Source organism: Helianthus annuus, chromosome 14 (genome assembly GCF_002127325.2).
Source record: "Helianthus annuus cultivar XRQ/B chromosome 14, HanXRQr2.0-SUNRISE, whole genome shotgun sequence".
Taxonomy (NCBI): Eukaryota; Viridiplantae; Streptophyta; class Magnoliopsida; order Asterales; family Asteraceae; genus Helianthus; species Helianthus annuus.
In genome coordinates, this window is record NC_035446.2 from 67698851 (window position 1) to 67770939 (window position 72089).

General features: G+C 40.1%; 1 protein-coding gene and 2 pseudogenes across 1 annotated transcript; all 3 read right to left on the minus strand.

Moving 5' to 3' along the window:
- Nucleotides 1-7521: 7521 nt before the first annotated feature.
- On the minus strand, nucleotides 7522-12003 carry LOC110906632 (mannose/glucose-specific lectin-like). The gene is made up of 4 exons (XM_022151736.2): nucleotides 11862-12003; nucleotides 8482-8591; nucleotides 7959-8399; nucleotides 7522-7873 (listed from the first exon to the last, which is right to left on the minus strand). Exons 1-4 carry the CDS (start codon nucleotides 12001-12003, stop codon nucleotides 7619-7621), a joined length of 948 nt encoding a protein of 315 aa, XP_022007428.2. The 3' UTR covers nucleotides 7522-7618.
- A 6770-nt stretch (nucleotides 12004-18773) lies between these two features.
- Nucleotides 18774-19942, minus strand: LOC110906633 (annotated as a pseudogene).
- Nucleotides 19943-36208: 16266 nt separating this feature from the next.
- Nucleotides 36209-51964, minus strand: LOC110905419 (annotated as a pseudogene).
- Nucleotides 51965-72089: the final 20125 nt, after the last annotated feature.

The window sequence follows — 72089 nt, forward strand, 5'->3', positions numbered from 1 at the left end:
ATTCATTTTGTGACAACCGATAATTTTCGGTTTACTATTACGCGCAATGCGAGCATTAAGACAACAATCAGTAGTGTTTTAACTTGTAAATTAACTAAATTAGGCTTCTGGAGTGCCTAGGAACGTTCATCCGACTTTATAGTGCGCGAATGGTGATTTACGTGAAATCTGCTAAAAGTTAAATGATAACGAACTAACACTGAACGAAATACTGACAATGCCGACAATCACAAATTTTATACGTATAATTTTAATACATGAATTTGGTTTTGCGAATTTATCGTGCTTTTAAACGTCACAAAACGCAAACGTGAACGAAAAATGCGTCTGAAGGAAAACACCGGCAACGAAACTAAAGCATCGGAAACATGTAATACCTTAAAAACTGATTCAGCTCCGTAATCGAATTTAATAACCGCAGTCAAAACTGGATCGAAAAACGGATTAAAACGACAAATGACGCATTTTACGCGAATTTAACGTAACCGACGAACGGACGAGTCAAACGTGTTTTAATGACACTAATTTAAATACTATTGACCCTAAAATAATGTTTCTCGTTGTTCCATGGAGTTTGGGTTTGAAAACGGGTTGGTAGGTGCAGACGGACCACTTAAAACACATGAAGTGGGCTTGTGGGCCTTGGGCAAAAGCCGACATAGGAAACCCTAAGTATTTAAAGCCTTGTAAACCCTGTCACCTTCATTTTAATCCCATCCAGACTCACGCACACACTGCTCTCTTTCTTTCTTCATCATTTCTTTTTTTAAACCCTATCTCTAGAACACACATACATCCACAACCATCCCCCCTCCCCCATTTCTTCTTCTCTCCCTCTCGTTCTTCATACACCGGCGACCAGAGTACCTCCGGCCGGCTGCTTGTCGGCCTGTTTCTCCGGCGGGTTACCTACAACACCCCAAACCCCCTTTTCATATTAACTCACCACAGCCACCTGAAACTCTGAACTCTTGGGAGACAGAGAGAAGTGACTGGAGATAGGGAAATCGGAGAAGAGGGAGCGACGACGACAGCGGCGCCATCGTCTACGGGGGAACTCCTTTTTCCATCAGAAAGAAACACCGCGCCCTGCGGTAGCGGCGCGTGCTCGTTTTTTTTCTTTCTTCGTTTTCGCGTCTGAACAGATGATGATGTTGTTGTTGTTGATTGTGAAAGATGGTAGTGGCGGTGGTGACCACCCGACGGCAGTGGTGGCCGCCGGAGCTCCGGTCGGGTCAACAGTGGTGGTGCTAGGTGGTTTTGGGTTAAGTTTACGAGCAAAGGGAAGGAGGTTCGTTCGGTTCGGTCAAAATCGGTCAAAAGTCAGCATCTTCAGTTTGGATCGGGTCTTGTAACGGGTCAGATTTGGGGCAGTTTTGGGTTCGGTTAGCTCAGTGGTGGTCCGGGACAACACGGTTCAATACGATCAGATTTGGTTTCGGGTCAAACCCAGTCAACTCGGTAAACCCGGGCCAAACCCGGTCACCTCAGTCAACATGAGTCAACTCGGTTAACCGGTCAACTCAGTCAAACCTGTCAGTGAGACAGCACGTAGAATGGTAAAAGTTTAACGACCAGATTATTAATTTACGTTGTTTATATAATTGTTATTATTCCCGTGAAAACGAGCTTAAACCGAACCGAGTGATGAAATCATATATTAATCAAGTTTATATAACTCGTACATAGATAGACATATATATTGTTGCGTTTTGAAAATTATATGGACAACTTGTGTTGTCGGGATCGTCTAAAAACAGAGGAAACTTTGCTCGTTTTTTTTTGTAAAAATCCGTAAAAACGAAACATGCTTTATTGTAAAAACAAAACCAATCGGATTCAAGCGACTTTTATAAAAATAAATATAAGTGAATATTTATTTTTGACGACACATTGTAACTCGTAAAACAAGTTGATAACGTTTCAACAAACGTGATTTAGTAGATATCCGAACGCGAAACTTTTTATAAAACAAGTAGAATTATACGTACTTTCAGGTGACTGGAATCAAAACGTGAAAAACTAATAAACCATGCGATATAAGGAGTTATCTGAACTTAGTTTGAGACATAAGTTAATATTAAAAAAAAAAAAACAAGACCAGAGATCAGGGTTCCTATCATAGTTGTATTGGTATTAAAATGTCAGGTGTGAAGTTCTAAACATCACCATTATCTTAATACGTCCCTAGATATATTTAAGTTCATCAATACCGCGCATGGTACGCAAACAATTTATTCGGTAAGTAACAAAATAATAAATATTTAACTACTTAGTTAGTTCTATTGTTCGAGTCCTCCGTCATGTCGCCCGAATCTGAACCATTGACCTCGGTTGACCCGTTGCTTTACCCGTCTCCTTCTCCGCCTCCACCCGATTATACCTCAAACTCCGGAGTGTACTACTCGAAAGCAAACCACCCTTAACTACCGCTAACAACCACCAACCATCAACCAGACTCAACTACTATCACAATCAACTCCATAGCACTTTCGAATCACCTCAAAGTTACCACCACCGTAGGCACCTTTTACTGTCACCGTCGTCATTCACCATTTTAACCGTGGTCAAAAAACACCACTTCATTGTTTACTTAAAGCATCTTCAACAACCATCACATTTATTAACCACACACCATTTTCCAGCGGTCGGAAACCGTCAACGTCGCATTTCTGAATGATATCAATGTTAAACGTTTATTTTAGAACAATAAAATTTATATTTGATTGTTATAAACAAGAATTAGTTTGATTCAAGAATTTTGTAAATCTCTATAAATAAATTAACAAAAAAAAAACTTTTCAATATATAGAGAAGTTTAAGTATGTTGATGCAGATTTTGTGTCCGATGCTTGTCGAATAGATTAGTTATTAATTTACGCTGAATTTGTAATAGTTAGTTACACGGTCTATCGAACGTGTATAGACCCGCTCGTTTGAAGTGGTCAAACGAGAGGGTTATTCGTTTGACCGTGTGTGTTCGCTAGACAAATTATGGTTGTATTTTGGTGTCGAAGGATAGGGCATTGAAGGATTGTGTATATCCTTCGATGAGCTCGAAAGATATCCATCGAAGAAGGATGAAGATGGACCTCGAAGGATATGTCATCCTTGGAGGTATATGTGTATCTTTCGAAAGCTGAATGATCGACAGATGATCTTTCGATCAGTCAGTTAGATCCTTCGACCATACAACCTGTGTTGGGTATAAATACCAACACCTTGTCATTTGCAACACAAGAGAGTGAGAGGAGGTTTGAGACCTCACCGGGAGAAATCACCACTTGATTTCTCCCTGGATGTATACTTCTTTGGTATTAGTTCGGTTATCATGTAATCGGGCCGACTTGTAATGTTTACTACCGGATTAATACAAAGTTTGTTTGTTTATCATCTTTATCTCTTCCATCTTTGAACATAATCATGAAAATCACGGTTTTGATCCCGAAACAGGGACCTACAATTGGTATCAGAGCCATGGTGCCCGATTTAGTAAATCTAACCGTTTACTAAGTCACATGTGCTCTAGATCTGTGATTTTTGTGCGTTTTTGTTCAAGATGTAAAAATGGTGAAAATGAGAAAAACTCAGATCTGGACCCGAATATTCAGATCTGTGCTAAAACGAGTGTTGGGTTTTATGTTTTTCTCCTAAATACTCAAGTTTTCATCATCAAAAATTATCTACAAAGTGTTTCATCAAATCTGCAAATGTTACACAGTCCTGTGTTCTTGATACCTTCAAACTGCGAAAGATGAAAAAAAAAAAAGGATTCAGTGATGTTTTTCGAAAGTTCAAAGAGAATTCGAAAGGTCATTTTGATGTTTCGAAGGATCATTTTGTTTTTCGAAAGGTCATCTTTTGTTTTGAAAGATCAACTAATTCAAAAGCCCAACAACTTTGAAAGATCACCTTTACCCCCAAATGTTTCGAAGGGTCATCTTTACCTTTTGAAGGATCAGATTCAACTGATTTCGAAGGGTCACTTACAACCCCGAAAGATCAAGCAGTACTTCAAAGGATCATCTTAATCCCCAACAATTTCGAAGGATCAATTTTAAATAAAGCCCAAATAAAAGTCAAAGCCTACAAACAAGTCTTCGGCCCAAATGAAGAGTTTACGGCCCAGTTCACAAATCTGTTATAATCTTTCATTAACTCAACATATGAGACAAGCTTGTGACATCACCATGACATCACAATGATGATGTCATGGTGAGGTGTAAACGGGAATGGGTTTGCGGCGCTCCGTGCTTCGCGTGTCGAACTCTGGGGCGCACGACGGAGGAATGTCGTGACGTCGGGTTTGAGCCGGACCTAACCGTGTCGAAACCGAGTCGAACCGAGCCGAGTCGCGTCCACACAAAATGTATCAAAGTGAAAATCTAGCGCCTAAAGTTATATTTTGCTAGGTTTTTCTATTGGGCCCATTTGGTGTGAAATTTTGGGCAAATGTTAAAAAAAAAAAAAAAAAAAAGGATCCATTGGAACAAAGGTTTTTGATGCAGATAGGGGTCGGTGTTCGTGAAAGTTATTTGAGTTGATTTTTAACATCAAATTCGTACGAATTTGTGAGCGCGCGGGATGATGCGGCATGATGAAAACAAGAGATGATGAAAACTTGATTTTTGAAAAATGTGGGGTAGTCACGGTTACCGATGCAAATGGCAAAAATGGTAACGCGACTATTATGGGCCAAAAACAACACGGTATGTTCACTTCCGCACGTCAATATTTATGATTGTTACCGGTTATTCGGAAATGTTCGAAGACATTTTGTTTATTGTCATATTCTCGCATTTGAAGACGAACGTATGAACCTAGAACGTCAATACCGGTCCTAACGAGTTCACAAAGTCTTTGGAGGGATACAAGTCGGATCCTATGGGGTACTAGGCGAAATTTCTTTATCAACTAGAATATGCAACGAAGAAATCTTTTTGTTTATTGTCATATTCTCGCATTTGGTAACGAATGAATGAACCTAGAATGTCAATACCGGACCTAACGAGTTCACAAATTCTTTGGGGGGATACAAGTCAGATCCTACGGGGTACCAGGGGACGTTCTTATTCAACTAGAATATGCAAAGAAGAAAGTCGTTTTCGTGATTTTTCGGAACCGAGAACATTCAATGAAGATTGACGACAGTTCCGCTCAGTGGAGGGAATTGGTGAACATTTGACGACAGTTTCTTTGAAGTGGAAAGAATCTGTTAAGGTTTAGAGATTTTACCAAAGAAATGGGGGGATAAAAATTTTCATATGTTGAATTTCTTCGGTAAATTTCTAAACGCAATCACAGGTGGTAGAGTTTGTGATTTTCTGGTGATACAAACGGTTCGGAGTGGAATGTTTTGCACAGACACATATTTGAGGATTTTAATTAATTCTCCAGCCAGCGTGAAGGGTTTTGCACGGAAACATACAGGTATCTAAAGTCGACAGTTGTTTCAAAGCGCTGTTTACTGAAGACCTGGGGGAATCTTTATGGAAGTTGATAATTCAAGGCTGAAGACCTGCAGGATTCGGTTTTGGTTTTGATGTTTCTTTGGGATTTTACAGGGATCTGGGGGTAACTCAATTCGTTGAGTTTGCAAACGATGTACTTGGTCAAGCCGACCTCCTGAGTACTGATGCTGAAGATCCGTAGTGCATTACGTGGTCAACTTCACAAAGGCGAGACAATGAGATCTGGATGTAGTTCAACTAAGCGTGCCGTTTGGTTGAGCTTGCAAGGGATACACTTGGTCTAGCTGACTTTCCTGAGTGTTGATGCTGAAGATTAAAGTGCATTACTTGGTCGATTCCACAAAGACGGTTTACAGAAGACAGTTCACCAGAAATCTCTATCAATGTAGTATGCTTGAAGATCAAGACTTGATGCAGTTTTTTTAAAGAATGGAACCCTTATCAAATGCCGGTTGGCGTATTGGAAGATCAGCGGAAGATCGGTCAATTGAGCCTTTTGAGGAAATTGCACAACACCCAACACGGATACGTGTACTTTGAGGGGGAAATATTATACAAGGAGCATCAAGATACTACTTACCTGGATCATCGGTCAAGGGGGAATTTGTTAACACAAAGAAGATGAATACTTGACTGAAGATCGATTGCAGTTGCATTTTCAGCATTCGACAGCAACGGACAAGGGGGAATTTGTTGATGCAGATTTTGTGTCCGATGCTTGTCGAATAGATTAGTTATTAATTTACGCTGAATTTGTAATAGTTAGTGACACGGTCTATCGAACGTGTATAGACCCGCTCGTTTGAAGTGGTCAAACGAGGGGGTTATTCGTTTGACCGTGTGTGTTCGCTAGACAAATTATGGTTGTATAATGTTTGGTGTCGAAGGATAGGGCATCGAAGGATTGTGTATATCCTTCGATGAGCTCGAAAGATATCCATCGAAGGATGAAGATGGACCTCGAAGGATATGTCATCCTTCGAGGTATATGTGTATCTTTCGAAAGCTGAATGATCGACAGATGATCTTTCGATCAGTCAGTTAGATCCTTCGACCATACAACCTGTGTTGGGTATAAATACCAACACCTTGTCATTTGCAACACAAGAGAGTGAGAGGAGGTTTGAGACCTCACCGGGAGAAATCACCACTTGATTTCTCCCTGGATGTATACTTCTTTGGTATTAGTTCGGTTATCATGTAATCGGGCCGACTTGTAATGTTTACTACCGGATTAATACAAAGTTTGTTTGTTTATCATCTTTATCGCTTCCATCTTTGAACATAATCATGAAAATCACGGTTTTGATCCCGAAACAGGGACCTACAAAGTATTTAAAATTGTATATTCTATGTTTTAAAAAAGATGGAAAACAACCAACCAATATAAAGAGAAGAGAGAAAGATCAAATGTTGTAAATGGTGTGTTATAGACGGCTTGGGTACTATATGAGTTGAATTTTTAAATAAATGTATATATGAGTAGAATTTATAAATAAGTACATGTAATTTCAATAGCGATCCTTAATTGTGTTGCATACTCAATCCATTTAATCACAAAACTCAATTTACAAACAAACAAAATATGGTATCACCTAAATTCACATTTTGTACTCTAATAATTTTAATAGCTATGTAGAACAAAAACCGATCGCCTACGTTCATCACATTATTACAAGTGTCTGGATGCTTTATATTTTTTTAAGTAAGGATTCATTTGTGTAAAAAAGAAAATTCTATGTGTATACGTTTATAGTTCTTATAATTAAAAGATCTTTAAAAAAATGAGATACAAGTTAACCGGTCGCCTACGTTCATCACATTTTGAGACACAAGTTAATATTAAGAAAAAAAATGAGACGAGAGATCCAGGGTTCCTATCATAGTTGTTTGTTTTGGAATATCAGGGTTTACGAACAGATACACTTGCCAAATGCTGGAACAAGTCTTACTTTTATTCATCACAAGTTAAACAGAAAACAGGTTAAACAGAAAACGATAAAGGGAAACATATTGGTAAATAGAAAAGACATAACAAACTTCATTTATTTTCTGAACAAATGGCTAAAGAGTTGCAATCCCAGATTACTCAGCACAACTTGAACCAGCTAGCTTCTTCAAACGTCTACTAACCGCCACCTGCTTCATCAGTAGTTTGTAGCCTTCAAATAAACACCAATGCTATCAATATAATAACCCGCAAGGCCGTAAAATCCAGCGAATGAACCCGCATTCCATGGTACTGTAAAAGGCGTCCCTCTTACGTCACCAAATGGCCCATGGGTTTTTTTATTGGTCATGAATGATATTGACGAAACTACTGTGAGACCCGCATAAGTTCCCCTTGACAATGCAACTGTGCCACTAATGCCATTAATTTCTTCGTCCCCTTCGAATGTAATCTGATCAATTATGAAAGATTAGATTTAAAAACATTAAGATGCATGCATCATTTGTGTTAACTTGTTTAAGTCGGCAACTTTTTACCTCAGAAACATTTTCTCCACCATTCCAACCACCCATCTTTTCAGAAGTGTATGTTAAGTCTCCGTATTGTGCGGTGAACATCAGAGAGTATATGAGATCGCCATGATCAATGGTTATCTTCGTCAAGTGATAAGTTGGCTCAAGTTTGAAAGACCAATTATTTTGCGGACCTGCAGGAAGAGTTTTTCCCCATGTTCCGATCTTCAAGATTTGTCTCAAATAGACACCAATGCCATCAATATAATAGCCAGCAAGGCCGTAAAACCCGACTAACGAGCCATTCTCCCAAGGTAAGGAGAACTCAGAACTGGTTGCTCCACCAAAAGGTCCATGGGTGGTCTTGTTCGTTACAAAAGAGAGTGAAGAAATTATTGTATAAGGAGCTTTAGTACCAACGCTTCCTTTAATTCCAACTATTTCCTCGTCCGAGTCAAGCGTCACCTGTGCCAACAAGAAGGTATATTATTACGTTTCTTAAAGTGGTGTGTGTGCGCGTTGATTAAGTTAAGATATATGCGTTCACCTCCGAAACTGTTTGCCCACCATTCCAACCACCAAATTTGTTAGAAGTGTTCACTACACCTCCAGCAGCTTCAGTGGTGAACATGAGAGAGTATATCACATCTGTTAATCCTGGAGGAAATTTAAAAGCTAGATTTTATATATATGTATATATTATAAGTTAATTAGTTATAATAATGTGTATTATTATTATTATCCGATAGTATAGATCGAGGCGGTTATTCTATGTATATCCCTCGGTTTATATATATCATCTGATGTAACATTTACATTTACCAATTCATACAAGAACATTATTGATTCTTTCATCAAGAATATCACTCTGATAGAGAGATTTTATCCAACAAAGTGGTATCAGTGCCACCGATCGCTGAATACAAGATCTGCAATTTATTTTCTTCAAAAAGCAAAACCCTAATTTACACATGACGACCAACGGCGGAATTCAAACTTAAATTCCGAAATTACTAGGGCCAAATTACTATCATTGGCATATACAGATGAGAGTGTTATTAGAATCACAGGAATTATGGACAATAGTGGAAGAAGGATACACAGATCTGCCGGCAAATGCATCAGAAAGCGATCAAAATATTCAGAGGGAGAAGATCAAGAAAGATAGAAAAGCGTTGCACATAATGTTTCAGGCAGTAAGTGAAACAATATTCGAGCGGGTGGCGACGTGCAAAACTTCAAAGGAAGCATGGGAAATACTGCACAAGGCATATAGAGGAGAGAACAGAGTAAAAATGGTACAGTTACAAACCCTTAGATGTGAATTCGATGCCTTAAAAATGAAAGATAGTGAATCTATAGAGGATTATATTAATCGTATGGCAGTAATAGTCAATCAACTTCGTTTAAACGAAGAACGTGTAGAAGAACAAAGGGTTGTAGAGAAAATTTTAAGAAGTCTAACACGAAAATATGAGTCCGTAGTTGTTGCAATAGAAGAATCTAAAGATCTGAATGCAATTTCTACAGAAGAACTACAGGGAATTCTACAATCACATGAATTACGTTTGAAACAATATGATGATGTTTCAACCGAACAAGCAAGCGTTTCAAATACAAAGCGATCAACAAGACAGAACAAGGCAGTCCAGATCAGAATATAGCGGCAGAGGACGGGGTAAAGGAAGAGGAAAGTTCAACAATAAATCTATTTGGTGCTTTAACTGTCAGAAGTTAGGACATGTGGCACGATTCTGCAATAAAAGGAGTGAAGATGATAAATCCAATGCAGCACTCATGCATAATGATGAACAAGAAGACGAAAATGACGACACAATGTTCATGATATTCAACGTCGAAGAAGTCATAAAAGGTGATTGTTGGTATCTTGACAGTGGGTGTAGTAATCACATGACCGGAGATAAAAGCTTATTTATTACACTAAATGGTTCTGAACGACGTGAAGTAAGAACTCGAGATGATAAGAGGTTGGAGGTTCTTGGGTGCGGAGATGTGTTAATAAAAGTTAAGGGAATAGAGAGACGGGTTCCCAATGTATTTTATGTTGAAGGCCTAAAGCACAATCTTTTAAGCATCGGCCAACTTATTCAAAAAGGATATGATGTGAGATTTAATAATCAAGAGTGTATCATTAAAGATTCCCTTGGATCACATGTAGGAACGGTAAAGATGACTGGTAACAAGATGTTCCCACTGAACATCGAGCAAGATTTGATTCCACGGGTGTGCAATGTAATAACTACTGAAACCACTTCAGAGTTATGGCATAGGAGGTTCGGACATTTGAACCTTGAAACATTGCATGACATGAGTACGAATGGTACTGTAAGAGGGCTACCAAAAATTTACAAATTAAATACAGTATGTGAAGGATGCATGTTTGGTAAACATGCTAGGAAACCCTTTACCAAGTATGCAACATGGAGAGCAAAGGAACCATTACAACTTATACATTCAGATATATGCGGACCAATGAGAACTCAATCAATAGGCGGTTGCAGGTATTTTATAACCTTTATCGATGACTACTGCAGAAAAACATGGACATATTTTCTAAAACTTAAATCGGAAGCTTCAGCAACGTTCAAACTGTTCAAGGCACTGGTTGAAAATCAAGCAGGTTCAAGAAATGCACTCATGAGCATACGTTATTTATCAAAATAACCGAAAAGGCAAGACTCATAATCTGTCTCTACGTTGATGATTTAATTATTGCAAGTGATTCGTTAGTTATGCTAAGCAAGTTCAAAGAGTCAATGAAAAGGGAATTCGAGATGACAGATATGGGAATTCTACATCACTTCCTTGGAATGGAAGTTATGTGTAAAGACGGGGATATTGTGCTACCACAGCATCAATATGCTAAGGGAGTATTGGAAAGATTTAACATGTTGGAGTGCACGAGCATCTCTACACCAATGGAATATGGACTGCGGCTTTCCAAACAAGATACTGATGAAGAAATTGAACCCAATATCTATAGAAGACTAGTTGGCAGCCTCATGTATCTAACAAATACAAGGCCAGACATCATGTTCGCTGTAAACAAGATCAGTCAATTCATGGAACATCCAAAAAGGAGTCATTGGGAAGCAGGGAAAAGAATTTAGAGATACATAAAGGGAACCATGAATCAAGGTTTGGTATACTTAAAGGGAAGCAAAGGTTCACTGCTGCTCGGGTTCAGTGATAGTGACTATGCAGGGAGTATCGATGACAGCAAAAGCACATCAGGATATGTGTTCTATCTCGGATCAAGTATAGTGGCCTGGCAATCGAAAAAACAAAAGGTAGTAGCACTGTCGTCCACAAAAGCGGAGTACATTGCACTTTCAGTGGCCGGATGTCAAGCACTTTGGCTCAAAGGACTCCTAGATGAACTAGAGGAAAAGATCAAGCAACCTCCGGTGATATATTGTGACAATAAGTCGACAATATGCTTAGCCAAGGACCCGGTGTATCATGGCAAGAGCAAGCATATAAGAGTTAAATCTCACTTCATCCGGGATTTAGTCAAGAAAGAACAGATAGAACTGTATTACTGTTCTACCAAGCAGCAGGTAGCGGATATCCTCACTAAGGCCTTACAACTCAAAGATTTTCAGCGCATAAAGGAACTTCTTCAGTTTCGTGAAATCCAGCTTAAGGGAGGGTGTTAATCCTGGAGGAAATTTATAAGCTAGATTTTATATATATGTATATATTATAAGTTAATTAGTTAGAATAATGTGTATTATTATTATTATCCGATAGTATAGATCGAGGCGGTTATTCTATGTATATCCCTCGGTTTATATATATCATCAGATGTAACATTTACATTTACCAATTCATACAAGAACATTATCGATTCTTTCATCAAGAATATCACTCTGATAGAGAGATTTTATCCAACAACATCATCACCATGATCAATGGTTATCTTTTTCAGCCTCTGGCCTTGATCAAGTTCAAAAGACCACTCATTCTGAGGATCTCCGCTTTGTCTTCCCCAAAGTCCTACCGGAATAATTCCCGCTCTTTTCTTGATGTTTAGTACTCCTGCCATACTGGATTGTATCAGAGAGAGAGAGAGAGAGAGAGAGAGAGAGAGAGAGAGAGATATTCAGAACTTAACATAAATATAACATGAATTTGGCTAATTTGTCACACCTTTTCAGCCCTTCTTTTGATCTGTGTCTTGATGTGGAAGAAGGCATAAGGTCCTGTGCATTTATATGCAAACACTGTTACCTACCATCTAGTAAATTATTCACAGCGGATGTATTACTTACTCCCACCTTGTCTGCTTTTAATTAAAAAAAAGTTCTTTTAGCTCACATGTTCAATGCCATTACCTTTTTATATATAACGTGTTACTACAAATCGGAATTCAAAACCTTATAATACAATTAATATACATGGGGGGCACCAAATGGAACAAGCTAAAACATGCTTTATGACTTCGATAAATAGATTATAATTAATAGTAATTCAACGTGCATCAAAGGGTATATATATTATGGCAGATCGGATTTGGATTTGCTAAAATGCATGATCAATATCACTGTTGTTGATGCACATCTGTGTTTGAGTATATTACAAGTTATCATTTGGTTCCTGAAAAATTTCACAATAAACACTAATGAAGTAGGTTTAACTTATAATGTATAAAAATAATTAAAAAAAACTACGAGAATCGGTTCAAAACCGGTTTCTCATAAACGAATTTAACTTCTAGAATCTCAAAGTGGTATAAAGAGGCGGATCTTGTCCTATCGCAGCCTCACTGGGGCAGCAATAATATATAGTATATGTAATTTGCTATTGGGGCATCTGTGACATATCGTGTATGTACAATTTGCTTTAACACTTAAATCCGCATCAATCGTGTATCACTTTGGGCCATAATGTGACAAGTTGAAGAATCATACAAATATACTGTGCAATTGGCCATATTAGAATGAAATAGGTGTACAGGTGCCAACATTTATAAATATATATAATCAGAAACTAATCTAGAAATTGTTCATGAATGGTAGTTTTATTTTTATAATAACATATAGTTTTTTTTTTTCATATTTTTATTATTTCAATATTATAATAAATCATTAATATTATAACAAGTTATTAATATATTTAAATTTCAACTTTTAACAATCTTTTTAATGTATTGGTCCGTCTGATCAGCATCGGTCGGTTTAGTTTCTTTATAAAATGATGTAGATTACCTTTTTGTCTATAGCAATATAATACAGGGCTATATAAAATTCCGAATATACCATCATCAGGTATAAATTTTGACGGTGGTTCTAGCGGTGAATAGCGATGGTGGTTACCGCAGCGAACACCGGCGGTGGTATAAACTTCCTCCGATGAGATGAGTATTGAGAGACGAGGACACTCTGTTTTCCTATAGTTCCTACTTTCTTGCGATTGTAGACCATAACAAAGGTTGATGATAATGGTGGGTTTTTTTTGTGTGGTTTTAACGGTGGTAATGGTTAAGGTGAAGACTGTCATGGTGACCAATGATGTTTATGGTGGTTGCCGGCGATAGAGACCCTCTACACCCGCTGGTTAGAAGTGTTAGCTCAGTGGTGGACCGGTGGTGGTGGTTGATAATGGTAAAGTTGCGGTAATAGTGGCCTGTAGAAGAGACCCTCTTTGGTCGTCGGTCAAACAGTGCTCTGTCGTGATCAAGTGGTGGTCTTGTTAGTGTATATTTTGTGTGTCTGTCACTGTGCAAATAGGTTAGATACAGCGTGTGTTGAATATTGTATAGATGAGAGTTAGAAAAGTTCGTTTTTTTTAAATTCGTGACATGCAACAGTATTTGGGTGGTTCCGAACAACAGAACCATTCACGTGAAAGGCATTCCATTCGCACGAAGCGACGTTCTCATTCGCGCGAAAGGCATCCCATTTGCACGAAGGGGAATTTTCAATCATTTGAAATTCCTTTTGCACGAAGACACTTATTCGTTCAAAAAATCATCTCATTCGCATCAATGGACCTACTTCATTCGCACGAATGAGCCAAATGCCTAAAAAGGGCATTTTTTGATCGCGGCGACGAGACAAGAGTCCAGAAAAAAATTGGTGATTGAAAATTTTTCGAGATTTTACCGACAAATACGGGTTATTCGGGGACACCGTCAGGGACTTTAGAGAATAGATTTGATGTTGCGATCACCGATTGTTAAAGATAATGGGGTATTATTGATACCTATGCAGACTGTTTATCATCAGGGTTATCTGACTATTTACGGGGCAAATCGAAAAATCCACAATGATGAAAAACGCACTCTTGTAGATCAAAATGACTAATTTTCCGCAAAGTGGAGTTTTTCGGTGAAAATAGTGGACTGAATTTGCCAAGTTTGAGGGGGAAATTCAGTGATGAGATTAGAGTAATCAGAATTTGCAAAAATGAGGGGGAATAAAAATTTCATAGTATATTGAAATTCTAGAATTTTTGAAATTCGTGACATTTAACAGTATTCGGGTGGTTCCGACTTCAAATTATCCGGGGATGCATAAGATCTGGATTCGTTAGTTCGTGATCATAGGATGTTCACATTCTACAGATCAGGGTCAGATTGATCTCTTAGGGTTTATGTCTCAGGTCTTCATCAAGCCGGTCAGCAGGATTAGCGTCAGGAGATGTATCAGTATTGTCGATACTTATAAGATATCACAGCTTTGTGATAGTCTAAAGTGTCAGAATGGTTAATCTTCGAGCAGAGGAATTGTTTTTCGGACTAACCGCCTGGGAATAACGATCTTTGTTGATTAAGTTGCTGCGGGAACTAACGAAGAAGACTATACAACTATATCATGACTGAATAGGAAGAATGTGAATCTGATCATGGAAGAATGTTTCTGAGATCTAAATGCATAAGTAAATGATTTGTTATCTGATGAAAATTTGTTGATTGTGGAGATTACCGTTTACACTAATCAATTATTCAAGAGTGTGCTTCAAGGTGGTTACGAAAAACGGGATTTCAGATTTTCGTGGGTATTCATAGACTTAAAGTTTACCGATATGGTGATTCGAAGTTTCTATCAATTGTCGGTTGGGTTTTTGAAGATCAGAGGATCAAGCAGAAAAATGCGCTAAAACCGAACGCGGATGTGGGTAAAGTTGAAACGGAGAAGTCACATTGTTTTATTTCAAGTTGGTGATTATTCGTGAAGATTTCGATATAGCAAATGAGAGTGAGATTGGAACCGTGCAAACAAAGACCTGAAGATTTATTTTGTGACAACCGACAATTTTCGGTTTATTATTACGCGCAATGCGATCATTAAGACAATAATTACTAGTGTTTTAACTTGTGAATTAACTAAATTAGGCTTCTGGAGTGCCTAGGAACGTTCATCCGACTTTATAGTGCGCGAATGGTGATTTGCACGAAATTTGCTAAACGTTAAACGATAACGAACTAACACCGAATGAAATACTGACAATGCCGATAATCACAAATTTTATACGTATAATTTTAACACAAGAATTTGGTTTTGCGAATATATCGTGCTTTTAAACGTCACAAAATGCAAACGTGAACGAAAAACGCGACTGAAGGAACGCACCGGCAAGAAACTAAAGCATCGGAAACATGTAATACCTTAAAAACTGAAATATAATAATAATTCAGCTCCGTAATCGAATTTAATAACCGCAGTCAAAACTGGATCGAAAAACGGATTGAAACGACAAATGACGCATTTTACGCGAATTTAACGTAACCGACGAACGAACGAGTCAAACGTGTTTTAATGACACTAATTTAAATATTATTGACCCTAAAATAATGTTTCTCGTTGTTCCATGGAGTTTGGGTTTGAAAACGGGTTGGCAGGTGCAGACGGACCACTTAAAACACATGAAGTGGGCTTGTGGCCCTTGGGCCCAAGCCCACAAAGGAAACCCTAAGTATTTAAAGCCTTGTAAACCCTGTCACCTTCATTTTAATCCCATCCAGACTCACGCACACACTGCTCTCTTTCTGTCTTCATCATCATTTCTTTTTTTTAAACCCTATCTCTAAAACACACATACATCCACAACCATTCCCCCCCCCCATTTCTTCATCTCTCCCTCTCGTTCTTCATACACCAACGACCAGAGTACCTCCGGCCGGCTACTGGTCGGCCTGTTTTTCCGGCGGGTTACCTACAACACCCCCAAACCCCCTTTTCATATTAACTCACCACAACCACCTCTTGGGAGACAGAGAGAAGTGACTGGAGATAGGGAAATTGGAAAAGAGGGAGCGACGACGACAGCGGCGCCGTCGTCTACGAGGGAACTCCTTTTTCCATCAGAATGAAACGCCGCGCCCGGCGGTAGCGGCGCGTGCTCGTTTTTTTTCTTTCTTGGTCTTCGCATCTGAACAGATGATGATGTTGTTGTTGTTGATTGTGAAAGATGGTAGTGGCGGTGGTGACCACCCGACGGCGGTGGTAGCCGTCGGAGCTCCAGTCGGGTCAACAGTGGTGGTGCTAGGTGGTTTTGGGTTTAGTTTACGAGCAAAAGGAAGGAGTTCCATTCGGTTCGGTCAAACTCTGTCAAAAGTCAGCATCTTCGGTTTGGATCAGGTCTTGTAACGGGTCAGATTTGGGGTAGTTTTGGGTTCGGTTAGCTCAGTGGTGGTTTGGGACAACACAGTTCAATACGGTCAGATTTGGTTTCGGGTCAAACCGAGTCAACTCGGTCAACCCGGGCCAAACCCGGTCACCTCAGTCAACATGAGTCAACTCGGTCAACCGGTCAACTCAGTCAAACCAGTCAGTGAGACAGCACGAAGAATGGTAAAAGTTTAACGACCCGATTATTAATTTACGTTGTTTATATAATTGTTATTATTCCCGTGAAAACGAGCTTAAACCGAACCGAATGATGAAATCATATATTAATCAAGTTTATATAACTCGTATATATATAGACATATATATTCTTGCGTTTTAAAAATTATATGGACAACTTGTGTTGTCGGGATCGTCCAAAAACAGAGGAAACTTTGCTCGTTTTTTGTAAAAATCCGTAAAAACCAAACATGCTTTGTTGTAAAAACAAAACTAATCGGATTCAAGCGACTTTTATAAAAATAAATATAAGTGAATATTTATTTTCGACGACACATTGTAACTCGTAAAACAAGTTGATAACGTATCAACAAACGTGATTTACTAGATATCCGAACGCGAAACTTTTTATAAAACAAGTAGAATTATACGTACCTTCAGGTGACTGGAATCAAAACGTGAAAAACTAATAAACCATGCGATATAAGGAGTTATCTGAACTTAGTTTGAGACATAAGTTAATATTAAAAAAAAAAAAAACAAGACGAGAGATCAACGTTCCTATCATAGTTGTATTCGTATTAAAATGTCAGGTGTGAAGTTCTAAACATCACCATTATCTTAATACGTCCCTAGATATATTTAAGTTCATCAATACCGCGCATGGTACGCAAACAATTTATTCGGTAACTAACAAAATAATAAATATTTAACTATTTAGTTAGTTCTATTGTTCGAGTCCTCCGTCATGTCGCCCGAATCTGAACCATTGACCTCGGTTGACCCGTTGCTTTACCCGTCTCCGTCTCCTTCTCCGCCTCCACCCGATTATACCTCAAACTCTGCAGTGTACTACTCTAAAGCAAACCACCCTTAACTACCGCTAACAACCACCAACCATCAACAAGACCCAACTACTATCACAATCATCTCCATAGCACTTTCGAATCACCTCAAAGTTACCACCACCGTAGGCACCTTTTATTGTCACTGTCGTCATTCACCTTTTAACCGTGGTCAAAAAACACCACTCCATTGTTTACTCAAAGCATCTTCAACAACCATCACATTTATTAACCACCCACCATTTTCTAGCGGTCGGAAACCGTCAACATCGCATTTCTGAATGATATCAATGTTTAACGTTTATTTTAGAACAATAAAATTTATATTTGATTGTTATAAACAAGAATTAGTTTGATTCAAGAATTTTGTAACTCTCTATAAATAAATTAAAAAAAAACTTTTCAATAAATAGAGAAGTTTAAGTATTTAAAATTGTATAATCTATGTTTTAAAAAAGGATAGAAAACAACCAACCAATATAAAGAGAAGAGAGAAAGATCAAATGTTGTAAATGATGTGTTATAGGTGGCTTGGGTACTATATGAGTAGAATTTTTAAATAAATGTATATATGAGTAGAATTTGTAAATAAGTATATGTAATTTCAATAGAGATCCTTAATTGTGTTGCATACTCAATCCTTTTAATCACAAAACTCAATTTAGAAACAAACAAAATATGGTATCACCTAAATTCACATTTTGTACTCTAATAATTTTAATAGCTATGTAGAACAAAAACCGATCGCCTACGTTCATCACATTATTACAAGTGTCTGGATGCTTTATATTTTTTTAAGTAAGGATGCATTTGTGTAAAAAAGAAAATTCTTTGTGTATACGTTTATAGTTCTTATAATTAAAAGATCTTTAAAAAAATGAGATACAAGTTAACCGATCGCCTACGTTCATCACATTTTGAGACACAAGTTAATATTAAGAAAAAAAATGAGACGAGAGATCCAGGGTTCCTATCATAGTTGTTTGTTTTGGAATATCAGGGTTTACGAACAGATACACTTGCCAAATGCTGGAACAAGTCTTACTTTTATTCATCACAAGTTAAACAGAAAACAAGTTAAACAGAAAACGATAAAGGGAAACATATTGGTAAATAGAAAAGACATAACAAACTTCATTTATTTTCTGAACAAATGGCTAAAGAGTTGCAATCCCAGATTACTCAGCACAACTTGAACCAGTTAGCTTCTTCAAACGTCTACTAACCGCCACCTGCTTCATCAGTAGTTTGTAGCCTTCAAATAAACACCAATGCTATCAATATAATAACCCGCAAGGCCGTAAAATCCAGCGAATGAACCCGCATTCCATGGTACTTTAAAAGGCGTCCCTCTTACGTCACCAAATGGCCCATGGGTTTTTTTATTGGTCATGAATGATATTGACGAAACTACTGTGAGACCCGCATAAGTTCCCCTTGACAATGCAACTGTGCCACTAATGCCATTAATTTCTTCGTCCCCTTCGAATGTAATCTGATCAATTATGAAAGATTAGATTTAAAAACATTATGATGCATGCATCATTTGTGTTAACTTGTTTAAGTCGGCAACTTTTTACCTCAGAAACATTTTCTCCACCATTCCAACCACCCATCTTTTCAGAAGTGTATGTTAAGTCTCCGTATTGTGCGGTGAACATCAGAGAGTATATGAGATCGCCATGATCAATGGTTATCTTCGTCAAGTGATAAGTTGGCTCAAGTTTGAAAGACCAATTATTTTGCGGACCTGCAGGAAGAGTTTTTCCCCATGTTCCGATCTTCAAGATTTGTCTCAAATAGACACCAAAGCCATCAATATAATAGCCAGCAAGGCCGTAAAACCCGACTAACGAGCCATTCTCCCAAGGTAAGGAGAACTCAGAACTGGTTGCTCCACCAAAAGGTCCATGGGTGGTCTTGTTCGTTACAAAAGAGAGTGAAGAAATTATTGTATAAGGAGCTTTAGTACCAACGCTTCCTTTAATTCCAACTATTTCCTCGTCCGAGTCAAGCGTCACCTGTGCCAACAAGAAGGTATATTATTACGTTTCTTAAAGTGGTGTGTGTGCGCGTTGATTAAGTTAAGATATATGTGTTCACCTCCCAAACTGTTTGTCCACCATTCCAACCACCAAATTTGTTAGGTGTTCACTACACCTCCAGCAGCTTCAGTGGTGAACATGAGAGAGTATATCACATCATCACCATGATCAATGGTTATCTTTTTCAGCCTCTGGCCTTGATCAAGTTCAAAAGACCACTCATTCTGAGGATCTCCGCTTTGTCTTCCCCAAAGTCCTACCGGAATAATTCCCGCTCTTTTCTTGATGTTTAATACTCCTGCCATACTGTATTGTATCAAAGAGAGAGAGAGAGAGAGAGAGAGATTCAGAACTTAACTTAAATATAACGTGAATTTGGCTAATTAGTCATACCTTTTCAGCCCTTCTTTTGATCTGTGTCTTGATGTGGAAGAAGGCATAAGGTCCCGTGCATTTATATGCAAACACTGGTACCTACCATCTAGTAAATTATTCACAGAGGATGTATTACTTATTCCCCCCTTGTCTGCTTTTAATTAAAAAAAGGTCTTTTAGCTCACATGTTCAATGCCATTACCTTTTTATATATAACGTGTTACTACAAATCTGAATTCAAAACCTTATAATACAATTAATATACATGGGGGGCACCAAATGGAACACGCTAAAACATGCTTTATGACTTCGATAAATAGATTAATAATTAATAGTAATTCAACGTGCATCAAAGGGTATATATATTATGGCAGATCGGATTTGAGTATATTACAAGTTATCATTTGGTTCCTGAAAAATTTCACAATAAACACTAATTAAGTAGGTTTAACTTATAAAGTATAAAAATAATTAAAAAAAAACAACGAGAATCGGTTCCAAACCGGTTTCTCATAAACGAATTTAACTTCTAGAATCTCAAAGTGGTATAAAGAGGCGGATCTTGTCCTATCGCAGCCTCACTGGGGCAGCAATAATATATAGTATATGTAATTTGCTATTGGGGCATTTGTGACATATCGTGTATGTATAATTTGCTTTAACACTTAAATCCGCATCAATCGTGTATCAATTTGGGCCATAATGTGACAAGTTGAAGAATTATACAAATATATTGTGCAATTGGCCATATGAGAATAAAATAGGTGTACAGGTGCCAACATTTATAAATATATATAATCAGAAACTAATCTAGAAATTGTTCATGAATGGTAATTTTATTTTTATAATAACATATAGTTTTTTTTCATATTTTTATTATTTCATTATTATAATAGATCATTAATATTATAACAAGTTATTAATATATTTAAATTTCAACTTTTATCAATCTTTTTAATGTATTGGTCCGTCTGATCAGCATCAGTCGGTTTAGTTTCTTTATAAATGATGTAGATTACCTTTTTCGTCTATAGCAATATAATACAGGGCTATATAAAATTCCGAATATACCATCATCATGTATAAATTTTGACGGTGGTTCTAGCGGTGAATAGCGATGGTGGTTACCGCAGCGAACACCGGCGGTGGTATAAACTGGCTCCGATGAGATGAGTATTGAGAGACGAGGAAACTCTGTTTTCCTATAGTTCCTACTTTCTTGCGATTGTAGACCATAACAAAGGTTGATGATAATGATGGGTTTTTTTCTTGTGTGGTTTTAACGGTGGTAATGGTTAAGGTGAAGACTGTCATGGTGACCAATGATGTTTATGGTGGTTGCCGGCGATAGAGACCCTCTACACCCGCTGGTCAGAAGTGTTAGCTCAGTGGTGGACCGGTGGTGGTGGTTGATAATGGTAAAGTTGCGGTAATAGTGGCCTGTAGAAGAGACCCTCTTTGGTCGTCGGTCAAACAGTGCTCAGTCGTGATCAAGTGGTGGTCTTGTTAGTGCATATTTTATGTGTGTGTCACTGTGCAAATAGGTTAGATACAGCGTGTGTTGAATATTGTATAGATGAGAGTTAGAAAAGTTCGTTATTTTTAATTCGTGACATGCAACAGTATTCGGGTGGTTCCGAACAACAGAACCATTCACGTGAAAGGCATTCCATTCGCACGAAGCGACGTACCCATTCGCGCGAAAGGCATCCCATTTGCACGAAGGGGAATTTTCAATCATTTGAAATTCCTTTTGCACGAAGACACTTATTCATTCAAAAAATCATCTCATTCGCATCAATGGACCTACTTCAGTCGCACGAATGAGCCAAATGCCTAAAAAGGGCATTTTTTGATCGCGGCGGCGAAACAAGAGTCCAGAAAAAAATTGGTGATTGAAAATTTTTCGAGATTTTACCGACAAATACGGGTTATTCGAGGACACCGTCAGGGACTTTAGAGAATAGATTTGATGATGCGATCACCGATTGTTAAAGATAATGGGGTATTATTGATACCTATGCAGACTGTTTATCATCAGGGATCTGACTATTTACAGGGCAAATCGAAAAATCCACAATGATGAAAAACACACTTTTGTAGATCAAAATGACTAATTTTTCTGCAAAGTGGAGTTTTTCAGTGAAAATAGTGCACTGAATTTGCCAAGTTTGAGGGGGAAATTCAGTGATGTGATTAGAGTAGTCAGAATTTGCAAAAATGAGGGGGAATAAAAATTTCATAGTATATTGAAATTCTAGAATTTTTGAAATTCATGACATTTAACAGTATTCAGGTGGTTCCGACCTTCAGATTATCCGGGGATGCATAAGATCTGGATTCGTTAGTTTGTGATCATAGGATGTTCAGATTCTACAGATCAGGGTCAGATTGATGTCTTAGGGTTTAAGTCTCAGGTCTTCATCAAGCCGGTCAGCAGGATTAGCGTCAGGAGATGTATCAGTATTGTCGATACTTATAAGATATCACAGCTTTGTGATAGTCTAAAGTGTTAGAATGGTTAATCTTCGAGCAGAGGAATTGTTTTTTCGGACTAACCGCCGGGGAATGACAATCTTTGTTGATTAAGCTGCTGTGGGAACTAACGAAGAAGACTATACATCTATATCGTGACTGAATAGGAAGAATGTGAATCTGATCGTGGAAGAATGTTTCTGAGATCTAAATGCATAAGCAAATGATTTGTTATCAAGAATGTTTCTGAGATCTAAATGCATAAGCAAATGATTTGTTATCTGATGAAAATTTGTTGATTGTGGAGATTACCGTTTACGCTGATCAATTATTCAAGAGTGTGCTTCAAGGTGGTTACGAAAAACGGGATTTCAGATTTTCGTGGGTATTCATAGACTTGAAGCTTACCGATATGGTGATTCGAAGTTTCTCTCAATTGTCGGTTGGGTTTTTGAAGATCAGAGGATCAAGCAGAAAAATGCGCTAAAACCGAACGCGGATGTGGTTAAAGTTGTAACGGAGAAGTCACATAGTGTTATTTCAAGTTGGTGATTATTCGTGAAGATTTCGATATAGCAAATGAGAGTGAGATTGGAACCGTGCAAACAAACACCTGAAGATTCATTTTGTGACAACCGATAATTTTCGGTTTATTATTACGCGCAATGCGAGCATTAAGACAACAATCAGTAGTGTTTTAACTTGTAAATTAACTAAATTAGGCTTCTGGAGTGCCTAGGAACGTTCATCCGACTTTATAGTGCGCGAATGGTGATTTACGTGAAATCTGCTAAAAGTTAAATGATAACGAACTAACACTGAACAAAATACTGACAATGCCGACAATCACAAATTTTATACGTATAATTTTAATACATGAATTTGGTTTTGCGAATTTATCGTGCTTTTAAACGTCACAAAACGCAAACGTGAACAAAAAATGCGTCTGAAGGAACGCACCGGCAACGAAACTAAAGCATCGGAAACATGTAATACCTTAAAAACTGAAATATAATAATTCAGCTCCGTAATCGAATTTAATAACCGCAGTAAAACTGGATCGAAAAACGGATTAAAACGACAAATGACGCATTTTACGCGAATTTAACGCAACCGACGAACAAACGAGTCAAACGTGTTTTAATGACACTAATTTAAATACTATTGACCCTAAAATAATGTTTCTCGTTGTTCCATGGAGTTTGGGTTTGAAAACGGGTTGGTAGGTGCAGACGGACCACTTAAAACACATGAAGTGGGCTTGTGAGCCTTGTGTGACATTCTAGGTTTTTCCGAACGAACACCTTGTAATTTTTGTGTATATGTATGTTATTAAATGAAAACGTGATCCTTTTTGCATTATATGTGTTGTATGTATGTATTATATATGTATGTGAGTCGAGACCATGACTCGCAACCACCCGGTTGCGAGTGGGCCACTCGGTCTCGAGTGGGCCTTTGGGCCGTAACCGGTTTGGGCCGTAACCGGTTTGGGCCGAAACCCCTTAGCCTACTTCGAACCTTGTATATAAATCCCCACTTTCCCCCACTTTCCCTCATTTGCTACACATACATATCCACACATACACTTCTACTCTCTCTCTCAACTAGAAAACCCCAAAACAACAACCCATTCTCTTCTTCCAACTTTCGGATTCAAGCTAGGATCTCGGGTCAAGAATCTCGGACAAGATCACCACTTGGACACTTCATCTTCCCTCATTTTCTTCCTTTGTTTTCGGCTCCTTCTTCACAAACCGGTTAGTGTTACATATGTGTAATGGATGCCTTGTATGATGTATGAAATGTTTATGAACTAGAAAGTGCTTGGTTAGAAACATTATGCATGATTTTAGGATGATTTGTGAAGTTTGACTATATGTGAAAACCATTTATGTATGAATACTTGCTAACATGTTTAAAATGACTAACAAATGGTAGTCTAAGAATGATTATGGCTAACCATACTATGCTTCTTTATTTCTTGCAAAAATGATGATGTTAAATATAAGATTTCGGCTATATAATGTATGTTTTCTTGTTTTGCATCATGATCTTGTCAAAAATATGTAAGTTTTGGTTCAAAAATGTGTGGTTATGTTTGACATGAAAACCCTAAAAATGATGAACATAGGATGAACTTGTTTGAATATGATTTGAAGATTTCAAAATGGCAAAGTTTGATCTATTTTTACTAATAGTCAGATTAGGCAAAGTGTTAGTAGAAACCTTATTGGTTGTTTCCTGATTTGGGCCTGATTACATTGTACTAATGGGACTGATGTATCTGCATCATCACGTGTACATGAAAGGGACAGCATTCCGACTCGCAACCACACTGTTGAGACTCGCAACCACTACATGATAACTCGAGACCGCACGGTTACGACTCGCAACCAAAGCGTGACAACTCGAAACCACACGATTGCGACTCAAGACTACGACGGTTGCGACTCGCAACCACAGCGTGATGACTCGAGATCACACAGTTGCGACTCGCAATCACAGCGTGACAAGCCGAGACCTCCTGGTTGCGACTCGAGACCATCTGGTTGCGACTGGGCTGTCCACTTTGGTTATTGGGCCATAGTATGCTGGATATGGGCTACCTGTTGACTGATCTGCGTGTTACTGTTTGACTGTGTAAATGATAGGGCCGGCCCAATAACCCACTGTCTATATTTTTATGCATGCAACGTGTTAGTTATGTGTAGATTTTACGTGATTGCTTGTACACCAAACCTGACCTATACTGGTAACCATGTTAGGACGTGGTGACCAACGTGTTTGACAAGTAACCCAATCTGCCGAGCAACCCAAGGTGAGTTCACACACTAAAAGCATGCGTCCCGCGGAGGGACACGAACAAACTACCAACTTTGGGAAAAATACTTTTGACCCATTACTCCGGGGGAAAACAGAATGGGTAATTACTATCTCCGGGGGAGATACGTTTGGATACTATTTATAAATCACAGCTAGCCATGCTAAACGAAACTCTATCACCTTAAGTCCCTGCTTACTGTACCGATTAATCGCCGGGGGCGAACGGGTTATTAGTTGATAGCGCTATTAGGTTTGACAACCTCACACCGTGACCGGGGGAGATCGGGCATGAACTAGTAGACCTTGCAACATGGTCAATGACGATAGACATTGACTCGGGGCACGAATATCTATATTCCGTCAACAGTTTCGGTATCCACAGTTTAGTGAGCTTACAGATGGGGTAGCTCCCCACAACGTGATAATAAATGCTTTATCTAAACAACTTAAGTTTTTGGTAAACTAAAACTGGACAACTAGTGAACTCACTCAGCATTATTGTTGACCCCCTTACTGCATGCTTTGCAGGTAACCAGTGACTCAGGAGCTGCTGCTTGGGGATGTGTAGTGTTCGTCAAACCCGTGTGTTGGGTTAATTATTTTGAACTAAGAACTATCTTTAAAACTACTTTGGTTTATGCTTCCGCTGTTTTGTTAAACTAATTATCGAACTTAAACTACGATGTTGCTAACTACTTTGGATATTAAATATTTCTACTATTAATTCAATGCTCAGTATAATTGGTGGCTGGATCCTGGTCAGTCACGCCCTCGAAGCGGGTGTTATCCGCAGGTGGATTTTGGGGGTGTGACAGATTGGTATCAGAGCCATTGGTTATAGTGAACTTGGTTTTAAAAAGGGGAAATCTTTTTGAGAAAAACCAGACTATAACCTGTGACTCGCGACGACACTACACTCCAAGTGCAAGGCTCAACACATTTGACCTCATAGCTCGGACTAGTGTTTACTTGCTTGTTTACCTTATGTTTCCTGTTTTACTATACATGCTAGTGTGCCTAATTAGATAGATACACCTCTCTCTTCTATCTCATTCTCGCTACAACATTACACTCATACTGTGTTTTCTGGTTATGAAGACAATGAGTGGACGCGGAAGAGGAAACATTAACATGACACAGGCTCAGTTCACTAACCTGCTCAACACAGTGGCTGCAACTTTCGCAGCTCACCCTATAGGTAAGCTCGTTGTTTTAGGACGTTTAGATCCTACCGCCACATCGCCTTTTATCCCTAAATCTGTACGCTTCGCTTCTCACGAACAGGTCAGCATGCACCTGCGCAACCACCAGTGTGTACCTTCAAAACCTTCATGGATTGCAAGCCTCTCCCTTTTAACGGCACTGAGGGTGCCATAGGTCTTCTGCATTGGATTGAGAAAGTTGAAGCTGTCTTTGCTGTCTGTGAGTGTCCCCCTGCGAATTGGGTGAAATTTGCTACTGCTACGCTCGAAGGAAACGCGCTTTCTTGGTGGAAGGCGCAAATTCAGATGTTTGGATTGGAAACTGCTAATGCTACTGCGTGGGAGGATTTCAAGGACATGATTAAGGAGGAGTACTGTCACCGGGATGACATCCACAAACTTGAGAACGAGTACTATGCGCTTAAGATGGTTGGGCCAGAGATTGAGACCTACACCAAACTGTCCAATGACTATGCTGCTCTTTGCCCAAACATGTCTCGACCTATGTATCGAAGAATCGAACTGTACATCAAGGGTTTGGCTCCAGAAATTCGAAGCCATGTAACTTCAGCCAACCACACTACCATTCAGCCGATCGTTCGACTTGCTCACAAACTTACTGATCAGGCCGTAGAAGAGGGCAGGTTGCCCAAAAGGATCAGTGCTACTGTCGGAACTTCCAGTGACAACAAGCGTAAGTGGGAAGGAAATCAAAGCAAGGATGCTAACCCCACTCAGGCCCCAGCACAGCAAAGGAAAACTGAAAACAACAAGGGCACTCAACAGCAGGGTGGCTATCGCGGTAACCACCCCAAGTGCAACAAGTGCAATCGACATCACAGCGGGCCGTGTGGGAAAGGTCAGTGTCAGCGATGTAACAAAATGGGGCATGAGGCCAAGGACTGTAGGAGTCCACGTCCCGTGGGGCAGAACCAGCAGCAACAACATCACGGGAATGCCAAGGGTTGTTTCCAGTGTGGAGCTGAGGGGCACTTTAAGAAGAATTGCCCTGAACTGAACCAAAACCGCAACAACAATCAGGGAGCTGGAAACAACAATCAGAACAACAATGCTGGGAATGGTGCTAGAGGAAGGGCTTTTGTGATTGGAGCTGGAGAAGCAAGGAATGACCCCAATGTCGTGGCGGGTAAGTTCCTACTCGATGATCGTTATGTTTCTGTGTTATTTGATTCCGGTGCCGATGCTAGTTATGTGTCCCTACGTATTAGTAAGAAGCTTAAGCGTCCGCTTTCGTTACTAAGTTCTCCTCATATCGTCGAGTTAGCTAATGGTAGAAACATCGAAGCCTCACATGTTATCAAAGGCTGCAAACTAGAGTTGTCTGGTCAGACATTTAGTATCGATCTTTTCCCTGTTACTCTTGGAAGCTTCGACGTCGTTATCGGCATGGATTGGTTATCCAAGCATCGCGCTGAGATCCTCTGTCAAGAGAAAGCAGTTCGTATTCCTCGCCGTTCTAGCAAACCCCTCATTGTACAAGGTGGCAAAAGCGGAGAAATCTCCGGCGTTATCTCATTCTTGAAGGCCCAGAAGTGTTTACGAAAAGGGCACACCGCTATCTTAGCACTTGTCACCAACACGCAGGAAAAGGAAAAGAGGATTAAAGATTTTCCGGTAGTGCGTGACTACCCCGAGGTATTTCCTAAGGAATTACCTGGACTCCCTCCCCACCGTCAGGTCGAATTCCAAATCGAGCTAGCTCCCGGAGCAGCGCCTATAGCTCGTGCGCCTTATCGACTAGCCCCCGCAGAATTGAAGGAACTCTCTACTCAACTACAGGAACTATTGGATAAAGGGTTTATTCGCCCTAGTTCATCACCCTGGGGAGCACCGGTACTCTTTGTTAAGAAGAAGGATGGCACGTTCCGAATGTGCATCGACTATCGTGAGTTGAACAAGGTTACCATCAAGAATCGTTACCCTATCCCGCGAATCGACGACCTATTCGATCAGTTGCAAGGATCGAGCTACTACTCTAAGATTGACCTGCGATCAGGCTATCATCAGCTAAGGGTTCGTAATGAGGACATCTCCAAAACTGCATTCAGAACTCGTTATGGTCATTATGAATTCCTCGTTATGCCCTTTGGAATGACCAACGCGCCTGCGGTTTTCATGGATCTCATGAACAGAGTGTGCAAACCTTACCTCGACAAATTCGTGATTGTGTTTATAGACGACATCCTGATCTACTCGAAAAGTCAAGAAGAGCATGAACAGCACCTACGCATTGTCCTCGAACTCCTTCGCAATGAGCAACTGTATGCCAAGTTCTCGAAATGCGACTTCTGGCTTCGAGAAGTCCATTTCCTTGGACACGTGGTTAACAAGGATGGAATTCACGTTGACCCTGCAAAGATCGACTCTATAAAGAATTGGCCTACCCCTAAGACTCCGACCGAAGTCCGCCAATTCTTAGGACTAGCAGGATACTATCGAAGATTTATCATGGGATTCTCAAAGATCGCTCAGCCTCTCACGGTTCTTACTCAGAAGGGTATGGTTTATAAATGGGGTGAAGCTCAGGAAACCGCATTTCAGACACTAAAGGATAACCTCTGTAGTGCTCCTATTCTTTCGTTACCTGAAGGAACAGACGACTTTGTGGTTTACTGTGATGCATCCATCCATGGGCTCGGTTGTGTGTTAATGCAACGTGACAAGGTTATTGCTTACGCCTCTCGACAACTTAAGACGCACGAAAGGAACTATACTACGCATGACTTGGAACTAGGAGCAGTGATCTTTGCGCTTAAGATATGGAGACATTACCTGTACGGTACCAAGTGCACCATTTACACCGATCACAGGAGTCTCGAGCATATCTTCAAGCAAAAGGAATTAAACATGCGACAACGTCGATGGGTCGAACTTCTGAATGATTATGAATGCGCCATCAAGTACCATCCGGGCAAGGCCAATGTTGTGGCAGACGCCCTCAGCCGAAAAGACACTACGCCCAAACACGTGCGAGCATTGCAACTTACTATCCAGTCTAATCTCCCTACCCAGATTCGAAATGCTCAGACTGAAGCTCTGAAACCGGAAAACGTCAGGGCTGAGTCCCTGCGAGGATCGAGACAACGACTAGAACAGAGAGAAGACGGCGCTTACTATGTGGCAGGGCGCATTTGGGTCCCACTCTACGGAGATCTACGTGAACTCGTGATGAACGAAGCCCACAAGTCCCGTTATTCGGTACATTCTGGTTCAGATAAGATGTACTACGACTTAAGGACCACTTACTGGTGGCCTGGCATGAAAGCCCACATAGCAGCTTACGTTAGCAAATGTTTGACCTGCGCAAGAGTCAAGACTGAGTATCAGAAACCAGCAGGCCTACTCCAGCAACCCGAAATCCCGAAGTGGAAATGGGAGCAAATTTCCATGGATTTTGTTACGGGGCTACCAAGATCCCAACGTGGGAATGACACTATTTGGGTAATAGTAGATCGATTGACCAAGTCTGCACACTTTCTGGCCATTAAGGAAACAGACAAGTTTTCCACCTTGGCAGAAATCTATTTAAAGGAAGTAGTCTCCAGGCACGGGGTGCCAACTTCTATTATTTCCGACCGAGACGCTCGTTTTACTTCCGAGTTGTGGCAAGCTATGCACAAATCCTTTGGCTCACGTTTGGACATGAGCACCGCTTACCACCCACAAACGGATGGGCAGTCTGAACGCACCATCCAAACCCTGGAAGACATGCTTAGAGCATGTGTGATCGATTTTGGCAAGAACTGGGAGAAGCATCTACCGCTGGTGGAATTCTCCTACAATAACAGCTACCACACTAGCATTCAGGCGGCACCTTTTGAGGCATTGTACGGTCATAAATGCCGATCACCTCTTTGCTGGGCGGAAGTCGGTGATAGTCAACTCACAGGCCCAGAACTAGTGGTAGATACAACGGAAAAGATTTCCCAGATCAGACAACGCATGGCGGCAGCACGTGACCGTCAGAAAAGCTACGCTGACAAGCGTAGGAAACCGCTAGAATTCCATGTCGGGGACCGGGTTCTACTTAAAGTCTCGCCCTGGAAGGGTGTGGTCCGTTTCGGTAAACGGGGCAAGCTGAATCCACGATATGTTGGACCATTTGAAATTACCGAGAAAATCGGTAAGGTTGCTTATAGATTGAACCTGCCTGCAGAGCTAAGTGCAGTGCACAATGTCTTTCACGTGTCTAATCTGAAGAAGTGCCTGTCAGATGAAACACTCATAATTCCTTTCAAGGAACTCACTATTGATGAACAGCTACACTTTACTGAGGAACCAATTGAGATCACGGATCGAGAGATCAAAACCCTCAAACGTAGCCAGATACCTCTCGTGCGAGTTCGTTGGAACTCACGACGTGGCCCAGAGTTTACCTGGGAGCGGGAAGACCAGATAAAGTCCAAGTATCCCCAGTTGTTCCCAAACGAAACCCCCAGCACTGAAGCTACAACTGAATTTCGGGACGAAATTCCAAACTAACGGGGGGATGATGTGACACCCCGTTGAAACACGCTAGCTTGGCAGTGGCTGCCTTAACTTTCGGGACGAAAGTTCTTAAAACTTGGGGATAATGTGACACTCTAGGTTTTTCCGAACGAACACCTTGTAATTTTTGTGTACATGTATGTTATTAAATGAAAACGTGATCCTTTTTGCATTATATGTGTTGTATGTATGTATTATATATGTATGTGAGTCGAGACCATGACTCGCAACCACCCGGTTGCGAGTGGGCCACTCGGTCTCGAGTGGGCCTTTGGGCCGTAACCGGTTTGGGCCGTAACCGGTTTGGGCCGAAACCCCTTAGCCTACTTCGAACCTTGTATATAAATCCCCACTTTCCCCCACTTTCCCTCATTTGCTACACATACATATCCACACATACACTTCTACTCTCTCTCTCAACTAGAAAACCCCAAAACAACAACCCATTCTCTTCTTCCAACTTTCGGATTCAAGCTAGGATCTCGGGTCAAGAATCTCGGACAAGATCACCACTTGGACACTTCATCTTCCCTCATTTTCTTCCTTTGTTTTCGGCTCCTTCTTCACAAACCGGTTAGTGTTACATATGTGTAATGGATGCCTTGTATGATGTATGAAATGTTTATGAACTAGAAAGTGCTTGGTTAGAAACATTATGCATGATTTTAGGATGATTTGTGAAGTTTGACTATATGTGAAAACCATTTATGTATGAATACTTGCTAACATGTTTAAAATGACTAACAAATGGTAGTCTAAGAATGATTATGGCTAACCATACTATGCTTCTTTATTTCTTGCAAAAATGATGATGTTAAATATAAGATTTCGGCTATATAATGTATGTTTTCTTGTTTTGCATCATGATCTTGTCAAAAATATGTAAGTTTTGGTTCAAAAATGTGTGATTATGTTTGACATGAAAACCCTAAAAATGATGAACATAGGATGAACTTGTTTGAATATGATTTGAAGATTTCAAAATGGCAAAGTTTGATCTATTTTTACTAATAGTCAGATTAGGCAAAGTGTTAGTAGAAACCTTATTGGTTGTTTCCTGATTTGGGCCTGATTACATTGTACTAATGGGACTGATGTATCTGCATCATCACGTGTACATGAAAGGGACAGCATTCCGACTCGCAACCACACTGTTGAGACTCGCAACCACTACATGATAACTCGAGACCGCACGGTTACGACTCGCAACCAAAGCGTGACAACTCGAAACCACACGATTGCGACTCGAGACTACGACGGTTGCGACTCGCAACCACAGCGTGATGACTCGAGATCACACAGTTGCGACTCGCAATCACAGCGTGACAAGCCGAGACCTCCTGGTTGCGACTCGAGACCATCTGGTTGCGACTGGGCTGTCCACTTTGGTTATTGGGCCATAGTATGCTGGATATGGGCTACCTGTTGACTGATCTGCGTGTTACTGTTTGACTGTGTAAATGCTAGGGCCGGCCCAATAACCCACTGTCTATATTTTTATGCATGCAACGTGTTAGTTATGTGTAGATTTTACGTGATTGCTTGTACACCAAACCTGACCTATACTGGTAACCATGTTAGGACGTGGTGACCAACGTGTTTGACAAGTAACCCAATCTGCCGAGCAACCCAAGGTGAGTTCACACACTAAAAGCATGCGTCCCGCGGAGGGACACGAACAAACTACCAACTTTGGGAAAAATACTTTTGACCCATTACTCCGGGGGAAAACAGAATGGGTAATTACTATCTTCGGGGGAGATACGTTTGGATACTATTTATAAATCACAGCTAGCCATGCTAAACGAAACTCTATCACCTTAAGTCCCTGCTTACTGTACCGATTAATCGCCGGGGGCGAACGGGTTATTAGTTGATAGCGCTATTAGGTTTGACAACCTCACACCGTGACCGGGGGAGATCGGGCGTGAACTAGTAGACCTTGCAACATGGTCAATGACGATAGACATTGACTCGGGGCACGAATATCTATATTCCGTCAACAGTTTCGGTATCCACAGTTTAGTGAGCTTACAGATGGGGTAGCTCCCCACAACGTGATAATAAATGCTTTATCTAAACAACTTAAGTTTTTGGTAAACTAAAACTGGACAACTAGTGAACTCACTCAGCATTATTGTTGACCCCCTTACTGCATGCTTTGCAGGTAACCAGTGACTCAGGAGCTGCTGCTTGGGGATGTGTAGTGTTCGTCAAACCCGTGTGTTGGGTTAATTATTTTGAACTAAGAACTATCTTTAAAACTACTTTGGTTTATGCTTCCGCTGTTTTGTTAAACTAATTATCGAACTTAAACTACGATGTTGCTAACTACTTTGGATATTAAATATTTCTACTATTAATTCAATGCTCAGTATAATTGGTGGCTGGATCCTGGTCAGTCACGCCCTCGAAGCGGGTGTTATCCGCAGGTGGATTTTGGGGGTGTGACACCTTGGGCAAAAGCCCACATAGGAAACCCTAAGTATTTAAAGCCTTGTAAACCCTGTCACCTTCATTTTAATCCCATCCAGACTCACGCACACACTGCTCTCTTTCTTTCTTCATCATTTCTTTTTTTTAAACCCTATCTCTGGAACACACATATATCCACAACCACCCCCCCCCATTTCTTCTTCTCTCCCTCTCGTTCTTCATACACCGGCGACCAGAGTACCTCCGGCCGGCTGCTTGTCGGCCTGTTTCTCCGTCGGGTTACCTACAACACCCCCAAACCCCTTTTTCATATTAACTCACCACAACCACCTGAAACTCTTGGGAGACAGAGAGAAGTGACTGGAGATAGGGAAATTGGAGAAGTGGGAGCGACGACGACAGCGGCGCCATCGTCTACGGGGGAACTCCTTTTTCCATCAGAAAGAAACGCCGCGCCCGGCGGTAGCGGCGCGCGTGCTCGTTTTTTTCTTTCTTCGTCTTCGCGTCTGAACAGATGATGATGTTGTTGTTGTTGATTGTGAAAGATGGTAGTGGCGGAGGTGACCACCCGACGGCGGTGGTGGCCGCCGGAGCTCCGGTCGGGTCAACAGTGTTGGTGCTAGGTGGTTTTGGGTTTAGTTTACGAGCAAAGGGAAGGAGTTTCGTTCGGTTCGGTCAAAATCGGTCAAAAGTCAGCATCTTCGGTTTGGATCGGGTCTTGTAACGGGTCAGATTTGGGGTAGTTTTGGGTTCGGTTAGCTCAGTGGTGGTTCGGGACAACACGGTTCAATACGATCAGATTTGGTTTCGGGTCAAACCCAGTCAACTCGGTAAACCCGGGCCAAACCTGGTCACCTCAGTCAACATGAGTCAACTCGGTCAACCGGTCAACTCAGTCAAACCAGTCAGTGAGACAGCACGAAGAATGGTAAAAGTTTAACGACCAGATTATTAATTTACGTTGTTTATATAATTGTTATTATTCCCGTGAAAACGAGCTTAAACCGAACCGAATGATGAAATCATATATTAATCAAGTTTATATAACTCGTATATAGATAGACATATATATTGTTGCGTTTTGAAAATTATATGGACAACTTGTGTTGTCGGGATGGTCTAAAAACAGAGGAAACTTTGCTCGTTTTTTTTTTTTTTTGTAAAAATCCGTAAAAACGAAACATGCTTTATTGTAAAAACAAAACCAATCGGATTCAAGCGACTTTTATAAAAATAAAAATAAGTGAACATTTATTTTTGACGACACATTGTAACTCGTAAAACAAGTTGATAACGTTTCAACAAACGTGATTTACTAGATATCCGAACGCGAAACTTTTTATAAAACAAGTAGAATTATACGTACTTTCAGGTGACTGGAATCAAAACGTGAAAAACTAATAAACCATGCGATATAAGGAGTTATCTGAACTTAGTTTGAGACATAAGTTAATATAAAAAAAAAAAAAAAAAAAACAAGACGAGAGATCAGGGTTCCTATCATAGTTGTATTGGTACTCGAAAGCAAACCACCCTTAACTACCGCTAACAACCACCAACCATCAACCAGACTCAACTACTATCACAGTCATCTCCATAGCACTTTCGAATCACCTCAAAGTTACCACCACCGTAGGCACCTTTTACTGTCACCGTCGTCATTCACCATTTTAACCGTGGTCAAAAAACACCACTCCATTGTTTACTCAAAGCATCTTCAACAACCATCACATTTATTAACCACACACCATTTTCCAGCGGTCGGAAACCGTCAACGTCGCATTTCTGAATGATATCAATGTTAAACGTTTATTTTAGAACAATAAAATTTATATTTGATTGTTATAAACAAGAATTAGTTTGATTCAAGAATTTTGTAAATCTCTATAAATAAATTAAAAAAAAAAAAACTTTTCAATATATAGAGAAGTTTAAGTATTTAAAATTGTATATTCTATGTTTTAAAAAAGATAGAAAACAACCAACCAATATAAAGAGAAGAGAGAAAGATCAAATGTTGTAAATGGTGTGTTATAGACGGCTTGGGTACTATATGAGTTGAATTTTTAAATAAATGTATATATGAGTAGAATTTATAAATAAGTACATGTAATTTCAATAGCGATCCTTAATTGTGTTGCATACTCAGTCCATTTAATCACAAAACTCAATTTACAAACAAACAAAATATGGTATCACCTAAATTCACATTTTGTACTCTAATAATTTTAATAGCTATGTAGAACAAAAACCGATCGCCTACGTTCATCACATTATTACAAGTGTCTGGATGCTTTATATTTTTTTAAGTAAGGATGCATTTGTGTAAAAAATAAAATTCTATGTGTATACGTTTATAGTTCTTATAATTAAAAGATCTTTAAAAAAAATGAGATACAAGTTAACCGATCGCCTACGTTCATCACATTTTGAGACACAAGTTAATAATAAGAAAAAAAATGAGACGAGAGATCCAGGGTTCCTATCATAGTTGTTTGTTTTGGAATATCAGGGTGAACAGATACACTTGCCAAATGCTGGAACAAGTCTTACTTTTATTCATCACAAGTTAAACAGAAAACAAGTTAAACAGAAAACGATAAAGGGAAACATATTGGTAAATAGAAAAGACATAACAAACTTCATTTATTTTCTGAACAAATGGCTAAAGAGTTGCAATCCCAGATTACTCAGCACAACTTGAACCAGCTAGCTTCTTCAAACGTCTACTAACCGCCACCTGCTTCATCAGTAGTTTGTAGTCTTCAAATAAACACCAATGCTATCAATATAATAACCCGCAAGGCCGTAAAATCCAGCGAATGAACCCGCATTCCATGGTACTGTAAAAGCCGTCCCTCTTACGTCACCAAATGGCCCATGGGTTTTTTATTGGTCATGAATGATATTGACGAAACTACTGTGAGACCCGCATAAGTTCCCCTTGACAATGCAACTGTGCCACTAATGCCATTAATTTCTTCGTCCCCTTCGAATGTAATCTGATCAATTATGAAAGATTAGATTTAAAAACATTATGATGCATGCATCATTTGTGTTAACTTGTTTAAGTCGGCAACTTTTTACCTCAGAAACATTTTCTCCACCATTCCAACCACCAATCTTTTCAGAAGTGTATGTTAAGTCTCCGTATTGTGCGGTGAACATCAGAGAGTATATGAGATCGCCATGATCAATGGTTATCTTCGTCAAGTGATAAGTTGGCTCAAGTTTGAAAGATCAATTATTTTGCGGACCTGCAGGAAGAGTTTTTCCCCATGTTCCGATCTTCAAGATTTGTCTCAAATAGACACCAATGCCATCAATATAATAGCCAGCAAGGCCGTAAAACCCGACTAACGAGCCATTCTCCCAAGGTAAGGAGAACTCAGAACTGGTTGCTCCACCAAAAGGTCCATGGGTGGTCTTGTTCCTTACAAAAGAGAGTGAAGAAATTATTGTATAAGGAGCTTTAGTACCAACGCTTCCTTTAATTCCAACTATTTCCTCGTCCGAGTCAAGCGTCACCTGTGCCAACAAGAAGGTATATTATTACGTTTCTTAAAGTGGTGTGTGTGCGCGTTGATTAAGTTAAGATATATGCGTTCACCTCCGAAACTGTTTGCCCACCATTCCAACCACCAAATTTGTTAGAAGTGTTCACTACACCTCCAGCAGCTTCAGTGGTGAACATGAGAGAGTATATCACATCTGTTAATCCTGGAGGAAATTTATAAGCTAGATTTTATATATATGTATATATTATAAGTTAATTAGTTAGAATAATGTGTATTATTATTATTATCCGATAGTATAGATCGAGGCGGTTATTCTATGTATATCCCTCGGTTTATATATATCATCAGATGTAACATTTACATTTACCAATTCATACAAGAACATTATCGATTCTTTCATCAAGAATATCACTCTCATAGAGAGATTTTATCCAACAAAGTGGTATCAGAGCCACCGATCGCTGAATGCAAGATCTGCAATTTATTTTCTTCAGAAAGCAAAACCCTAATTTACACATGACGACCAACGGCGGAATTCAAACTCAAATTCCGAAATTACTAGGGCCAAATTACTATCATTGGCATATACAGATGTAGGTCCCTTTTCGCGGAGGATTACGAACCTAAACCTTGTTATACAAACCTACTAGCGAGTGCGGAATCCAAGCTAGCAAGCAAACCGAGTTAGTAGCAAGTAGAGAAACAAACACACAAGTTCACCGATTAACACAACTTGTATTAATGCAATGAGGGTTCGGTTACAAGCTCAATGTTTACAGAAATGTTCTATAAACTCTCAAAGTGTGTGTGTGAGTTCTGGACAGAATGCTCTCAAAGCTCTCTATCTCTCGGATGTGTAAAATGGCAGAACTACTTCACACTAACACTGCATGGGTATATATATACCCAGCTCATGATGCCAGATCGAAGGATCCGAAGGATGGTCCGAAGGATCATCTTTCGGATACAATGCTTTCGAAGGATTAGCAAGGACCTCGAAGGATAGTCTTTCGAGGTCTATCATTCGAAGCATATCTTTCGATGAGATCGAAGGATCCAAATCATCCTTCGATCTCTACATCATCCTTCGATCAGAACATCTTTCAATATACAAACTGTTGTCCAAGTCAAACCGGAGGATGGTTGACTTGGTCAACTTACAACACAAATCAGGACATCGTTACATACAGACCGAATACAGACAAAGTACAGACACAAGTGCACCAACAAACTCCCCCTTGGCTGTAGCTTTGTCTTTATCTTCCATAGTAGTAGACTCGTCTCGAGCTTCGACGGTCTTTGGTCTTCGAGTTCTCAAACTCTGATGTCCTTTCACGTCTTCAAAGTCGGAGGATCTTCAAAGTCTTCACGTCTTGAAAGCAGAGAGTGTATCAACAAACTACCCGTATCATGTAGGAAGTGTGTTGACAAACTCCCCCTTAACATAAGCTCCCCCTTGAGTTATGCTCGTGAAAAGACTTTATCTTTATGAAGTGAGATCCTGGTGGTGTTGATGATGGTCAGCGGCAACTCGATCATCTTCATCTGTTGAGCGCCTTCTCGTGGTGTCTTCATTCCAAAGCTTGTCATCGACCATGTTCTCCTAGCCTTTAGCATCTGCACATGCAAGAAATCTAAACGCGTAATGAGAACAACTGCTTGGAATATAGCATAAACAAATGACACACAAATGACCATGTCATAATCAAACACCGTCCGACAGTTTGAAAGTTTAATAAATTTGTCAATTTTAGATTTAACTTTCAAAACTTGCAAATTTCGACCGTTTATGAAGATTTAGTCAGTTCGGTTTTCAGTCAGGTTTCAGGTAACGAAGACTCGAGCTCCAACATCGTACGATCGAAAATAAAGTAGAAAGAAAATCTTTTTGGCTTTTATAAAGTTTATATTAAAACACGCCTAAAATCTTTTTGGTATTTTTGAAATTAAAAGACAACAATTTAAAATCCTTTGAGTGTTATCAAACGACATCACCGCTAATGTCGTGCTGATATGCACCAAACGACGAAACTGTTTAAAAGAAATAATAAAAGTTAAGCAGTAAATAAATAAATATATACACACATTCTTTTTGCGAGTTTCGAGGGTAAGAGAATCATATCAGTGTACGGTCATGCCAAAACACTCTTGTTGTTCAGTTAGTTAACATTAAGATAAGCATCCTATAACAATTATCGGTATTGTTGTCCACTTAAGCTCAACTTATCAGATGTAATCATGTTTAGAGGATACGTTAAGGTATGATTTATACTTACCGACCGGTGTTCATCCACATCACGACACATTCCCGTATCAAGGTATGCACGAGAGTTCATCTAACCGGTGAGTATACCGATTATCATCTGTTTGACCGTATAAATTGTGAGATACTCACTTATTTTGATTTGAAAACAAGCCCTATGTGATGTAATCACTTATTTATGAGGAACTTGATTTTCATATGCATGAGGGCACAGGTGCAAGTCCGTGAACAGGTCAGTACTTCCGTACAGCAGAGAGACGAACTTGACACCCGGATAAATGTGATATTTTATCACTTATTTGATTTGGACATGTGATTGTTTATCACTTATTGAGGTCGAATGTAGTATGCAATATGTACACGTATGTATAGTATCATGGAAGATCTAGACTTGCGTCCCCGTTATTTTTCGGTAAAAGATACAACCATGATACCCAGATGATAAGCAGCATAAAGACCGAATATCTCAGAACCTCGGCAATCTATCAAACGAAATTTCGGTACTAAGACCATATGCCAATGAATGGTTCCCACCTGGTCTTCAGTCGATTAAGATTTATATCACCCTGCACACTTTAAAATGATTGTGAGCCTACCGATACATCTTATATAGAGCTGCTTATCGTTTTTCATTTAAGGTTTAAAGAGGTTTGGATAGACCACTGATGTACTATCATTTTCTCTTTTGCTCGCCAGGAAACTCATTTTTGATTTTCTATTGTTTTTGTGTTTTTGAAATTTTTCGATGTTTTTGGATTTTCAGATTTTTGGATTTACTCCCCCTAAAATCAATAAACTAAGACAAATTTAAAAACACAAGGGTATTTACAAAAATGATTTTCCGATGTTGGTTTTACTCTTGCTTGACCTTAATGCCGTTTACCAATAATAGAAAGTCAAATCTTGATTTGTCAAATGCTTTGGTAAATAAGTCGGCACGTTGGTCATCGGTGTGGACCTTAACAACATCGATTAGCCTTTTCTCAAAGCAATCACGTATAAAGTGATATTTGATTTCGATGTGTTTGGTCTTTGAATGCTGCACAGGATTTCTAGTGATATCTAAAGCAGCAGAATTATCAACGTAAATAGGAGTAGTTAGGAATTCAAAACCGTAGTCCCGCATTTGTTGTTGGATCCAAAGAACTTGGGAGCAACAACTTGAGGCAACAATGTATTCAGCTTCGCATGTTGATGTAGCGACACACGTCTGCTTCTTGCACTGCCATGTGACTAGGCGATTCCCTAAGAACTGACATCCAGCCGTTGTGGATTTACCGTCGATTTTGCATCCGCCAAAATCAGAATCACTGAAAGCTACCAATTCAAAGTTATTATCCCTAGGGTACCACAGACCGGTGTCAGGGTACGCCTTCAAATAACGAAAAATCCTTTTAACAGCAGCAAGATGTGAGGCCTTCGGGTTAACTTGATATCTAGCAAGCAGGCACGTTGGGTACATTATGTCTGGCCTTGATGCTGTGAGGTACATGAGAGATCCGATCATAGCGCGATAGATTGAAGGGCTAACAGCTTCTCCCTTCACGTCAGGAGTTTTTCCGTGATTAGTTGGCAATGGGGTACCAATGGGCGTTGCATCAGACATCTGGAACCGGCTCAAGATGTCACCAACATATTTAGTCTGATGGATGAATATCCCAGACTCCGTTTGTTGCACTTGTAGGCCCAAGAAGAAGGTCATTTCCCCCATAGCACTCATCTCGAATTTATCCTGCATAATGCGCTCGAATTCCCTACACAAGACATCATTAGTAGAACCAAAAATAATATCATCAACGTATACCTGTACCAGAAGAAGATCTCCATCTTGTTCTTTGATGAAAAGAGTACAGTCGATAAGACCTCTACGAAAACCGTTCTCCAGCAGATAGTGTGATAAGGTTGCATACCAAGCTCGTGGTGCTTGATGAAGACCATAGAGAGCTTTGTTGAGCAACCAAACCCGATCGGGATGGATAGGATCTTCAAAACCTGGAGGCTGTTCGACGTACACCTCTTCTTCAACCACACCGTGTAAAAATGCACTTTTCACGTCCATCTGATAAACCTTGAATCCTTTGAAAGACGCATAGGCTAGAAAGATTCGAATTGCTTCGAGACGTGCCACTGGTGCATAGACTTCGTTGTAGTCGATCCCTTCAATCTGACGAAAACCTTGAACGACTAAACGAGCTTTGTTTCGGATAACAACTCCGCGGTCATCCTTTTTGCATTTGAAAACCCAACGGGTACCAATCTTCTTGTATCCAGCAGGTTTCTCTACTAGCTTCCAGACACCCAGCTTCTGGAATTGTTGCAGCTCTTCCTGCATTGCTTCAACCCAAGCGTTATCCTTCAAGGCTTCTTTCCACGTTCTTGGTTCTTCTTGTGAGACATAACACGCGAAGGACCAGTCGTTTTGTTGCCCGGATTCTCGAATAGCTGCATACAAGCCTGCATTGTTGTTGTTTCGCAACATGTTTCTTGTTTGTACGCCACTTTGCACATTTCCAATGATGTTTTGTTGAGGATGGGTATTATGTATCCTTGTTTCTGGATTATCTGGAACTGGAACATTTATACCCAGGTTGTTAAGATTAAGATCAACAACCAATTCAAGACCCGGAATTGACGAAGAGGATGATGCAGTAGTCTCAGCTGTTCTATGTGTATCCACTGGAGGAGTACCCTCTGAAGTACCATGAACTGCTGTTGTAGGAGCTTCCTGATCTGCATCTAGAAATTCATCATCCTCTGAGGATTCGTTCAATTCGTTTGCATCATGAAAATCCTCATTGTTGAGAGTATTGTTGTTCACCGAAGAAGATGGTTCTTGATTAACAAGAATTGGACGAACCACCGGTGAAACTGTTGCATTGTCACTCTCGAAAAACATCCTAGCCGCAGCATTTTCTTCAACGGCTTCAACATTGATCGAATTGAAAAAGTCATCGTACTCAAACATCCAAGGTTGACCCGGATTTTTGACTGGCAAGGTGTGCCTTTGTACTCTGACCTCAGACCATTCCTCGACCCTTTTAGTCTCTAGATTCCAGACTCGTAAGTTAGGGGTGGCATACCCAAGAAAGTATCCATCAATTGCTCTTGCCCCAAACTTTCCATTAGGATCGATGATTGTGCATGGAGCTCCAAACGGTTCTAGATAAGACAAATCTGGTTTCCGTTTTTGAAGAAGCTCAAAGCAGGTCTTGTTGTGTCTTTTGACTGTAAGGACTCTGTTCAATGTGTAACATGCAGAGGCCACAGCTTCAGTCCAGAATGGAATGGGTAACTGTGACTCTACCAACATTGTCCTAGCAGTCTCGATCAATGTGCGGTTCTTACGTTCAGCGACACCATTCTGTTGAGGAGTATAGGCTGCACTAAACTCATGAAGAATACCCTTTGAAGTACAGAACTCCGCCATGGAATGATTTTTAAATTCAGTACCATTGTCGCTACGTATCCGCCTAACCTTCAACTTATACAAATTCTCAATCTGAATGATCAAGTTTTTGATAATGCCAAAGGTTTCACTCTTGTGTGCCATGAATGCAACCCAAGAAAATCTTGAATAGTCATCAGTAACCACGAGGCAGTATTGATCACCTCGAATACTCTTGTGTTTGACAGGACCGAACAAATCCATGTGCAAACGTTCAACAGGAACTGCCACTGTGTTGATCTTCTTTGTAGGGTGCTTCTTCTTTGTTTGCTTTCCTTTCTGGCACGAAACACAGACGTCTTGAAGATGAAAATTTTTGAGGGGAACACCATTCACCAATTCATTTGATACCAAATGATTCATTTTGCGTAAGTGAATGTGACCCATTCGTCTGTGCCAAGAGATAGTGTCTTTTTCTGTGGCTTTAGAAACGAAACAAGTTGCTTGTGCAGACGTAGTAATAGCCTGGCTCATGTCAAGGACGTACAAATCATTTATCCTTGGAGCCGACAAGAGAATCCATTCTTTTGGAATTTTGAAGCCGGGTTTCAGCACATAACATCCATTAGCATCAAAGTGTACTGAAAATTTCTTGTCACAAATTTGAGAAACACTAAGAAGATTGTGATCAAGTTGTTGCACAAAATTGATCTTGTCAAAGCTGACAATCCCGTTAGATATCATTCCTTCACCCGTAATGTATCCACCCTTATCTCCAGCAAAAGCAACATAACCTCCTCTTATAGATTTAACATCGTAGAGAAGCTTCATGTCGCCTGTCATGTGCCTGGATGCCCCACTATCAACAATCCAATGACTACTGATAGTTCCTCCTGAAGCACCCTGCACATGAACTCAAATGAATTAGTTGGAGATGGGGACCCAAGCCATTGTGGTCTTGGGTCTTCCATTTTCATCAATGACAATCACTTCTTGTCTTTGATGGTTGGTGAATTGTGATGGTCCCCCTGATTCAACAACCGTTTTTGGTTTCCAAGTCTGTTTGGTTTCACCAGTGTTTTTCTTTAAAAGTTTAACTTCTTGATGATTTGAAGTTTTAGAATTTTCTGGTTTTACAACAACAGATTGTTTTTGAACCACATCGGTTTTAATCGCTTTTTCAATCTTTTTGACCTGTTGGCGTTTCTGTTTCTTTTCCCTTTCTTTTACAAGGCGGGGATCTTGTTTTGTGGAAACAGTTGGCTTACGGTCAGTTTTGCCACGGGGATCATCAACCTTTCCTTTTTGTTTATGAAGATATGGACAATTACGAATAATATGTCCAATGGTTCCACACTCAAAACATGATCTTCGTTCTACAAACCCCGAAGAATCATGTGATCGTCTAGCCGATGATGTTGAACTTTGTGAACCCGAGGTACTAGGTTTTGAACTGCTTGGTTCATTTCTTTTCTCGACAATAGCTTTCTTGACAAAATCTAAGTTAGATTGATTTTCAAACTTCTCAATTTTGTCTGTTCCCGTCGATTTCACAAAGTTAACATTCTTCTTCTTCTTTTGGTTCGGCTTCTTGTTACCTTGAGCCGGTGTTTTACCTTTGGGTTTGGTGTGATTTTGCTGTGTTGGCACTGTTGGTAATTTCTTGTTACCAAATTGCTTTCGGATTTCAGCTTTTGGAATAGGAGGACACTGTGTAACTGTAACTTTAGGTCCTGCTTTTCCCAAGAACTTACTCGTCGAATTCTCAAAGACTTTGCAAATTAAGGATTGATTAACATTCTTAATGGGAAAATCTTTGTCTGAGTAAATTTTATCATCACCAACTAGAGTGTACAGCAAATTCACACTCTCCGACTCTACTGCAGATGAGGACTCAGTTGCAACAGTCTTAGCGGGTTGAACAAGGGGATCACATAGAATGTGATTCTCAAGAGGTATGTCCTCATTTTTGGCTACCGCATCAGACTTTGCTGGGACAGTATCGTCAGATTCATCATCAGACGAATCAGCATCCTCAATCACAACTGGAGGATCTTGATTCTGTTCAGCACTCACAAATGTATCTGCTGACACATCTGAATCTGAGGATACTTCCTTTTGGTATCCGAGTCCTGCAGCAAACTCCTTAACATCTAGAGGCACAGAAGGTTCAAAGAATACCCTGTCCTCTTCATCAGGCATGGCGTCATAATTATGTCTCACTGGTGGTGGACACTTCTTATAGCCTATGCATGTGACATCTCTCTTTTCCTTCTGAACATCAATGATGTGATCTAACACATAGCTAGAGCTCAAATAACTGTCTAGCTTGAGTTGGATCGCATCACTTTCGGTTTTCACACAGGCCATCTCTTTTTGCATTGTTTCAAGACGAGAGATATACAAATTAATGTCCGTCTGTTTTCTTGAAACCATTTTTGTCAATTCAGTTTTATCTTTTTTTAATGTTTCAATCATTGACTTAAATTCTTTTTCATGGTTTTCATGAAACATGTTGGCTTCTGTGCATTTTGAGAGATCCACAGTCAATTTCTGATTATGGAGAAAGGTCACATCATATTTTTCTTGCAAAGCGTCATGCTTACTTTGCAAGTCACTCAGATTCTCATTCACAGTAGTATGTTTGTCTTGCAAGTCAAACAAACAAGCTTGTAAAGCATCATGTTTGCCTTGCAACTCAGACATACTTTTCTCCATTTCAGCACATCTAGCATGCAACCTAGCACATTCATCACAATTAACAGCAGTGGGTTCATCGACACATACCTGACTTGATGAACCGTCGACATTAGCCATAAAGGCTGAATGGAGAGAAGACGAAGTATAAGCAGCTTGATCCACCAAAATAGATCTTCTTTGAGTTTCTGCTGCAGCTTCCTCCAAAAGTTCATCACTATCTGCATCGATTGCTGCATTCGATGTCTCACCCACATAATCATCACCAGAATTGGATGATTCTTCATCAGCACTCCTGCTATAACCAGAAGAGTCTTCATCTTCAGACAATTCACCACCACTGGCAGAAGATTCTCTACCACTGGTGTGAGCCAACTCTTTCACAATTTGAGCAAAACATGCGGTTTCATCAGGAGCATCAGCACCCAACTGGATTGACCAGTCACAACCTTCATCCACCTGAACTGCAAGTGCTCGGTTGGTTTGGTTATTTGCAGGCACCAATGAACGCTCAGTGTTTCTGTTCTGATTCTGCTGGTTGCCTCGGTTTTCTGAAGGGATTTTGATTCCCGTGCTGTGCTGGCTTTGTACATTCCCTTTTAAAGTGGCCCCGTTCACCACAGTTGAAGCATTTAACAGCCTGCTTATCGAACCCATACTTGGTGTCTCGCTTACTTTCCAAGCTGGTTCTGCCAGTACTTTCCATCCAATCCTTTGCTCTTCTCATAGCACTCGCAAAGGCCCACTTGATATCCATCAAGTCCATCTCTTCCTTATCAATCTGCCTGTAATCTTCTTGTGTCAGATTAATGTTTCCAATCTGACCTTCTATCAACCCACAGTACGCGCTCACTACAGTGTTAAGCAGCTCCATGTGTTCCTTAGCTACTTCTACACTGATTTTAGAAAAACTTGAAGTGTCAAGCTGTACTGTATTTGGTTTTGATTGTTGACCTGCAGCAGATGATGTTCCTCCATAACACGCATATTGTGGTTGTTGAGTAGGAGGAGGAGGAGGTGGTTGTATTGGATTTCCATACAGATCTGTGGTTGGAGGCGGCTTTACAGGAACTTGCACTGGATTGCCATACATATCCGTGCTTGTGACAAATGTCGTTTGAAGTGGAGCATGTGAACCGGCTTTTGCAGATGAAGTAGTGGAGGTGCCATAATACATCTCTGGATTCTGTGGCACTGCAACTCTCTTTGCCTTCAACGTTTCTTCCTGATCCTTGTTCTCCAGAAGCTGCACGAAATCGTTGATATTTGTAGTTTTCAACGTTCCGTTGTACTTCAAGATTTCCAGGAAGTTATTCCATTGAGGAGGCAATGCATCGGCAAACTTCTTTACCACCTCTGTTGGAGTCGTTGTGACTTCAAAGTTGGTCAGCTTAGTAAGAAGGTGATAGAAACGGCTTGTCATATCTCCCAAGGACTCCTTATCCATACATGTGAAGCCATCGAATTCTTTCTTCAGTAGATCTCGTCGTAGTTGACGTGTGGCTTCATTACCTACTCCCCTTGTCTTCAATGCATCCCACAGCTTCTTCGTAGTCTTGAAACTGACGAACTGATGATAAATATCCTTGCTCAGTGCTTGAGTGAGAATAGCGTATGCTTTCTTTTCTAAGTCATACGTCTTCTTTTGATCATCAGGAAGATCGGCAAATGTAGCTGTCGAAGAAGCAGCAACCTCGATAGATTGATCGAATTCCGTAGTGAACCGTAACCACAACTCTGTATTTTGACCAAGAATGTATGTATGGAAACGATCAACCCATCCCGGATATTCATTAAGATGCATCAACTTTGGAGGCCTGTTCAAACTTCCGGTTTCACTTTCGCTTAGTAGAAGACTTTGAATACTCGGAGTTTGATTTGAAACAAACGCCCATTGACCAGCTGGAGTGGCATTTGTTTGTGAGGATGTAGATACCGGAGATTCGGCCCATGATGGGGATTGACTGGTATTCATGTATTTTCCACTGTCTGGAGCCGGACTTCCCCACCAACTCGGATTCATGATAGATAAGCAAAATAAATGCTAAGTAAGAATGATCCGAAAGATACACAGCCGAAGGATCCTGGTCGAAGGATCTGAAATCACAGAAACTTGTTAACAACAAACTGACCACAATCGAAAGATTAACTATTGTTCGAAGGATCAACAGTACTCGAAAGATTACTGTTGAGTCTCGAACAATGATTTCGAAAGATTCAAGAACTCGAAGGATTCCCTTTTGAAAGATCCTTATCTTTCGAGTCAAATCCCTATCTTTCGGACACTTATCTTTCGAATAGCTAACTTCCGAAGGATCACACTTGTTCGAATGATCAACAGTGTTCGAAGGATCACTGTTGACTTTCGAGCACTGGCTTCGAAAGACTCAAAATCTCGAAAGATTCACACTTGAAAGATCCTTATCTTTCGAGATAAAACAACTATCTTTCGAAAAGATTCCCTGATCGAAAGATATGTTTCGAACTTCGAAGGACTACTCGAAAGATGTTTATCTATCGAGCTGTCACTGATCGAAGGATTGTCTTTCGATGTCGAAGGATATCTTTCGATGTCGAAGGCTATCTTTCGAATGAGCACTGACACACTGACACAGATATGACGGGTTGGTGAAAAGGTGATTGGTTGGTAAGTCAACTTTCGGCAAAAGGGTATGGCAGGCTGACAACAATCTTACCAACCAAGATTTGAAATAAACTATGCCAAAAATGGATAATCTTATCTTCAAACCAGTCACCGGAAGTTTAACCGGAGCTTTCGCCGGAAAACACAAAGTTACTCAAAAACAAGTTTTCAAGTTACCCAACCCCACTTTAAACACTCCCGGTTAGTTTAGACACGTTTTTACTCAAAGAAAATGCAAGAAACTAAGTAAAAACAGGTGCAAAACCAAGTGTTTCAACACACCAAAACTTGTAAAAACCCGGTTTTAAACAAGGTAAAGAGCGAGGCTCTGATACCACTTGTAGGTCCCTTTTCGCGGAGGATTACGAACCTAAACCTTGTTATACAAACCTACTAGCGAGTGCGGAATCCAAGCTAGCAAGCAAACCGAGTTAGTAGCAAGTAGAGAAACAAACACACAAGTTCACCGATTAACACAACTTGTATTAATGCAATGAGGGTTCGGTTACAAGCTCAATGTTTACAGAAATGTTCTATAAACTCTCAAAGTGTGTGTGTGAGTTCTGGACAGAATGCTCTCAAAGCTCTCTATCTCTCGGATGTGTAAAATGGCAGAACTACTTCACACTAACACTGCATGGGTATATATATACCCAGCTCATGATGCCAGATCGAAGGATCCGAAGGATGGTCCGAAGGATCATCTTTCGGATACAATGCTTTCGAAGGATTAGCAAGGACCTCGAAGGATAGTCTTTCGAGGTCTATCATTCGAAGCATATCTTTCGATGAGATCGAAGGATCCAAATCATCCTTCGATCTCTACATCATCCTTCGATCAGAACATCTTTCAATATACAAACTGTTGTCCAAGTCAAACCGGAGGATGGTTGACTTGGTCAACTTACAACACAAATCAGGACATCGTTACATACAGACCGAATACAGACAAAGTACAGACACAAGTGCACCAACAACAGATGAGAGTGTTATTAGAATCACAGGAATTATGGACAATAGTGGAAGAAGGTTACACAGATCTGCCGGCTAATGCATCAGAAAGCGATCAAAATATTCAGAGGGAGAAGATCAAGAAAGATAGAAAAGCGTTGCACATAATGTTTCAGGCAGTAAGTGAAACAATATTCGAGCGGGTGGCGACGTGCAAAACTTCAAAGGAAGCATGGGAAATACTGCACAAGGCATATAGAGGAGAGAACAGAGTAAAAATGGTACAGTTACAAACCCTTAGATGTGAATTCGATGCCTTAAAAATGAAAGATAGTGAATCTATAGAGGATTATATTAATCGTATGGCAGTAATAGTCAATCAACTTCGTCTAAACGAAGAACGTGTAGAAGAACAAAGGGTTGTAGGGAAAATTTTAAGAAGTCTAACACGAAAATATGAGTCGGTAGTTGTTGCAATAGAAGAATCTAAAGATCTGAATGCAATTTCTACCGAAGAACTACAGGGAATTCTACAATCACATGAATTACGTTTGAAACAATATGATGATGTTTCAACCGAACAAGCGTTTCAAATACAAAGCGATCTTGTAACAAGGCAGTCCAGATCAGAATATAGCGGCAGAGGACGGGGTAAAGGAAGAGGAAAGTTCAACAATAATTCTGTTCGGTGCTTTAACTGTCAGAAATTAGGACATGTGGCACGATTCTGCAATAAAAGGAGTGAAGATGATAAATCCAATGCAGCACTCATGCATAATGATGAACAAGAAGACGAAAATGACGACACAATGTTCATGATATTCAACGTCGAAGAAGTCATAAAAGGTGATTGTTGGTATCTTGACAGTGGGTGTAGTAATCACATGACCGGAGATAAAAGCTTATTTATTACACTAAATGGTTCTGAACGACGTGAAGTAAGAACTCGAGATGATAAGAGGTTGGAGGTTCTCGGGTGTGGAGATGTGTTAATAAAAGTTAAGGGAATAGAGAGACGGGTTCCCAATGTATTTTATGTGGAAGGCCTAAAGCACAATCTTTTAAGCATCAGCCAACTTATTCAAAAAGGATATGATGTGAGATTTAATAATCAAGAGTGTATCATTAAGGATTCCCTTGGATCACATGTAGGAACGGTAAAGATGACTGGTAACAAGATGTTCCCACTGAACATGGAGCAAGATTTGATTCCACGGGTGTGCAATGTAATAACTACTGAAACCACTTCAGAGTTATGGCATAGGAGGTTCGGACATTTGAACCTTGAAACATTGCATGACATGAGTACGAATGGTACTGTAAGAGGGCTATCGAAAATTAACAAATTAAATACAGTATGTGAAGGATGCATGTTTGGTAAACATGCTAGGAAACCCTTTACCAAGTATGCAACATGGAGAGCAAAGGAACCATTACAACTTATACATTGAGATATATGCGGACCAATGAGAACTCAATCAATAGGCGGTTGCAGGTATTTTATAACCTTTATCGATGACTACAGTAGAAAAACATGGGCATATTTTCTAAAACTTATTTCGGAAGCTTCAGCAATGTTCAAATTGTTCAAGGCACTAGTTGAAAATCAAGCGGGTTCAAGAAATGCACTCATGAGCTTACGTTATTTATCAAAATAACCGAAAAGGCAAGACTCATAATCTGTCTCTACGTTGATGATTTAATTATTGCAAGTGATTCGTTAGTTATGTTAAGCAAGTTCAAAGAGTCAATGAAAAGGGAATTCGAGATGACAGATATGGGAATTCTACATCACTTCCTTGGAATGGAAGTTATGTGTAAAGACGGGGATATTGTGCTATCACAGCATCAATATGCTAAGGGAGTATTGGAAAGATTTAACATGTTGGACTGCACGAGCATCTCTACACCAATGGAATATGGACTGCGGCTTTCCAAACAAGATAAACAAGATACTGATGAAGAAATTGAACCCAATATCTATAGAAGACTAGTTGGCAGCCTCATGTATCTAACCAATACAAGGCCAGACATCATGTTCGCTGTAAACAAGATCAGTCAATTCATGGAACATCCAAAAAGGAGTCATTGGGAAGCAGGGAAAAGAATTTTGAGATACATAAAGGGAACCATGAATCAAGGTTTGGTATACTCAAAGGGAAGCAAAGGTTCACTGCTGCTCGGGTTCAGTGATAGTGACTATGCAGGGAGTATCGATGACAGCAAAAGCACATCAGGATATGTGTTCTATCTCGGATCAAGTATAGTGGCCTGGCAATCGAAAATACAAAAGGTAGTAGCACTGTCGTCCACAGAAGCGGAGTACATTGCACTTTCACGGATGTCAAGCACTTTGGCTCAAAGGACTCCTAGATGAACTAGAGGAAAAGATCAAGCAACCTCCGGTGATATATTGTGACAATAAGTCGACAATATGCTTAGCCAAGGACCCGGTGTATCATGGCAAGAGCAAGCATATAAGAGTTAAATATCACTTCATCCGGGATTTAGTCAAGAAAGAACAGATAGAACTGTATTACTGTTCTACCAAGCAGCAAGTAGCGGATATCCTCACTAAGGCCTTACAACTCAAAGATTTTCAGCGCATAAAGGAACTTCTTCAGTTTCGTGAAAGCCAGCTTAAGGGAGGGTGTTAATCCTGGAGGAAATTTATAAGCTAGATTTTATATATATGTATATATTATAAGTTAATTAGTTAGAATAATGTGTATTATTATTATTATCCCATAGTATAGATCGAGGCGGTTATTCTATGTATATCCCTCGGTTTATATATATCATCAGATGTAACATTTACATTTACCAATTCATACAAGAACATTATCGATTCTTTCATCAAGAATATCACTCTGATAGAGAGATTTTATCCAACAACATCATCACCATGATCAATGGTTATCTTTTTCAGCCTCTGGCCTTGATCAAGTTCAAAAGACCACTCATTCTGAGGATCTCCGCTTTGTCTTCCCCAAAGTCCTACCGGAATAATTCCCGCTCTTTTCTTGATGTTTAGTACTCCTGCCATACTGTATTGTATCAAAGAGAGAGAGAGAGAGAGAGAGAGAGATATTCAGAACTTAACATAAATATAACATGAATTTGGCTAATTAGTCATACCTTTTCACCCCTTCTTTTGATCTGTGTCTTGATGTGGAAGAAGGCATAAGGTCCTGTGCATTTATATGCAAACACTGGTACCTACCATCTAGTAAATTATTCACAGCGGATGTATTACTTACTCCCGCCTTGTCTGATTTTAATTAAAAAAAGGTCTTTTAGCTCACATGTTCAATGCCATTACCTTTTTATATATAACGTGTTACTACAAATCGGAATTCAAAACCTTATAATACAATTAATATACATGGGGGGCACCAAATGGAACACGCTAAAACATGCTTTATGACTTCGATAAATAGATTATAATTAATAGTAATTCAACGTGCATCAAAGGGTATATATATTATGGCAGATCGGACTGTGTTTGAGTATATTACAAGTTATCATTTGGTTCCTGAAAAATTTCACAATAAACACTAATGAAGTAGGTTTAACTTATAATGTATAAAAATAATTAAAAAAAACTACGAGAATCGGTTCAAAACCGGTTTCTCATAAACGAATTTAACTTCTAGAATCTCAAAGTGGTATAAAGAGGCGGATCTTGTCCTATCGCAGCAGCCTCACTGGGGCAGCAATAATATATAGTATATGTAATTTGCTATTGGGGCATCTATGACATATCGTGTAACACTTAAATCCGCATCAATCGTGTATCACTTTGGGCCATAATGTGACAAGTTGAAGAATCATACAAATATACTGTGCAATTGGCCATATTAGAATGAAATAGGTGTACAGGTACCAACATTTATAAATATATATAATCAGAAACTAATCTAGAAATTGTTCATGAATGGTAGTTTTATTTTTATAATAACATATAGTTTTTTTTTTCATATTTTTATTATTTCAATATTATAATAAATCATTAATATTATAAAAAGTTATTAATATATTTAAATTTCAACTTTTAACAATCTTTTTAATGTATTCGTCCGTCTGATCAGCATCGGTCGGTTTAGTTTCTTTATAAAATGATGTAGATTACCTTTTTGTCTATAGCAATATAATACAGGGCTATATAAAATTCCGAATATACCATCATCAGGTATAAATTTTGACGGTGGTTCTAGCGGTGAATAGCGATGGTGGTTACCGCAGCGAACACCGGCGGTGGTATAAACTTGCTCCGATGAGATGAGTATTGAGAGACGAGGACACTTTGTTTTCCTATAGTTCCTACTTTCTTGCGATTGTAGACCATAACAAAGGTTGATGATAATGGTGGGTTTTTTTTGTGTGGTTTTAACGGTGGTAATGGTTAAGGTGAAGACTGTCATGGTGACCAATGATGTTTATGGTGGTTGCCGGCGATAGAGACCCTCTACACCCGCTGGTTAGAAGTGTTAGCTTAGTGGTGGACCGGTGGTGGTGGTTGATAATGGTAAAGTTGCGGTAATAGTGGCCTGTAGAAGAGACCCTCTTTGGTCGTCGGTCAAACAGTGCTCTGTCGTGATCAAGTGGTGGTCTTGTTAGTGTATATTTTGTGTATCTGTCACTGTGCAAATAGGTTAGATACAGCGTGTGTTGGATATTGTATAGATGAGAGTTAGAAAAGTTCGTTTTTTTTAAATTCGTGACATGCAACAGTATTCGGGTGGTTTCGAACAACAGAACCATTCACGTGAAAGGCATTCCATTCGCACGAAGCGACGTTCTCATTCGCGCGAAAGGCATCCCATTTGCACGAAGGGGAATTTTCAATCATTTGAAATTCCTTTTGCACGAAGACACTTATTCATTCAAAAAATCATCTCATTCGCATCAATGGACCTACTTCATTCGCACGAATGAGCCAAATGCCTAAAAAGAGCATTTTTTGATCGCGGCGACGAGACAAGAGTCCAGAAAAAATTGGTGATTGAAAATTTTTTGAGATTTTACCGAAAAATACGGGTTATTCGGGGACGCCGTTAGGGACTTTAGAGAATAGATTTGATGTTGCGATCACCGATTGTTAAAGATAATGGGTAATTATTGATACCTATGCAGACTGTTTATCATCAGGGTTATCTGTCTATTTACGGGGCGAATCGAAAAATCCACAATGATGAAAAACGCACTCTTGTAGATCAAAATGACTAATTTTTCTGCAAAGTGGAGTTTTTAGTGAAAATAGTGGACTGAATTTGCCAAGTTTGAGGGGGAAATTCAGTGATGGGATTAGAGTAATCAGAATTTGCAAAAATGAGGGGGAATAAAAATTTCATAGTATATTGAAATTCTAGAATTTTTGAAATTCGTGACATTTAACAGTATTCGGGTGGTTCCGACTTCAAATTATCCGGGGATGCATAAGATCTGGATTCGTTAGTTCGTGATCATAGGATGTTCAGATTCTACAGATCAGGGTCAGATTGATGTCTTAGGGTTTATGTCTCAGGTCTTCATCAAGCCGGTCAGCAGGATTAGCGTCAGGATATGTATCAGTATTGTCGATACTTATAAGATATCACAGCTTTGTGATAGTCTAAAGCGTCAGAATGGTTAATCTTCGAGCAGAGGAATTTTTTTTCGGACTAACCGCCTGGGAATGACGATCTTTGTTGATTAAGTTGCTGCGGGAACTAACGAAGAAGACTATACAACTATATCGTGACTGAATAGGAAGAATGTGAATCTGATCGTGGAAGAATGTTTCTGAGATCTAAATGCATAAGTAAATGATTTGTTATCTGATGAAAATTTGTTGATTGTGGAGATTACCGTTTACACTGATCAATTATTCAAGAGTGTGCTTCAAGGTGGTTACGAAAAACGGGATTTCAGATTTTCGTGGGTATTCATAGACTTAAAGTTTACCGATATGGTGATTCGAAGTTTCTATCAATTGTCGGTTGGGTTTTTGAAGATCAGAGGATCAAGCAGAAAAATGCGCTAAAACCGAACGCTGATGTGGTTAAAGTTGAAACGGTGAAGTCACATTGTGTTATTTCAAGTTGGTGATTATTCGTTTAGATTTCGATATAGCAAATGAGAGTGAGATTGGAACCGTGCAAACAAAGACCTGAAGATTTATTTTGTGACAACCGACAATTTTCGGTTTATTATTAAGCGCAATGCGATCATTAAGACAATAATTAGTAGTGTTTTAACTTGTGAATTAACTAAATTAGGCTTCTGGAGTGTCTAGGAACGTTCATCCGACTTTATAGTGCGCGAATGGTGATTTGCATGAAATTTGCTAAACGTTAAACGATAACGAACTAACACCGAACGAAGAAATACTGACAATGCCGATAATCACAAATTTTATACGTATAATTTTAACACAAGAATTTGGTTTTGAGAATTTATCGTGCTTTTAAGCGTCACAAAATGCAAACGTGAACGAAAAACGCGACTGAAGGAACGCACCGGCAAGAAACTAAAGCATCGGAAACATGTAATACCTTAAAAACTGAAATATAATAATAATTCAGCTCCGTAATCGAATTTAATAACCGCAGTCAAAACTGGATCGAAAAACGGATTGAAACGACAAATGACGCATTTTACGCGAATTTAACGTAACCGAAGAACGAACGAGTCAAACGTGTTTTAATGACACTAATTTAAATATTATTGACCCAAAAATAATGTTTCTCGTTGTTCCATGGAGTTTGGGTTTAAAAACGGGTTGGCAGGTGCAGACGGACCACTTAAAACACATGAAGTGGGCTTGTGGGCCTTGGGCCCAAGCCCACAAAGGAAACCCTAAGTATTTAAAGCCTTGTAAACCATGTCACCTTCATTTTAATCCCATCCAGATCACGCACTATGACAACCCTCACAAAACCAGGTATACGTACGACCTAATTAACTATTAATTATTGCTTAATTACTGTGCTTTACTGTGTTTGCTGATAAACTGCTACTTGATTTCTGATAACTGTACATGTCTGCATCATACTTTGATTTCCGTCACTACATTACTTAATTACCGAACTTTAGTGACAAACATGATGCACAAAAGCACAGTAGCATTTGAACGGATAACCTATTGAACATGCTGATATAGCCAGCACCAGGCAAATACTGCCTCTAAAGGCCTGTATGAGCCAGAAATATTTTACTACACCCATAGTGTGTGTAGGTATACAAGGGTTGTATGATTACGTCTCTAGGGATAAGATATAGAGATTTGGATGTGCCTAAAACATACTTTAAGCACGGAACATAGCACTTTTATCAACATACTAGCTTCTAGCTAATTAATAAAGTGCCAAAACATGAGAAATTATTCCTGACACTTTGCAGAATAAATTGTGTCGCTAAAAATATTATTTACAACGCTTAAAGGATATCTTAAGCACTTTAACGGATTCCTATCCGACCAAACAACTGGACAATACCCGGAACATAAAAATATTGCCAGGATTGTTATTGGTATTTTTCTGAGCCAGTTAGGGTCTCTAGGGTCTCTGATTACCCTAACACCCGTTTTATAACGCATTAAACAACTAACGGGGTTAGACCTTAAAGTTAACTCACTTAACTTAACTAAACTGTAACGGCACGATCGAGACCCAACCGGGCGACCCCACCCCCCCTTGGGCCGGTTCCATTGGAATGGAACTAGAGGGTACACCCCTTTTATTATTTAATTCGTTTTGTGGATATCTAGAAGCATTGAGAACCGATGGACGAAGAACTTGAATTTCCCTATAAATACTCCTCTCTCTCACACAAGAACACACACACTAAACCAACACACTCTCACTCTCTCTTGTGCTCTCCCTCTCGGCCGAACATAGCCACAACCATCCATCCATTTTTCGGTTCAAGTCTTGCCATTCCAAGTGCACACTAGTGTCGGGGATCACGTACAACGAAGCTTGGAGCAAACGGAAGCTAAAGGACCGCGTGCATTTGCTTTTATCCACGCCGTTTTCGCCAAAGATCTTCCCTAGCCCCGAGCTAGAGGTATAACATTTAAAACTCGTTTTTAATCGTATCTAAAGTGGTTAAAAGGATTTTTGACGGTTAAAAATCGGTAACCCATCTCTTGAATCTAAAAAGTCTACTAAAACATGAAAATCGTTGGATAAAAGGTCATGTCGCGTGTAAAAGTCGTAGTATTTGAATATGTTGATTGTTAAGGCCCGATCTACGTTGTGGTGGCTCTTATCATCGTTTAACCCGACTTTGTTAAGATCCCGAATCTTGACATACACTTGTTTCTTTTGTACAAGGGTTAAAAGGTGAAACTCCACCACACGGGAAGCATGAACTTGTGTAAAAGTGTTTTGACATGTAAAATAGCATTTAAAACGAGCCGATCTACGTATGTACAAGTGGTATATTCGTAGAACCGGGTGTCGAGAAAATCATGTTTTATATAAGTTGGATAATATGCTAACAAAGGTGATTTTTAAAACTACAAGTGTAAAAACACTTGTGAAACGAAAGATCCGACAAAATAACAATTTTTATAAAATTGTCGGAAGTTGTAAAGAGTAGTTTGTTCCAAAAACGGGGTTTTTGCAAGACTAAACTATTTTATACATAGATCCACTAAATATAACGAGGTCTACATAATAGTTTTAGAAAAACTACAAGTTCATGTAATATTGTGATTTTACATACTAGTCTACGAGTTTAATGTGTTGAAACTAGTTTGAAGTATCGGAAAATGATTTGGTTGATTTGAAGAATTGTTGAAATGATTTTGTAAAAGAAAATGATACGCTTGAAAGCGTGGCCACCTCCAGTTACAGGGGAAACTCTGGCGAAATTTTCTAAAAATATAACACTTAGGATTATTTACAAATGTTAAACTATTTTGAGATGTTTTCAAACTATATTTCGCCATGACTTTATTTATTAAATAATCGGAGGTGGGATTTTCACAAAAATAAACGTGATAAATATTTATTCGATAAATATATTTTTCACAACACTGTTTATGATTATTTTGTGAAAATGTATAAATATTATTTTTCGAGTAAAGAAATAATATTTACTAACTTTGTCGAACCCAAAATAATACCAACGCCTTCACGACAAACATATAAGTTACAACGGTAATTACTATTACCACTTAATCGCCAAAACGTAACTTACGCTTTATTCGGAAATATTCATAAACGCATGTATTGTCAACGTATTATTTTGGAAAGTATTATATGAAGAGAAAATATATTATTTTTGAGAAAAATAATTATATTTTGGGAATGAGAAATAAAATATATTAAGTGAGACTTAATATTATAAACGCACATGTATTAATTCCCCCATCCTTGGGAAGGAGATTTTCTAACAAGTATATACACGGAACGGTTGTCTAACCGTTTCCCGAAAATATAAACTATTAAGCTAAGGCACGGCCATCCGTCTAATAGAATTAGCACATGTAGGTCGTTGCGCAGCATTTGGATATTTGGATTACTTGATATTGTGACGCACTCACTGTGAGTTCATGTCCCCCTTTTCTCTTAACTGTTTTCAGTTTTCTAACTGCGGGGGTGAAATACATGTTACAATGATTATGATTACTTATTACATGGTATGGTTAGCGTAAGGAGGGTTACTTTTAGATCATGTGAATGGGTAGGCAGAAACTTGAGGTCATTAATCCTCAGGGTAGGACCGAGGGGCAGGAGCGGTAGATCTATTTGGGTGTAGCGAGCCCAGTCCCAGGTCCAACATAACGGACCTTGGGATGACTTTGTTCCCAACGCATAAATTTGCTAGGTTTGAGCCTTCCTACTTGCATTTACACATATCAATGGCCTTGCAAACCATTGGTGATCTCTTTTCCTTATTTTCTACATACCAGGTTTTTGATAAAGATAAAGGTTTATTTACTCACTTTCGCATGAACTCGCTCAACATTATTGTTGATTTTTCAACTTACATGTATTTCAGGGAACTAAGGATCTGGCACGGTATAACAGGTTTCCCGCTGCATAAGACATCAGGGTCATCCAGGATTCGGGGAATGTGACTTCTTCCTGGACGAGTCACAGTCCTTGAATTGTGATTAAGTCATGTTTATGGTTGTAATGTTTAGACAAGTTGTGGTTGTTGGGTGTTTAATCCATTAAGACAATGTTTTACTATTTTACTTTCAATGGATGATCTTGCATATTTTAATTCATATAGCTTGTTATGATTAAGCTATGGTATTAAGAAGTCACACCAAATTAACCACGCTTCCGCAAAGCAAGGGTGTGACAGCTTGGTATCAGAGCTCTGATCATAGCGAACTAGGATTCCTTCTCGAGTCTAGACTATGATCACTAGGGCTCTCACGAAAACATTTTTACTGCATACCACTTAAGTCCAGATCCAAAACGTTTTTATAACCAAATGTTGAGCATATTTTATTTATTATTTTTAGGCTCAGTCTGGGAGGCTGAGGCTCGGTCTGGGAGGCCGAGGCTCGATCTAATGGATCGAGGTAGTTGGCTAGTGGGACTAGGGAGTCAGTCTGGGAGGCTGGGAAAGTTTGCTAGTGGGACTAGGGAGTCAGTCTGGGAGGCTGGGAAAATTGGCTAGTGGGACTAGGGAGTCAGTCTGGGAGGCTGGGAAAATTGGCTAGTGGGACTAGGAAGGACAGTCTGGGAGGCTGGGAGGCTAGTGGGACTAGGAGAATTATGTGATTATTATTTGGTAGCTTATGTGATTACCTGATTTACTGATTATTTGTGCATACTTGTGATTGTGTTACAGACACATGGATACATCAGATACCGGAGACTCGGATACTACTGGACCTCTACCCATGGTGTCGGATGACATTGTGTCATCGGAGCATGAGGTGCATACCTCAGATTATACGAGCACAGATGATGACGACTTCCAGCCGTTCGCTCTACCCGACGGCATTGATGAGCATACTGATGACTCCTTGCCCTTCGCTTTACCCGAGGGTGCCTATGAGCCTATTGATGGCGATCCTGCTGAGTATCTTCCCCTTGTTGTGATTCCAGCTCCGATTCCTCTTGCTTCTTATCCAGCACACGAGCTATTACTAGACGCCGAGGCTGACGGCGACATTGATCTCTACGAGGACGAGCCTTTTGAGGACGAGGTTCCTGATGCAGCCCCTTTACCCGATGGCGGTCTCTTGATGATTGCTGATGCCCCAGCTGGAGACTCGCCCGTCCACTCACCAATCCCTGACTCTTTTGAGTCTGTGGCTTCTGCTCCGTCTCACGAGGTGAGCATTCAGCATTTTGTTCATGACTCGGACCCTGACCAGGCATCTTCTGCCGCCCCTATTCCGAGTTTCGCTTTCGAGCACGATGATATTGAGGATTCCGATCCTGTTTTCCCTCCAGGATTTGATCCTGACCGTGATATTGAGTATGTTCATATGGACCAGCTTGTAGAGGACCCTGTTGATCCTGCTGACCCTATCGGTCCCACTGATCCGGACTTTGATTTTGATATGGCGTTTGACGACCCGGAGCCTGCCATAGCCCCAGAGCAGGCAGCTGCTTTCGATCCTGTACATGAGCATGGCTTGGTGCATGCTGATGTTCCTGTCGATCCTGTTTTGGCTGACCCGCCAGTTGGCGATCTTCCTGTTGATGACGTCCCTTTGTTAGCTGATGATCATGCTGTTGATCCTTTTGTTGACCCACCTTTGATAGCTGACGTCCCTGTTGACCATCATATCGATCATGTTGATCCTGTCATTGCTCCTTTTGATCCTGTACCCATTGAGCCTGAGCACGCTTTATTTGCAGAGCATATGGATCCACTTGATGAGGAGGCTCAGCACGGTTGGATACCGGCTGACGAGGATGTTCCACCACTTCCACCACATCACACTGAGGCACATCATACTGATTTTTCGTTTCAGATCCCACCGTTTGCACCTCCAGCAGGGCCTGGAGAGGGCTCTTCAGCCCACCCCTTTGGGCACCTACCGATGCCTATGCCTTTCATGCCTCAGATGACACCTGTTCCATCTTCTGTTCATGTAGCACCATTCGATCCCACCAGCATGCCACTGCTTTGGTCATCTTCCTCACCGATGCCACCCACTGATCCATATCATCCATTCCATATGGGACATACCATTGAGGACGTCTTGATGTCCTTTGTCCATCAGCATGATTCCCACACACAGCGACTCCAGGAGCTCGAGAGAGCTCAGCTATCTTTTGGTCCATATCTTGGTCAGACATCTTCATCTTTTCAGCCTTTTCGATCATTACCTCCTGACTTTGCTGCCCGACTTACGACTATGGAGCAGCAGATTGCATCTGTTATTCGCACTCAGCAGGCGATGGAGGAGGATTGGCTTCACTTACGCCGCTTACTCTACACTCACTTTCCCCCTCCTCCACCCCCATCCGCATAGGGTTCATTGGTACTGTAGTGGTAGGCGATGGTGAGACGACCGCGATTGTGACTGCACAGCCTTTTGGAGACCATCTGACGATACTGATTTTTGTTGATATTTGTTGATGTACTGGATGTATGTGACACTGATGTGACATTGTTTTTGACAGGGGTGATGTAGCCCCTATTTGATTTGTGATTGTATGATACAGTGACATGCTGACACACTTGCTACACTTTATGGTCTCGATATATAACAATCGCCGTATTCTCACCATATCTGTTTCGCATGATTGCTTATTTTTGTTTTGGGACATGGGATGTTGTATGTATGATATTTGCAACATGGGATGTTGGGACATGGGATGTTGTATGTATATGATATTTGTAACATGGGATGTTGGGACATGGGATGTTGTGTGTGATATTGATGACATGAGATGTTATATGCTATTACTATTACTATATATATATATGTTTATTATGGCCTAATCGACGTACGCATCTTTAGAAGATGGCACCAAGACGTCAACCGCAGCCAATGCCCACGACTCATGAAGAACTCCAGCAACTTATCGCTAGCGCCATTGCTCAATACGCTGCCTCGCAAGGAGGACCAAGCGGAAGTAGCTCGAACATTAACGGCAACCAAAATCCTCCTCATGGTAACCCTAGTCATTAAGAACATACCGTGACCTGAATGGATTCCTTTAGCAGATGCTAATGCCGTTCCTATGATGTAATGTATGTGCAGGGTGCACCTACAAACAATTCTTGGACTGTAAGCCCATAAACTTTGACGGCACAGGTGGTGCTGTTGCTTTCGTCCGCTGGGCAGAGAAGACCGAGTCCGTACTTCGCATGAGCAAGTGCGCTGTGGATCAGCAAGTCACTTACATCTCAGGGCTATTTGTGGATGGAGCCCTATCCTGGTGGAATCTACAGGTCCAGACCCTTGGCGAAGCCGCAGCTTACGCACTAACCTGGACAGAGTTGAAAGAGCTTATGCGCAAGAAGTACTGTTCTCGTGCTGAAATTCAGAGGTTAGAGACCGAATTCTGGCACCTAAAGATGGAAGGTTCCAAGATAGCTGAGTATGTCCAGAGGTTCCATGATTTGTCGCACGTGGTACCCTACATGGTTACACCGGAGTTCAAAAGGATTGAACGCTTCATCTGGGGATTGGCTCCTCAGATAATCAGCATGGTGACTTCTTCCAAACCTGCAACCATCACCGAAGCTATCGATCTGAGTGTGGCTCTCACCGAAGAGGCGATTCGGTTGAACAAGTTCGATGAGATTGAACCCAAGAAAAAGGAGACTCATGTGGAGTCATCTGGTGGTAATAAGCGAAAATTTTTGAGTTTCAAGCAAAGCACCGGGGCGGTGGTCAAGAAGGGAGAATCGAATGCGCCAGCTCATGATTCAGCTGGTGGTAGAAAGAAAAGCAAGGGATACATGGGTGCGCAGCCCAAGTGCAATTTATGCCAACGACATCACTCTGGTTGTTGTGGGTTGAAAGTTTGTGAAGCATGTGGAAAGGTTGGCCACCTGAAGGAGACTTGTTGGACCACTGCTGGCCGGGGAGGTCAAGGAGGAAATGGGAATAACCGTGGGGGTAATGGGAACCGCCCACAAGGAAATCGGGGAGGTGATGGAAACCGTGTTAATCATGCTAACCAAGCAGGCACAGTGAACCGAAACCAGGGAAACCACCAAGCTGGAAACAATGGTGGGAACGGGCAGAGGCCCAGATGTTTTAATTGTGGAGATCAGGGGCATTTCAAGAAGAATTGCCCAGAATTAAACCAGGCGCGTGGACGAGTGTTTAACATGGAGGCCAGGGAAGCACGCCAGGATCCCAACATTGTCACTGGTACGTTCCCTGTAAACCAACGCTATGCATCCGTTTTGTTTGATACTGGTGCCGATTATAGCTTCGTGTCGCTAGAATTTAAGAACATGCTTGGTTTAGCCGCTAGTAAGCTAGATATTCCGTATTCAATTGAATTAGCGAATGGGAAGTTAGTAGAAGCTAACGAAGCGATTCGAGGTTGTGTAATTGAATTGGGAGAGCGTGAGTTCGCTCTAGATCTACTACCAGTCCAGTTGGGAAGCTTCGACGTGGTAGTAGGGATGGATTGGTTATCAAGCAACAAGGCAGAGATAATTTGTCACGAGAAGATTATTCGTATCCCGACAGACGATGGTGAGACCATTGTTGTTCATGGAGAAAAGCGTGAGACGCCGTTAAGGATGATTAGCTGCCTGAAAGCGAGAAAATGTTTGAAGAAAGGATGTGTTGCTTTTCTAGCACACATTATGGATAAAAAGGCTGCTGAGCCAAAGATCGAAGACATCCCTGTCGTGAGGGAATATCCAGAAGTCTTTCCTGAAGACTTGCCTGGCTTGCCACCTCAAAGGCAAGTGGAGTTTCGCATCGACTTAGTTCCAGGCGCTGCGCCTGTGGCTAAGGCACCTTACAGACTTGCTCCGTCTGAGATGCAAGAACTGTCGACACAACTTCAAGAGTTGTTAGACAAGGGTTTTATCCGACCAAGCTTCTCGCCTTGGGGAGCTCCAGTTTTGTTCGTAAAGAAGAAGGACGGTAGTTTCCGTATGTGTATCGACTACAGAGAGTTGAACAAGTTGACAATCAAGAATAGGTACCCCCTGCCAAGAATCGATGACCTGTTCGATCAGCTTCAAGGCTCAAGCTTCTATTCAAAGATCGATCTTCGATCTGGATACCATCAGCTACGGATACAGGAGGAGAGTATCCCGAAGACAGCCTTCAGAACTCGATATGGACACTACGAGTTTCTCGTTATGCCGTTTGGTTTGACAAACGCACCTGCAGTGTTCATGGATTTGATGAACCGAGTTTGTAAGCCGTACTTGGATAAGTTCATGATCGTATTCATTGATGATATACGGATTTATTCGAAGACGAAGACTGAGCACGAGCAACATCTTAGAGCCATTCTGGAGCTGCTAAAGAGGGAACAGTTGTACGCCAAATTCTCTAAGTGTGAGTTTTGGCTAAGAGAAGTGCAATTCCTTGGGCACGTGGTGAATGGAGATGGAATCCACGTGGATCCCACCAAGATCGAGGCGATCAAAGATTGGGAAACGCCAAAAACGCCAACCGAGATTCGGCAATTCTTGGGTTTGGCTGGCTATTATCGAAGGTTCATCGAGAACTTTTCAAAGATCGCCCAACCATTGACACTCCTCACGCAAAAGGATAAGAAGTTTGATTGGGGAATCAAGCAGGATGAGGCATTTCAGATATTGAAGGATAAGCTTTGCAACGCACCAATCTTAGCTCTACCGGAAGGTACCGACGATTTTGTGGTATACTGCGACGCATCGCGTCAAGGATTGGGTTGTGTGTTGATGCAACGTCAAAAGGTTATCGCCTACGCATCACGCCAACTGAAGGTGCATCAAAAGAACTATACCACTCATGATTTAGAGCTAGGCGCAGTGGTCTTTGCTTTGAAGATCTGGAGACACTACCTTTACGGTACAAAGTGTACGATCTTTACAGATCACAAAAGCCTCCAGCATATATTCAACCAGAAGGAGTTGAACATGAGGCAAAGACGATGGGTCGAGTTGTTGAACGATTACGACTGCGAGATCAAGTATCATCCGGGAAAGGCGAATGTGGTCGCCGATGCCCTAAGTCGTAAGGAAAGAATCAAGCCCATAAGGGTTAGGGCTATGGAAATGATAATTCAAACAGATCTCTCCTCGCGCGTGCGTGCAGCGCAGAAAGAAGCTCTCAAGGAGGAGAACCTTGAGAAAGAATATCTCCGTGGGATGGAGAAGATATTGGTGCCAAACAGGGAAGGAACATTGTGTTTTGGGAAAAGGATTTGGGTTCCTCTGTTTGGTGGTTTAAGAGAGGTTATCTTTGAAGAAGCTCACAAGTCACGGTACTCTATCCACCCTGGAGCGGATAAGATGTACCAGGATCTTAAAGATTATTACTGGTGGCCTAGGATGAAAGGCGATGTTGCTATTTACGTGAGCAAATGTTTATCTTGCGCCAAAGTTAAGGTGGAATACCAGAAGCCTTCGGGACTTCTGCAGCAACCGAAAATCCCCCAGTGGAAGTGGGAAGAAATCTCCATGGATTTTATTACGAAGTTGCCAAGAACGCCAAAAGGCCATGACACTATCTGGGTGATAGTGGATCGCTTAACGAAGTCAGCACACTTCTTGCCTATTCGCGAGAAGGATCATACAAGCAAATTGGCTGAAATCTACATTAGAGAGATTGTTACGCGCCATGGAGTACCTCTCTCGATTATTTCTGATAGGGATGGAAGGTTCGTATCGAGGATATGGCAATCCTTCCAGGAAGCTTTTGGCTCAAAATTGAATCTGAGCACTGCCTTTCACCCGCAGACTGACGGTCAAAGTGAGCGGACGATTCAGACGTTGGAAGACATGCTGAGAGCATGTGTGATGGATTTAGGCGGTAGCTGGGATAAGCATTTACCCCTTGTTGAATTTTCATACAACAACAGCTACCACACCAGTATTGGTGCCGCGCCATTTGAAGCTTTATATGGGCGCAAGTGCAGATCGCCACTCTGTTGGTCTGACGCGGGTGATAGACAATTGGTAGGTCCCGATGTAGTTCAGGAAACTACAGATAAGATCGCGCAAATCCGAGATCGCATTAGTGCGGCTCGTGACCGTCAGAAGACCTACGCAGATCTGAAAAGGAAACCTCAGGAGTTTGAGGTTGGGGATATGGTTTTGTTAAAGGTATCACCCTGGAAGGGTGTGGCACGCTTTGGGAAGCGTGGGAAGTTGAATCCGCGCTACATTGGTCCTTTCAAAGTTTTAGAAAGAATTGGGACCGTAGCGTACAAGTTGGATCTACCTGCCGAGCTGAATAATGTTCACGATACATTTCATGTATCCAATCTGAAGAAAAGTCCAACTCAAGTTAACGTTGCTATTCCTACCGACGAAATTCATATAGACGACACGCTCCACTTTGTTGAGGAACCTGTCGAGGTCACAGATTGGAAAATAAACAAGACCCGCCGGAGCAGTGTCAAGCTCGTCAAAGTTCGCTGGAATGCTAGACACGGTCCTGAATTCACCTGGGAGCGTGAGGACCGAATGAAGGAGAAATACCCTCACTTATTTCCTGAGAACCCTGCTTCTACAAGCAGAATTTAAAATTTCGGGACGAAATTTATTTAACGGGGGGAGAATGTGACAACCCTCACAAAACCAGGTATCCGTACGACCTAATTAACTATTAATTATTGCTTAATTACTGTGCTTTACTGTGTTTGCTGATAAACTGCTACTTGATTTCTGATAACTGTACATGTCTGCATCATACTTTGATTTCCGTCACTACATTACTTAATTACCGAACTTTAGTGACAAACATGATGCACAAAAGCACAGTAGCATTTGAACGGATAACCTATTGAACATGCTGATATAGCCAGCACCAGGCAAATACTGCCTCTAAAGGCCTGTATGAGCCAGAAATATTTTACTACACCCATAGTGTGTGTAGGTATACAAGGGTTGTATGATTACGTCTCTAGGGATAAGATATAGAGATTTGGATGTGCCTAAAACATACTTTAAGCACGGAACATAGCACTTTTATCAACATACTAGCTTCTAGCTAATTAATAAAGTGCCAAAACATGAGAAATTATTCCTGACACTTTGCAGAATAAATTGTGTCGCTAAAAATATTATTTACAACGCTTAAAGGATATCTTAAGCACTTTAACGGATTCCTATCCGACCGAACAACCGGACAATACCCGGAACATAAAAATATTGCCAGGATTGTTATTGGTATTTTTCTGAGCCAGTTAGGGTCTCTGATTACCCTAACACCCGTTTTATAACGCATTAAACAACTAACGGGGTTAGACCTTAAAGTTAACTCACTTAACTTAACTAAACTGTAACGGCACGATCGAGACCCAACCGGGCGACCCCACCCCCCCTTGGGCCGGTTCCATTGGAATGGAACTAGAGGGTACACCCCTTTTATTATTTAATTCGTTTTGTGGATATCTAGAAGCATTGAGAACCGATGGACGAAGAACTTGAATTTCCCTATAAATACTCCTCTCTCTCACACAAGAACACACACACTAAACCAACACACTCTCACTCTCTCTTGTGCTCTCCCTCTCGGCCGAACATAGCCACAACCATCCATCCATTTTTCGGTTCAAGTCTTGCCATTCCAAGTGCACACTAGTGTCGGGGATCACGTACAACGAAGCTTGGAGCAAACGGAAGCTAAAGGACCGCATGCATTTGCTTTTATCCACGCCGTTTTCGCCAAAGATCTTCCCTAGCCCCGAGCTAGAGGTATAACATTTAAAACTCGTTTTTAATCGTATCTAAAGTGGTTAAAAGGATTTTTGACGGTTAAAAATCGGTAACCCATCTCTTGAATCTAAAAAGTCTACTAAAACATGAAAATCGTTGGATAAAAGGTCATGTCGCGTGTAAAAGTCGTAGTATTTGAATATGTTGATTGTTAAGGCCCGATCTACGTTGTGGTGGCTCTTATCATCGTTTAACCCGACTTTGTTAAGATCCCGAATCTTGACATACACTTGTTTCTTTTGTACAAGGGTTAAAAGGTGAAACTCCACCACACGGGAAGCATGAACTTGTGTAAAAGTGTTTTGACATGTAAAATAGCATTTAAAACGAGCCGATCTACGTATGTACAAGTGGTATATTCGTAGAACCGGGTGTCGAGAAAATCATGTTTTATATAAGTTGGATAATATGCTAACAAAGGTGATTTTTAAAACTACAAGTGTAAAAACACTTGTGAAACGAAAGATCCGACAAAATAACAATTTTTATAAAATTGTCGGAAGTTGTAAAGAGTAGTTTGTTCCAAAAACGGGGTTTTTGCAAGACTAAACTATTTTATACATAGATCCACTAAATATAACGAGGTCTACATAATAGTTTTAGAAAAACTATAAGTTCATGTAATATTGTGATTTTACATACTAGTCTACGAGTTTAATGTGTTGAAACTAGTTTGAAGTATCGGAAAATGATTTGGTTGATTTGAAGAATTGTTGAAATGATTTTGTAAAAGAAAATGATACGCTTGAAAGGGTGGCCACCTCCAGTTACAGGGGAAACTCTGGCGAAATTTTCTAAAAATATAACACTTAGGATTATTTACAAATGTTAAACTATTTTGAGATGTTTTCAAACTATATTTCGCCATGACTTTATTTATTAAATAATCGGAGGTGGGATTTTCACAAAAATAAACGTGATAAATATTTATTCGATAAATATATTTTTCACAACACTGTTTATGATTATTTTGTGAAAATGTATAAATATTATTTTCGAGTAAAGAAATAATATTTACTAACTTTGTCGAACCCAAAATAATACCAACGCCTTCACGACAAACATATAAGTTACAACGGTAATTACTATTACCACTTAATCGCCAAAACGTAACTTACGCTTTATTCGGAAATATTCATAAACGCATGTATTGTCAACGTATTATTTTGGAAAGTATTATATGAAGTGAAAATATATTATTTTTGAGAAAAATAATTATATTTTGGGAATGAGAAATAAAATATATTAAGTGAGACTTAATATTATAAACGCACATGTATTAATTCCCCCATCCTTGGGAAGGAGATTTTCTACCAAGTATATACACGGAACGGTTGTCTAACCGTTTCCCGAAAATATAAACTATTAAGCTAAGGCACGGCCATCCGTCTAATAGAATTAGCACATGTAGGTCGTTGCGCAGCATTTGGATATTTGGATTACTTGATATTGTGACGCACTCACTGTGAGTTCATGTCCCCCTTTTCTCTTAACTGTTTTCAGTTTTCTAACTGCGGGGGTGAAATACATGTTACAATGATTATGATTACTTATTACATGGTATGGTTAGCGTAAGGAGGGTTACTTTTAGATCATGTGAATGGGTAGGCGGAAACTTGAGGTCATTAATCCTCAGGGTAGGACCGAGTGGCAGGAGCGGTAGATCTATTTGGGTGTAGCGAGCCCAGTCCCAGGTCCAGCATAACGGACCTTGGGATGACTTTGTTCCCAACGCATAAATTTGCTAGGTTTGAGCCTTCCTACTTGCATTTACACATATCAATGGCCTTGCAAACCATTGGTGATCTCTTTTTCCTTATTTGCTACATACCAGGTTTTTGATAAAGATAAAGGTTTATTTACTCACTTTCGCATGAACTCGCTCAACATTATTGTTGATTTTTCAACTTACATGTATTTCAGGGAACTAAGGATCTGGCACGGTATAACAGGTTTCCCGCTGCATAAGACATCAGGGTCATCCAGGATTCGGGGAATGTGACTTCTTCCTGGACGAGTCACAGTCCTTGAATCGTGATTAAGTCATGTTTATGGTTGTAATGTTTAGACAAGTTGTGGTTGTTGGGTGTTTAATCCATTAAGACAATGTTTTACTATTTTACTTTCAATGGATGATCTTGCATATTTTAATTCATATAGCTTGTTATGATTAAGCTATGGTATTAAGAAGTCACACCAAATTAACCACGCTTCCGCAAAGCCAGGGTGTGACACGCACACACTGCTCTCTTTCTGTCTTCATCATCATTTCTTTTTTTTAAACCCTATCTCTAAAACACACATACACTGCTCTCTTTCTGTCTTCATCATCATTTCTCTCCCTCTCGTTCTTCATACACCGGCGACCAGAGTACCTCCGGCCGGCTACTGGTCGGCCTGTTTTTCCGGCGGGTTACCTACAACACCCCCAAACCCCCTTTTCATATTAACTCACCACAACCACCTCTTGGGAGACAGAGAGAAGTGACTGGAGATAGGGAAATTGGAAAAGAGGGAGCGACGACGACAGCGGCGCCGTCGTCTACGGGGGAACTCCTTTTTCCATCAGAAAGAAACGCCGCGCCCGACGGTAGCGGCGCATGCTCGTTTTTTTTCTTTCTTGGTCTTCGCATCTGAACAGATGATGATGTTGTTGTTGTTGATTGTGAAAGATGGTAGTGGCGGTGGTGGCCGCCGGAGCTCCAGTCGGGTCAACAGTGGTGGTGCTAGGTGGTTTTGGGTTTAGTTTACGAGCAAAAGGAAGGAGTTCCGTTCGGTTCGGTCAAACTCGGTCAAAAGTCAGCATCTTCTGTTTGGATCAGGTCTTGTAACGGGTCAGATTTGGGGTAGTTTTGGGTTCGGTTAGCTCAGTGGTGGTTTGGGACAACACAGTTCAATACGGTCAGATTTGGTTTCGGGTCAAACCGAGTCAACTCGGTCAACCCGGGCCAAACCCGGTCACCTCAGTCAACATGAGTCAACTCGGTCAACCGGTCAACTCAGTCAAACCAGTCAGTGGGACAGCACGAAGAATGGTAAAAGTTTAACGACCCGATTATTAATTTACGTTGTTTATATAATTGTTATTATTCCCGTGAAAACGAGCTTAAACCGAACCGAATGATAAAATCATATATTAATCAAGTTTATATAACTCGTATATATATAGACATATATATTGTTGCGTTTTAAAAATTATATGGACAACTTGTGTTGTCGGGATCGTCTAAAAACAGAGGAAACTTTGCTCGTTTTTTGTAAAAATCCGTAAAAACCAAACATGCTTTGTTGTAAAAACAAAACTAATCGGATTCAAGCGACTTTTATAAAAATAAATATAAGTGAATATTTATTTTCGACAACACATTGTAACTCGTAAAACATAACGTATCAACAAACGTGATTTACTAGATATCCGAACGCGAAACTTTTTATAAAACAAGTAGAATTATACGTACCTTCAGGTGACTGGAATCAAAACGTGAAAAACTAATAAACCATACGATATAAGGAGTTATCTGAACTTAGTTTGAGACATAAGTTAATATTAAAAAAAAAAAACAAGACGAGAGATCAAGGTTCCTATCATAGTTGTATTCGTATTAAAATGTCAGGTGTGAAGTTCTAAACATCACCATTATCTTAATACGTCCCTAGATATATTAAGTTCATCAATACCGCGCATGGTACGCAAACAATTTATTCGGTAACTAACAAAATAATAAATATTTAACTATTTAGTTAGTTCTATTGTTCGAGTCCTCCGTCATGTCGCCCGAATCTGAACCATTGACCTCGGTTGACCCGTTGCTTTACCCGTCTTCGTCTCCTTCTCCGCCTCCACCCGATTATACCTCAAACTCTGCAGTGTACTACTCGAAAGCAAACCACCCTTAACTACCGCTAACAACCACCAACCATCAACAAGACCCAACTACTATCACAATCATCTCCATAGCACTTTCGAATCACCTCAAAGTTACCACCACCGTAGGCACCTTTTACTGTCACTGTCGTCATTCACCTTTTAACCGTGGTCAAAAAACACCACTCCATTGTTTACTCAAAGCATCTTCAACAACCATCACATTTATTAACCACACACCATTTTCTAGCGGTCGGAAACCGTCAACATCGCATTTCTGAATGATATCAATGTTTAACGTTTATTTTAGAACAATAAAATTTATATTTGTTTGTTATAAACAAGAATTAGTATGATTCAAGAATTTTGTAACTCTCTATAAATAAATTAAAAAAAAAACTTTTCAATAAATAGAGAAGTTTAAGTATTTAAAATTGTATAATCTATGTTTTAAAAAAGGATAGAAAACAACCAACCAATA

Bases quoted from the DNA above. Each gene is read 5' to 3' on its own strand.
- LOC110906632 (XM_022151736.2), bottom strand. From the start codon at position 12,003: ATGGCAGGAGTACTAAACATCAAGAAAAGAGCGGGAATTATTCCGGTA. The intron at 8,400-8,481 runs GTGAACGCATAT...TTGTTGGCACAG, and splicing joins GTGGGCAAACAGTTTCGGAG to GTGACGCTTGACTCGGACGA. The intron at 7,874-7,958 runs GTAAAAAGTTGC...ATAATTGATCAG, and splicing joins GTGGAGAAAATGTTTCTGAG to ATTACATTCGAAGGGGACGA.